Below are 72,089 nucleotides of genomic sequence, written 5' to 3'. Positions count from 1 at the left end.
CTGAATCAAAGACACTGGCATTTAATTTGGAAAAAAAGAAAAAAGAAAACCTTATCACACTGAAATATTTTAATAACAGAGCTTCACTCTTTTGAAAAACCAAGGTATCTATCGTCTCCTTAATAAATCTTTCCCTTCAACTAACTGAGGTATGCTGGCTGTTATGTTATTCACCAGAGAAGGTGTTTGTTGAAGACTTCCTTAAATACCGTGCTTGTACTCTATTTTGAAAAATTGTGAAGTACTTTTAAATGTGAACAAGGCCCCACGCTGTCAGTGCTGGACTTCTCTGTCATCCACATCTGGAAATGTCAGGAGAGCTTCCTTATGAGCCATACCTCCCTTTTCACACACCCGGGAATCCTCCCCAGAATTCATCAGGCATCCGTTGTATCAATAGTCCAGATTGAGGATCTGTGTTTAATTTGTCACATTAACAAAATGTCAGATTTTAAAATGTATCCATTATCTCAGACTGAAAGCTCTTTGTGCTACTGAATGGAAAAGGATATATTTATTTTTTAAACAATCCCAGAATATTGTGTGTAGCCTTTTTTGTGCCAGAATGAATGTTTACTTATCCTACAAAGCACAAATGCGGGACTGTAACCGTGTGATGAAGTTATACATGTTGTACCTAATGTTGCAAATTAATCAATAAACTTTTACTGCTGAATGGTTGGTCTTTTCTTGTCCAAATATTGGCAAGTGCCTCCTAGAAAAAATAGCCATAGTGTGATGACTGGATGACGGCAGATTATCCTTTAGACGAGTTTTACTGTTCCACGTTCAACTTTTGAATAAGAAAATGTTCTTTGACTAAATTTGTTAGCAGCAGTGATATTCATGTAAATCAGCATTTCTCATCATGGCACTACTGACATTTGGGGCTGAGTACTTCTTTGTTGCAGGGGTTGTACTGTGCAGTAAGTATGCCTGGCTTATCCACTAGATGCCAGAAGCCACTCCCCGTCGTGACAACCAAAGATGTCTCCCAACATTGCCCAATGTCCCCTGGGTGGTGAAAATCACCACTAGTTGGGAGCCACTGGTATAAATAATGTACTGAAGGGGCAGAGTCTGAGGCTCTAGGAGGTGTTAGGGTAAAGGAAGGCGGGGAGACTGTGGCCTCTAGTCTAGGGAATCCCAGTAGGAGCTCGAAAACCAGGCACCCCTCCCAGGTTCCTCAGGTCCAGGGGCTGTGGCCTTTATAGCAAGCCTGGAGGACAGCAGAAAGAAGCAAAGGACAAACAAGTCTTGGGGATAAACTGACTCCAGTATACTAGAGGTAAACTTATCAGGCTTCATGGAAAATGGATCAGTGCTCTCAGGAAATACATGATTTTTTGTACTCAGGAAATACATGATTAGAATTGGTGCAAATAAGGCACTGAGACTTCAGAGCAGAGCACTTTATATCATTCAACTAATAAGAAGGGATATACGTGCTCACAAAGAATTATCCAGTCAGCCAGAGGGTGATGTCGGATAAAAACCAACTATTGGGGCGCCTGGGTGGCTCAGTCAGTTAAGCGTCCAACTTCGGCTCAGGTCATGATCTCATGGTTGGTGAGTTCAGGCCCCGTCGGGCTCTGTGCTGACAGCTCAGAGCTTGGAGCCTGCTTCGGATTCTGTGTCTCCCTCTCTCTCTGCCCCTCCCCTGCTTACACTCTGTCTCTCTCTGTCTCTCAAAAATAAATAAATGTAGAAAAATTTTAAAAAATCAACCAACTCTGGCCAGTGGCAAGGAGAGATTTTATTTGAAAGGATTAAAATAAGAAGGAGAGAGGAGCTGTTGCAGGTGGGGACAGGCACTATGGTAACAGTGAGAGGGTTCCAGCTGTGACAACTCCGAGTGTCTCAACGTGAAGCAAAAGGGAGTTTTCTTTTATAGTGAGAATGATGGAGAAAGGGCCCGGTGTGGAGAGTGGGATGGATGAGCCCACCCGGCAGAGGTGGTGTGGTGGGAGAGGAGAGGAGAGCCCGTTGTGTCCTGAACTCAGCCTGTCTTCAGGACGCACTTTTGGGGGAGGGCTGTGTGCTGCATCAGGCTGAGGACCCAGCAGCGTTCAAGGGCCTGGGGAAAGGGGAGAAGCTTAACTGAATTTGGTGACCACACACCTTGAACCAGTTGATCAGTGGGTACAAGCAGTTCTCCTAATCATTTATGAGGCGAAGAATGGGAATTTGATGGGCCCTTGTCTGAAGTAACTCAGGAGGTATCCAGGAGTCCAAGGCCCAGGACTCGGAACCAGCCAAAGGCATGACCTGAAAACAGGCCTCTTTTAGGAATCTGCAAGGGCTTGAGCAACCAAGGTCTCCTGACACCCTTTCCTGTACAAGCAAATACCACCACCTGATTCTAGCGCAATAGGTAGAATACCTGCATTTCTGTGTGGCCATGATTGTAAGCTCCTGGGGGGCAGGGGCACCTCTGACTCATCCATGGGCTCCTCCCTAATCCCTCCCACAAATCCTGGTCCATGGAAAAAGCTAATAGGCCATGGATAACTTTGGTTTCCAACTAATGATGTTCAACCACTAATTCTAGAAACACAGTTCTACCATAAGGTTCTCCTTAGCTTACCAGAGAATGCCACCTGCTATATTAAACTTCTCAAGATTTTTTATGGAATTACTTTCGGACTTAAGCAAGTAGAACTTTCTATTTAAAAACAACTGCCTTTTATTTTAGCGCACGAGAACATTTGCTGAACTGAGAATGTTCTCATGGTATTGGGATGAATTTAAGTGATGTTCAGGACATAATCAGCACAACTTAGAAGCCAGTAGAGCATAGACAGGTTTGAATGCAGTGGACAGGGGAAAAAATATGAACCTCCCTCGCATCAGCAAAAATGGTACTCTAAAAAAGCCAACAAAATGTTATCTCCTGTATTGCTGCATGAATCCATTGGCCATCTAAATTTTCCATTTCCTGAAATATCCCCCTTAAAAATGCCCCCTCATTAAAGTCTCATATCCAGTATCACATGCTTCTTTTCAGTTTTCGAGTCTCTTTCCTCTTTACTCCCCTTCTGTCCTTCAGAAATGTCCGTTCATTAAATTCTTATCAATAGTTATTTATTTGCCTTGGGAAGATTCTCACTGCAGTTCACAGATTGATGAACTCTGTCCCATTTAACTGCTTTACTCTTTGCTGCCCCTTGTTTCCAACCCAGAATGTGGCAGGGAATCCAGATTCTACCAGGACGCTCTAAGCACCGCAGAGCACAGGTGTAAAGATTGTTTCCTGGCAGATTGTGTGGTCCCTGGGCTGAACACCTGGCCCAAGTCTTTTTTTTTAATTCATTTTTTTATTTTATTGACATGTAGTTGACCTACAAGAGTATATTAGTTTCAGGTGCACAACACAGTGATTCAGCAATTCTATATATTATTCAATGACACCATCTGCCACCATACAATATTATTATTATTATTATTATTTTAATGTTTATTTTTAAGGAGAGAAAGAGTGTGAGCAGGGGCGGGAGGAGCAAAGAGAGAGAGGGAGAGAGGCAGAACTCGAGTGGGCTCCAGGCTCCGTGCTGTCAGCACAGAACCCCATGCAGGGCTTGAACTCATAAACTGTGAGATCACGACCTGAGCCAAAGTCGGACGCTTAACCAACTGAACCACCCAAGCACCCTACAATATTATTGACTATTCCTTATGCTATAGCTCTCATGCCCATAACTACCCTCTGCCCCGCCAACCTCCTCTCTGGCAACCACTAGTTCATTCTCTGTATTTATCAACCTGTTTCTGCTTGTTTGTTGTTTCGTTACATGCCACATAAAAGTAAAAGCAGATGGTATTTGTCTTTTTCAGTGTGACTTATTTCAATCAGCATAATACTCTCTTGGCCCATCCATGCTATCACAAATGGCAAGATCACATTCTTTTTAATGGCTGAATAATATTCCATCACATGTATACCACAATTTCTTTATCCATTCATCTATCAGTGGACACTTAGGTTGCTTCCATCTCTCAGCTATGATAAATAATGCTACTACAATAAACATAGACTTACTTATATCTTTCAGAATTAGTTATTTCATTTTGTGTATGTGCGAATTCCCAATAGTGGAATTATTGTATCATTTGGCATTTCTAGTGTTAGTTTTTTGAGGACCCTCTATACTAATTCCCACAGTGGCTGCAGCAAGTTGCATTCCCATCCCCTTTTCTCCACATCCTCGCCAGTACCAGTTATCACCTTTTTTTTTTTTAAATACTAGTCCGCCTCAAATCTTTATAAACACAAAACACATCCTTCTTTGGCCACATCAAAAATGACAGTTTGAGACACAGATCAGGTAGGAGCAAGATTTTTGTTTCTTACAGAGGAAAGTGGGATGAATCGTCATCTGTTGAAACAAAATGAAGGTGGATAAAACCAGGACAGCCTCTAGTTTGGAGCGCACTGGAATCTTCTTCATGGCTATGTGTGCCATGTGTGAAGGTTACTCTCACCTGCTATTTCAAGCACCAAGACAAGTATTTTAAGTCTAGCAACATAGTTAGTGATAAAGGCAATGAGGCCACATGTCGACCTTTTACAAAAGCCTTAGAAATGTCTAATAAAGCCTTAATAAATTAGATCAGTTATTTCCTTCTACCTTCATTTGACATCAGAATCTTCTTTTAAAACTTAAGTGCAAGTATATATAAGAAAGCAGTCATTTACAGCCCCAGCTGCCTGTGCCCTCCAGCATATAAGTTTTTTCTGAAACATTTTGTTTTCCTTTGCTTTTTAATGTAGCAGATAAAGTATGCAGATAACATGATATAAGAAATCACTTCCCACTGTAACATTCTATAAATTGCTGTTTGGCAGAGAGAAAGGAAAATGTCGTATTCCCCTGAGGAAAAAACCAGTTATTCTATAGAATTTGGTGTCTTGGGGAAATTAAGATTAGACCTCAAGCAGTAGATTGTATCTTTGTTTCCTGATTGCTTAGAGCAAGATGCAGAGAAATCAGGTTTTGAACAATTTTGGATAAAGAATTGAGGGAGGGATGCCCGGGTGTTTCAGTCAATTAAGCGTCTGACTCTGGAGTTCAGCTCAGGTCATGATCTCACGGTTCTTGAGGCTGAGCCTTGTATTGGGCTCTATGCTGACAGCCTGCTTAGGATTCTCTCTCTCCCTCTCTCTTCCCCTGCCCTGCTCATGCACGCTCGTGTTCTTGCTTTCTCTCTCTCTCAAAATAAATAAACAAATGGTTTTTTAAATGTTAAAAAAAAGAGGAAAGGAAAAGTTCGAGAGTATTCAGAAGGACAAAGAAAAATGTAGTTATGATTCTGAACATTTTTGTGCTATAGGCTCTTTTGAAAATCTAAGGGAAACCTATGTAAAATTCAGGGATTACCTATACAGTTTTGGGAGGATGGTGCATGCCATTTTCATAATCCTGCCCTAGACTCTACATCTTTAGAAAATAGAACCCACGTCTTGTTCATTCAGTATCACTCTCCAGATCCTCCCTCTAGTGCCTAATCTAACTTAGTACCAAACAGATTCTCACTACATATTTGTTTAAATAACCGCTTCCTTCTAGGAGCTCATGTATTTGTGAGGAAAGCATGTCGAAGGGGTCAGATTCTGATTAAAAAGAATACTATTTTAAAGGCATTTTTTGTTTAGAATATGTCCTAATCAAGGAAGGAAGAAAGGGAAGGAGGGAGAAGAAAGGGAAAGAAAGAAAGAAAGAAAGAAAGAAAGAAAGAAAGAAAGAAAGAAAGAAAGAAAGAAAGAGAGAGAAATGAAAGAAGGAAAGAAGGAAGGAACAAAGGAGAAAAAGAAAGAGGAGAAGAGGAAAGGAAAGGAAAGGAAAGGAAAGGAAAGGAAAGGAAAGGAAAGGAAAGGAAAGGAAAGGAAAGGAATGGAAAGAAAGAGAGAAGGGAGGGAGGGAAGAAGAAAGGAACAGAGAAGGAAAGAAAGAAATAGGGAAAGGAGGTAAGGGGGAAAGAAACCAATGTAACTCTTCAAGAAAACTGAGAAAACTCTAATTCCAGTAGAGTTTATATAACATATATAACATAGGTCATGGTTAATATATGACAAGATACATGTCCACATGAGCTTCTTTAAGCTTCAGTCAAAACCTTGGCCCCATTCATGACTTCTAAGGAGGTTTCCATGCAGCAACAAGAGTTTCTTCTCATTGTTTCTCACCTGCCAGGGGCTGAAGTTCTGATGTCCACCCTCCAGTCAAACCACACACATTTGTTTTTCCTTCATCAACATTTGCTGGGAAAAAAAAGAGAGCAGTTCTAGCTACCTGCCACTCAAGAAAGATTAAATGCATTACTTTTGATTAAAAATACATCCAGAAAAGGAACAATATTCAGCCACAAAAAGAAGGAAATCCTGCCATTTGCAACAATATGGTGAAAACTTGAGGGCATTGTGAGACAAAAAAAGGCAAACACCATATGGTCTCACTTGCATGTGGAATCGTCAAAACAAAACAAAACAAAAAAAAAGCAAAACAAAAAAGCTAATAATAAAAAACAAGAGAGAGATCAGATTTGTGGTCACCAGAGGTGAGGGTTGGAAGGAGGGGGCATTGGAGGAAAGGGGTTAAAATGTACCAACTTCCAGTTACGAGATAAACATGAACTAGGGATATAACGCACAACACGATGAATACAGCTAACGCTCTTGTAGGACCCCCAGGACGGTTGCAGAGAAAGTAGATCCCAGGAGCTTATAGCATGAAGAAAAACACCTTTCTTTTTCTTTTTCTTTTCCTTTTCCTTCTATCTGATGGATGTTAACTAAGCTTATGTGGCAATCATTTCACAATCTATGTAAGCTGAATCATTAAGCTCTACAGTTGAAACTTACACAGAGCAGTATGTCAACTATCGCTTAATAAAACCAGTGGTGGCGGCGTTGAAACCAATAACAATGGTTAAGACAGTAAATTTCTCTTTACCATAAAAATGCCATTCAAAAGTGCACCAATTACAACAGCCCTGCCATGTACCCCTCTGAAGAAATGGGAAGCTGTAAGCTTAACAACCATTACTTAAGCATTTCTTGACAGTCCAGTAACCAATTTTCAGAAACAAGAGCCAAGAAAAGGAATTCAGTACAATGCCTGGCATTCTGATAAGCGTTCACATTTAGTTCATTCTCTGAACATTTCTTTGGCGCCAGACACAAACACTGTTTCCATTGACCCATGAAAATGCAACAGGGAAGAGACAATGGGGTCAGCAATTTAGGATTTCCATTCTAGTGAGGGACACAGGTGACCAGCCAAAACAAAAGTACAATATGGGGAAGACATATGGCAATAGCGAACAGTGCTGGAAGTCTACACTTCAGCAACTGAGAGAGCTTGAACTGGCTTGTTACCATGGCAGCATAGCCACATGCTCTAGTGGGTGATGGTTGAAACAAGAGTTAACCATTCCAAAGAGCAGACTGTGCAGGGAGCCAAGGATCCCTGCTCTTTGGTGGTTTCTTCTCTCGCCTCCATGTCTGATGGGCTGTATATTTTTCTGCCTTCATCTGAGATCCCCAAACATTCTCTCCGGCCATTTTCTGAACTTCCTTCAACTCTTGATATCCCTGCATGTGGCGTTCTGTTGCCCTGCATGAGCACGTGGCTTGGTGATACAGAAGTACACTCTTGCCTGGGGCAGGGAGCCCTGTCTTTCAGAATGTCAAGGACAATACTGTCATCAGCAGAACTCTTCTGATTGACGAATAAATAACATACACAAATAAATGAATTTATTCCTGGAAGAAAATGAATTTTCCCAACTCGGCATGGACGCTTTGGCAAGCCCTTAAGCTGGAAGATAGTGACATCTGCTAATGAGCGTCTGACAAATCCAAGCATGGCCAGCTTCTAATGATTCTGAAAATAGAGGATAGCCTGGTCCAGAAGCTCCCTGGTGTTAATTAGTCAACATTTGACTAATGATTTCTCCCTCATGTTCCTTCTTCAGGTCCATATAATTCATTTACATAGGAAAAAGTTATGGACCCGATTTTGTAGGTAAGGTTATTGAGATTCAAAATGGTGAAGGGACCTAATCAAGGTATCAAGACTAAGAAGAAAAGTAACAACAACACCCTCTGACCATTATTGACCACTTGCTCTATATGTGGCAGAGAGTATTTTAAGTGTTTTATATGTACTAACTTGTTCAATCTCCACAACAGCCCACTGAGGTAGGTTTTATTATTATGACTTCGTTATTCAAGAATCTGGAACATGGCAAGAGTAAATAGCTTGCTTAAAGTCACAGAACGAAACTGGGCAGAGTAGGATTCATTTTAAATTGGCATAGGGGCAGCTGGGTGGCTCAGTCAGTTAAGCGTCCGACTTCAGCTCAGGTCATGATCTCACAGTTTGTGGGTTTGAGACCCGCATTGGGCTGTGTGCTGACAGCTTAGAGCTGGGAGCCTGCTTCAGATTCTGTGTCTCCCTCTCTCTTTGCCCCTCCCTCACTCATGCTCTGTCTCTCTCTGTCTCTCAAAAATAAATAAATGTTAAAAAAATAAATAAATAAATTGTCATAAATTGGAGGCACAAGAGGTGAGAGAGGTCAAAGGGTAGACCACACAGAGGGAAAAAGAAGCAGAATCACAAACCACTAATCATCCTTTATCAGTTCAGTCACGTATTTTCTCAACTACACCATCACTCTCCCAAAAATAGAGGAAGAACAATGAACAGAACTCTGTGTTTCTTTGACAGCAATGAGGGCGGGGAAAGTGGAGTTGATGACTATTTATAAGGCTAAGATAACTGTTTGAGAATACCCCCATGCAGGGATACTTCTAGATCATTCACAATAGCTGACTCCAGGTAATGCTTTATGAGAATGCAAAATGGAAAGTTATCCTCAATCTGGACAAATATTAGGTTATAAAGTGTTTTGCAAAACTTTAAAATCACAATAAAATTGTCTCCATCAAGAAAAAAAATGTGTTGGCTTTTCTCATGATGCTTTTAGAAGCATTTTTCAAATGTTATATTATATTTAACCTTTTAAAATGCTGCATTATATTAAACATTCTTAACCAATAATGAATGCTGTACCATTTATCTGTTCGAAATGAAAGTTAAACAGCCAGCCAAAGGGCAGAATCATTCAATGGAAGCCAAAGGAAATGCACGCCAGCCAAAGATTCAGAATGGAAAGAATAAACATCTCAGACACACTGGGAGGTAAATTTTAAATTCTGTTTTTAGAGCTTGACTCTAGGAGGCAGCAAGAAAAAAAGAAAACATTAAAAGGAGGACATTTTCAAAGTAACAAATTGCCAACATTCAGTCATGATGGGTCTGAGAGGTAGCATGGTGGGAAGAGGTTAGGGATGATGAAGTCACCACAGCACACAAGCCTGTTTGGCACCTATTACATCCTGAAAGTGACACCTGTCCTTTCCCTATCTGGGCATGAGTGACTCTCACTGACTGTGGGGAATGGAGATTCTTGGCATGGAGCAGCCCAAAGGAAATTGGTCAACACTGCCAGGGCCACAAGGGTCATTGCCAAGACGGAAGCAGATGATTATCACATATGGTGGCCCCCATGTAGTAGAGTCTGGGTGGCCTCATCAGCAGCCTCCTGTCTCCCATTCCTCCTCATCTGATTTCACGTAGAAATCCACCTAACCCACGTGATGCAGGAGAAACTGACTTTATCTCAACGCATGCAGTCTAGACAGAGCCCGTCCCAAGAGACAGAGCCCAGCCTTCTCATACTGAAATACTTATCAGCTCTGGGGTGGGCATGCATCTGAATCTGCCCAAACTGAAGGGAAGGAATTATACAGAGGGCTCTCTCTCTCTCTCTCTCTCTCTCTCCAACCCCCAACAAAAATTAAACAGGCAGGCATTCCCCTGGCTGCTTTTAGCAGGCAACTTGCAAATGTAAATGGTTTAATAAACAACCTGAATTGCATGAGGCAAACAAAAACATGGTACATTTTTAAATTTAACTATTAGGCCAACTGCATTTGCTCAAATTTCTTTTTGCCACCCAATTATGGATCTAGGGCATACCCTGTAGTTTGTGGGTGCTTTTATGACTAAAATCTCCCGCCAGTCTAATTCGATTTACAGCCTGGCACTTACATGCGATCTAAAAGCTCTCGTTCCCTTTCCGTTGAGCACCAGCCAGGCTGTGGCCTGAGGAATTTGAAATGGGAAGGGGGACAGAGTCTGCTATTTTTGTCTTCCCCCCCCCCACCTTTTCTGGTTCTATCTCTCTCAGTGTTGGGCAGTGGGAGGAGGGACAGGAAACAGAGCAAATGTTTCTTTCTCTATTTGAAAGTGCAACTGCAATTCTCTGTTGACTGTGATTGCTTCTCCAGTTAATATCACCTAATTGGTCATGCCCCCTTTTCTTGAAGCAGGAGCGCAAACATCTATTCTTCCCAAAGGATAAGGGTGTGAGTATTTTGGAGGGCCCCATGGGATCCTTCATTTCTCTGAAGGAGGAGACACAACTCCAGCTTTGCCTTTTCTTCCTGCAGCCCAATGACCCACCCCCATTCCCTAACTTCTCTCTTTCTCTCTCTCCCCCTCCCCCATCCAAGTCTCTTACTCCTGGTTCCCAATACCTAACAGACACCTCTCTTGAAGAGTGTACCTGCAAAACAACTACGGCACAGCTACCTACCATAATGTCCAGAGTAAGCTAAGGCAAACTCATCATGGCGAACCATGACAATCTTGCCTGCCCCAAATCTGTCCCTCTTCTCTCTTCATCTCAGCTCTGCCTTCTCTCTGGAATTTTATTCTCCACTTGGATGTGCTTAAAGTAAAAGACTAATCAAGGCTGCTGTCTAAACAGGCAGCCAATCAAAAAAGTAAACAAACCAGAATCCCTTACATAAGGGATGTTTTGGTGTTCCCTCTGATTTCAAGAAGAAGAAGGAAAAAATGCCCTCTGCCCAAGAAGAAAGAGAGAGGCAGAGGGTCCCGTTAATCATGCAGCTGGGAGCAAATGAAGATGACTGAAAAGTCTTAAGAAGCTGTGTTCTTCCCATTTCTAGATGTCAATTTTGGCCAGAGAAACAGTGGCAACCAAGAGAGAGGATTTCTTGTGAGTATATAACAAGAAGATGGCCATATGCACACCAGGAGGCATGCCAGATCTGTTGATGCCTTGATATCAGGCTTCCCAGCCTCCAGAACTATTGAGAAACAAATGTTTGTTGTTTCAGCCCCTTGTCATCGTATTCTGTTATATCAGCCTGAACTGAGGCAACTCCAGAGAACCTCAGTGCCCCCCTCTGCCTTTCTGTGATCACACACACATTCGGAGACAGTGAGATAGTACTGGACAGGAATAGAGTTACAGTGAGAAAGCTTGAGGGCTCTGCTAAGGAATAGTGGCTTTGAGGTTCCACATGACCTGTGCTGTAAAGCACAGATCAAGTTTGGAAAAGCAGAAATGGAAGACATGTTGGAAAAAGATTTCTAAGCAAAAAGAAGAGGGTAGGCAATGGGATGGGTCTCAAAGCCAAGGCAGTGCAGGAAACAGCATGGAAAATGGGAGGATTTATGATTTGAAAGCAGTTGGAGCCAAAACATAGAAGTCCATGAACTAAGATGTAGGATTCATTCAAGAAACATGGTGTTTTTTGCACATTCATTTTGAAAGTAGGTTACTTGTATTTTGTATTATTCTACTATTTTGAATTTAGACAAGCTATTACAATCATTACAGATACACAGAGTAGCTTAAAACATAATGTGGATTCTGTGATTCAAGTCATGCTTTGATAAGTTGGAGACTTCTAGTAATGTCTGCTTTGTTCACAATAAGAAAGAGCAACAGCCAAAAGAGTGAAGATTTGAGATAAAGGAATCTAGCCCTGTGTATCATCTACCACACCTGTGTATCTCTGAGGAAATCATTAAGATTTCTGAAACTCAGTTTATTCATCTGTAAAATGAGAATCATATACTTTCCATACAGTGTTGTGGTATTTGGTTTAACAACATTTGCAAACATGTTTTGTAAACAGCAAGGTGCTGTTCAAGGGATAGTGTCATTATTATTTCTGAATCCTAGGCTCTATTTTGGTAAGGTCACCCCAGTTGATGCTTGCTTGAAAAATGACATATATAAGTCTGCAGAGGTAGAGTTAAAACAGGCTGAAGTATTTATAAATCTAGTTTTCATCTGGTCAAAGCATATTTGGCATATACTCACCTGAGGGGAAGCTCTCAAGTGTCAAGTTCATGGACCCATGAATAGAGCCTATAATTGAGGGTGGTCAACATAGCTTGAAGTAGCGTTGCTAGGAGCTTGGAGAACATAAGATTTTTTTAAAGGAAACTTTTATGTCATACTTCTGCATTTACACTTCCTGATTCTCTATATTTTCCCAGTCCTCTATCTCAACTCCATAAGAATATAGAACTCTATATTTTGGAATGAGTGTTGAGAATGAAACATGTATTTAATCACCTTCCATTCCTGCTGTGTACTATCTGAATTCCTAAACCATAGAATTCTTTTTAACATAATAAAATTGCAATGTGCCACTGAGTGGTTTGTTATACTGCATGGTACCAAGGAGATTTGCCTTTATTCCTTCAAGGATAAGCTTAAGGTGTTTCTTTGATGTGTTTTAGCTACTATATATCTAAATATACCAATTTTAAAGTTATATTTTGGACCTAATAAACTTCTTGAATCTGTGGTTTGTGTCATAAACAGTTCCCGAAAATTCTCAGCAATTGCTATTTCTGTACCATTCCATCTTATCCTACTTTCCTTATCTCCCTATCTCATTAAACATGTTACACCTTTTGTTTCTCATACATTCTTAGTGTCTCTTCATGCTACATCATTTATTCTGACATACCTTTCAGTTTAAAAATTCTCTCTTCAGCCAAGTCTTCTGTTAAACTCATTCATTGTGTTTAAATTTCAGTCACTGCTTTTTAGTTGTAGAAGTTCTGGGGTTTTTAAAATCTGTTTTGCCACTTTTCATAGCTTCTTACTCCTTACAGATATTTCCAAGTTTTATTTAAAAAAAAACAAATATTTCTTTGTACATAATAAGTATAATTGTTTTATGGTTTACGTCTGATAATTCTTAGATCTGAAGTCATGTTGGATCTATTGCTATTGTCGATAGATCGCACTTATGTCATCTTGGTTCATTGTGCACCTGGTGTTTTTGATAGCATGCTGAATATTTTATTTGAAAACTATTTGTATATATAATTTTAGGCCTATGATAATGAAACCTTCTACGGAGAATTTTTGCTCGCTTTCACAAACAGATGTCTGAGACATCTTTCCGTCTTGACCCATCTAAAGCCTAAATTCAGGAAATGGTAGACTAATGGAGATCAGAGCTTCTCAAATTCTACAATGCATACAATTCAGCTGATATCGTGTTTAATAGTGGGATTATCAATAGGAATACAGATTCGCATTCCGTGTGTCTGAGGTAAAGTCCAGAATTCTGCGTTTAACAAGCTCCCCGGTGATAGATATGCTAAATTTTGAATAACATGTATAAAGCTAGATGGAAATATTGAGTGGGAGTTGGAAGATGAAAACTCATGATAGAATACATTCCAAGCATAACTTCTAAATAAAATGCTACTCCAAACATGTTTGAACCTTTCCTTGATGATATATTAGACATACAGCAACTGGAGAGATTGAAGCACGTCTGAGCAGACCTGATGCTGTGGTTTTCCCAGTAGGACTCTGATTTCAGCAGAGATGATTTGCAAGGAGAGAGGGGTTTATGGGTAGACTGGAATGATAATAGAGAATAGTATATCTGCCCCCAACAACATTTCCCATGATCGGGTATCTAAGGCCCGTGGAAGACAGGTCTGCAGACAAAAGCTGAAGGAATCAATTTCTTAGGAAACTATATAAGACACAGGAGTATAAGCAGGAAACCATCTGGGAAACCAGTCTGTGACCTCTCCTTAGTAACTAGTACCAAGTAGGCATATTTGTAGGGTGGGTAGTTCCCTTCAAATTCAAGGACATATTCAAAGCAATCCAGAAAAAAATACCTTAAGTAAATTCAGCTCGCAAGAAATACTTCCAGGATATGTATCTATGTGTGCATGTATCTATACACATATATACACATACACACACATATACACACTTTTTAGGATCTAAAGATCTATATACATTGAATATCCAAATACGGGGAAATTCTTAATTAATGGAGGTGTATTGGAAAATTCGCAAGAATTTTTAAGAAGCAGACCTTTTAGGGTTCAAATTCATGCTCTGTCATCACTGGTGGGGGTACATTGGGTTAGTTACTTGGCTTCGTACATTCCAGGAAGTTTGTGAAGCTTGAAAATGACCACCATTACAAATTACTTGGAGCATATTAGGTCTTTTATGATAAATGTAAACATCTTTACTTTTCCCTTCCCTCAGCAGCAACAACTTAAAAAAATATATCTAAATCCCAAGTACAGCTTTATCCACTTAGGACTGTGATGAAAGAAGATCTAGAACATTTGGATAAGAGATGTCCTGGAAATCAGCATCACTATTGAATAAAGCAATGGAAATGTAAGCCTTCTCCTCACTCCTTTTTCAGAAAACTAATGCACCAGGCTGGGAACCATGATTTATCTGGTCTCACCATTCCAAAGTTAAAGGAAACAGACTTGGAATAATTAGCTAATAAATTTCATTCTTATTTAATAACCAAGGGAAAAGATCATTCTTCCATATCCTCAAAGCAGGTCATTCTTGGATTCTTGTAATACACATGTGGTAAGCATAATTGATCAAAAAGCTTTATTATTTGGAGAAGACATAAATACCAAAATATGAATATAATTATCCCCTGCATTCTCACTCTGACCAGTTCAGACATATTTATTAATAATCACTTGTGGAAACAGAACTCACAGAACAGACCTTCCTAGAACAATAGTGCATTTACTTATCTCGACTGTACCACATGCTGATGCTAGTCCAGCTTTCCCGGAAATAATTATTCAGAATCAGTATGCCAAGTTTAAAATCAGAATCTAATTTAAATACTCATAAGTACACTTGCAAATTAACCTCTCCCAAAATGTTCTCAATTATCAAAACTCTGAGCTCAAAGAATATTTTCTTATATTGGAAATTGTTAAAGTGGGCTTAGGAAAAAATGTATTTTATAACAGATACTCAGTTGTGCTTAGGAAAAAAACATATTTTATAACAGATATTCATTTGAGCATGCAAACACTGACGGCTCCTGCATTTCCACATAGGAGGTACAGCTTAGTAGGAAAAAAATCTTATCTTACAGTGAAAACATACTGGTTTTATAGATCATTTGTGTTTAGTTAAAAGGGCTTTTGGCAATGGTGGGGGCGCTTCAGTCACTCAAGCCCCTTGCCATTCCTGGTCTGAAAATATATTTTCTTTCATGGAAAACAACTGGCCTTTTTGAAGAAACCTGGCCTATAGATGTTTCAACTCTCATCAATTATTCTTGTAAAAAAGAAAAATATGTTAGAGTCAAAGCCTGACATCTGAGGATCCTTTTCTGGTAATAAATAGGATTATGACTGGTTTATATGTGCCTCACAGTTCAGATCTCAATATGAACACCAAGAGAGAAAATCTGAAGACCATTAGGCTCAAGCGAAAGCAGTATGGAAATGTTAACTTTCCCAGCCCCACATAAAATATCCTCTAAGGGCCCTGTAAGAATAGCTTAATCCTTTGACTATGGACATAGCTGCCTGACAGATTTAATTTGAATGCCACTTGAATTGTTAAACAAATACCTAAACATCACTGTAGTCAGGCATTCCTGGGAACACCAAACCCAAGCACATGGTCCCCAGAAAATCATTCTTGTATACCTAAAACTACAATACCCAAAGACTAGAAGTTCTCTTTACCTACTTTCCTTCTCTTTTATTGTAGCCAATGAGATCTTTCTCTTTTATTACGTTCAATTTTATAATTACATGAAGTATTTGTGTGTATGCATGTGTCTATATATACATTTGATATTTCCTATGAAGAAATGTTAGTTCTTGATACACAATGGCCCATGCGGAAGCGTAAACAGCAATTCATGAATCCATTGCTTCAAGATGGAGACTTTAATCTGAGACCCAGCACAAAAGAACAATCACTACTAAGGCTCTGTGATGTCTCATGGGTCAGACCAGGCTGTCTCTAAAAATCCTGTTATTTATTTGTCTTCCTTATGTTAAAACTAAAGACTTTAACCCAGATAAAATTATCTCTTTCCTGTTGGCTAATCTTTTAATAATATACACAAGCAACTGAGGATTTATCAAAAGAGATTGCTGAAGTAATTTCAAGCAGCTTCCTTTAAGAGATGCATTTCCACACGGTAACACATGTCACTGTGTTTTGATAAAGTTAAGTATTTAAATTATATTTAAAAATAAAAACTTCACATTTGTCAGACTAGCTATCTGAAAAAAGAACCACCTCAGGCTGAACATTTCTTTGAATATACACTAAGCTTCTCTTTAACATAATTTCCAAATTGATTACATCAAAATGACGTGAGCTAGGCCAAAACACAAAGTCAGGAGGGCAAAGTTCAAAGATCACTTAGAATGCTTCATTGGTCTTGCTTTAATTTGCTTTTGGGTGGTGTCATTTAGAAATGGCAAAACTAAATTTATGCAAAAAAAGCATGTTTATGCAGCAAATTGGAAAAGTTAGTAAGTACTTCTATCTTCCTTTTCTTTGAATGGACGTTAAAAAATTATCTCAAGGTAAAACAAGTTAAGTGTCAAATAAGCAGTAAATGCAGTTGGCAATCTCTCAACAAATATTTAGAACGTCTCCCACACAAAAACACTGAGTAATTGTTGCAAGCCCTTGGACTGCCCATGGCTCAAGACAAACTAAAGTCAGTCTACCCATAAAATGTAAGACTTCCAAGACAGACCAAGGAAAAGTAAATACTATTAACCAGCTTGACCTTGGCCTCTGCCTTAACTTGGCTATAGAATAACTGTCATAAATCCATCTGATTGCTTTCTTCAGAGATGACATCTTCAATACCTGCACTCCCCACTATGGAGCCACGAGTCATTCATGGCTATTGAGTATTTGAAACGTGGGTGATGTAACTGAGGAAGTGAAGTGTTGAGTTTACTTATTAATTTGAAGTCAATAATAAAGATTGATAGCAGGATTAATGAATTTAGTTAAAACTTGGACAAATGTAATTTTGAAACAGATACTTTTGCTTCAAAACCAAATCAGTTCTTCTAATAAAGATGAACTGGGCCTGTCAACATGGGTGGACTATGAAAGGAAAACGATTATTTGGTTTTCAATTTAGTTATTGGGCAACTTTCACATACAGTGGAACAATTCAGGCATGTGAGCCTAACTTTTCAACTGAAAATGTATGAAATCTAAATACAAAGCAAATATTTCCAAAGAAAATTTAACATCTGGATAGAGATGCATCTTCCCCAGTGCTGCTCTGCTATAGAAATGTTCCCATTTTTATTTGTCCTGGAGAGATGTTCATGGAAAGTTCAGCCTCTGGAAGTCTGCTAGTGAACCTCTCTAACAAGTTAGCTACATCTCACACAGGAAGGGCTGGGAAATGCAGAAGATTCTTGAGAGGCCCTGACTACAGGACCTTTCCAGTCAGGCCTCAAATCTTCAGGTCTGGGATGTGTGGTGACCGTGCTAGCCAGGGAGATTTATCTGGAAGTAATCCTGGAACTGCATTACTGATTCTCCACAGAACCTAGTCAGGTTCATTGTAAATAGACTTTTTAGGGGCATTTTCTGAAAGGTTTCTTGCCTTTTTATTTGGTCTAAAAAAGAAAGTCTGAAAAGATGAAGGTCGAGTGTCACAGGGAGCTTCTCTTCACTGATGACGTCACTGCAGTTGGGAGCACCAAGATCTCATGGTTATAGGTGTCTGTTCTTCCACTCCCAGGAGCCATGAACTTGGGGAGCTGTAGACCTACAGAGCTAGTGGGCTGAGAAGCACCTGCCTGGAGAGGAAAAAAGTAGATCGACTACATACACATACACAAAATCACACACAATATCTAAAAGAAAAGAAAATGAGAATGTGAATGCCTTGAATATCCAGTAAGCTCTTATGATGTACCAGTTATTGAGCTAAATCTAGAGATACTAAAGCAAATCAACTAGATCTTACTAATGAGCTATCCAGAGAGAACGCCTGCCCTGAACAGTTGCCTAGACCCATTGCAGAGTTTGCATAAGTGAAAAGTAAATTTCTGTTTATTAACCTCTTGAGAATTGAGGGACCTTTCTTTTTTTGTAATTGCAGCTTAACTTTATCTATCCTAATTGATGATTAACTAATACAGAGTAATTGCCCATGATAGGTGTACAATCCAGGGAAATAACTTCAATTATCTCAGTGGCTTCAATAAGCCCACATACTTTTAACTAAAATAATTCCTTATTTCTAATTTATATAGGTATTTGCTTCCAAGGATAATGAAAAGCTTATTTCAATATCAAAACATGTATAAAGGTGGACAACTACAAAATTCAAATTCATTAGAACAGTTGTCCTCAACTCTGACTACATGTTAGAATTACCTAGAAGTACCTTTCCAAAATGCCTATGCCAGAGCCCTAACTCCCAGAAATTTCAATTTAATTGGTCGATATTAGGGTTTAGGTATTAGTATCTTTCATCAAGAGACTCAATGAATTTGATAGCTGCATTAAACTCCTGGGATAAATTAAGTCTCTTACATCTTAAAATTGTACATTAAATTTAATTCTGAATATCCAGCAAACAGGACAATAGAAAAGCTTTTCTCCTTCCTGAAACTTATCATGATATTTTCACGTGATTTCTTTTTTTTTAAATTTATTTATTTATCTTGACAGAGAGAGAGAGCACGTGAGCAGAAGAGGGTCAGAGAGGGAGAGAGAGACAGAGAATCCCAAGCAGGCTCCGTACTGCCAGGGCAGAGCCCAATGAGGGGCTCAAACTCAAGAAACTGTGAGATTATGACCTGAGCTGAAATCAAGAGTTGGACATGTAACCGACTGAGCCACAAGTCGTCCCTAAGTGATTTCTTTAATGTTTTGCCCTGTGATGGTCAGTTTTATCTGTCAACTTAGGCCATAGTCCGCAGTTATTCAAACACTTGCTATGAAGGTTGCTATCATGGTATTTGGTAGAGATGATTAAAGTGCATAACCAGCTAACTTTAAGTAAAGAATTCTTTCTTAAATAATATGAATGGACCTGATTCAATAAGTTTAAAGATCATAAGAGCAGAACTGAGGTCTCTCAGGAAAAATTCTACCCATGAGCACAGTTTCAGCTTGAATCTGAGAGTTTCACTGAGCTCATCCTGATGGCCTGCCCTGAGGCTTCCAGACATTTCTTTTGATCCCTCAAATCATACGAGCCTTACAATAAATCCTTTAATATACATCTCTTACCAATTCTGCTTCTCTGACTGTTAATTAAGACACCCCCAACTTCCATTCAACTGTATACTCTGAAGGCAGAGGTATCTGTGATATTCATTATAAATCCCAATACCTAGCAATATGCATGGTCCATAACAGGCACCAATGAATACTTGTTAAATGACTAAGTGAGTGAGTGAACTATTTGATTGGAGAAGTAAAGCATGCAATATAAAGGGTGGGCCATACAGGGACAATAAATGCTATGAAATTCATCATAAGAAGAAAACATCCAGCCATGGGGATCAGGGAAGATTTGCAACATGAGCTAAAGTTGCAGGATGGAAAACTAGTGATCAAAAGTGTAGAGACTGGGAATGGCATACTCAGACACATTATATAAGCTAGACAAGACAAAGAATTTATGTGAACAAATACAAGAAAATAAGTTGGGAAGATCAATCATGACCAGATTTTGCATGATTAAATGCAGTCAGTGGTGTCTCCCACTCTCTTATTCCAAAACGATTCTTTGAATGCATTTTACTTGCAGGCTAAAATCAGGAAGAACAAAAAAGTTAAGCTCTTCCGGTAAAGAAAGATGTGGAGGACACAGTTCTCATTCACTGGCATGGATGCCTTTAAGAAACTTCTAAAGAACAGCTAATGCTCCATAAAACATCTGTTGAAAATCAATGCTCAGGTAACAGGCCATGTTAGTATTAGTTCACTCATTTAACCAATCAGTCAATCATTGGCTGTTTTGAACACTCTACCGTGCCACATTCTGGAGAAGCTCAGGGTGAAAGGAGAACGCTGTGTATCCTGTGGTGGGACCAGCCTGGAAGGCAATGATGACTCCCTCTGAGGTCCTGAGAGGTGGCCTTCTAAGGGCTCTGAGGTTTATTCCAAAGACAATTAGTCCCTGAGAGAGGAGGCAGAGTTTTGTAAAAACTGTGAATATGTGCTTATAAGGGTTTTCTCTGCCCTCGTCTCTCCTTCATGAACTTGTGCCAGAGCCCTGGGGAGAGGAAGCAGAAATGAACCACTCCATCATGAAAATCTCAGAAGCAGGGGGAACAAGGCTGCTTCATAGCCCACATGGCAAACTGCCAAACAGTGTCCGTGCCAGAAGTATCGTCTTCACCCAAAGTGGAACATCTTCTAAAAATGGAACATGAGAGAATGCCACCTATCAGGAGAGGGAAACATGAGGGTCGTTGTGGACAGAGGAAGAGTATTTGTCACCTCACCTGGACCCTGTCTTAGAAGAGACAGGAAGACTGACAAATCCAAAGTGGCCCAAAGAGAATTCAAGTCTACTTGCCTAGTTCGCTCTGCAATGCAGAACTTCCATTCCCTCCCCCGATCCCCGACCTTCTCACTTCCAATGTCCTAGACTCTTTCTTGCCAAAGATGTTCTCATTACTCAGAAGGACTTCTGAGTTTTCTAAAAGACCTTCGTGCTGGTGATTAGTCTCCTCATATTCTGTCTCTGTGCACTGCACTACCCATACCTCATGGCCAACCAACAGAGCTGTTCTCCCTGGCACTCTTGACTTTGATTTCTGCTGTCCTTTTGTCCTGGTCTCTCAGTAACCCCAGGGCAGAGTCAATTGTGGGATATGCCTTCTCCGTACCTGTGCTGTGCAGCCAAACACCTTGGAAGAGAATCCCACAATCCTGGACGGATGCCTACACGCATCCGTGATCCTGACTGGCTGGACCTTTGCTGCTGCCCATCAGCCGTTTTGATTTCCTTCAGTGATTATGAGGGAAAAAAGAAAAGTCAACATCCCTCTCAGTCTCTCAGCACCAAATTCTCAGCAGACAGCCCCTACAGAAACCAAGGTCATCAGGCATTTATCGGCCAAGTCTTGGTGTTGCTACTGCCTTGATTGACATCAAGACAAAAACAAAAGGACTCCATTATCATATCCAAACACAGCCAGAATATTAGCATTGTTCAAGCACAAAAATGACCAAACATCCCCCTCTCCTGGCTCATAGGAGTGATGCCTTTTCCCTCACCAAATACATAAAATTTGCCAATTTGCAAAAAATCTATGAATATACCCAATCACAGAATTTTACCCACTTCCTGACAGCAACCTGGAGTAAAGAGCAAAGTCTCTAAACACTCCCCCAAAGAACTTTACACAATCCCAAACTCTGTAAAAAATCCCTTCCAAAATTCCCTTTTTGAGAGGCTCTGTGATTCCTTAGGGGACACTCTTTCCTCCAAGGAGCAATCTGTTCTTTGTCAGGAGGACACTGACGTTACTAATAGGAGTTACTGTTATCACTATTGTTAGGTACTGTGCTAAGTACTTTACATGTGTTAACCATTTAATCTTTTGATGACAATGACAATTTTGCCCACTGAAGATGCAGAAACACTAAGACTGAAAGGAATTGATGGTGTGTCTGGATGGCTCACTCGGTTAAGCACCTGACTCTTGATTTCAGCTCAGGTCACTATCTCATGGTTTTGAGTTCTAGCGCCACATCAGGCTCCACACTGACAGTGAAGATCCTGCTTGGGATTCTCTGTTTCCGTCTCTCTGTGCCCCTCCCCTACTCACGCTCTCTCTGTCTCTCTCAAAATAAATAAATAGACTTTAAAAAAAAAAAAGAGAGACTGAATGGAATTGAAAAGCCATCCATGTCACAGAGCCAGCATAATGCATAGAGGGATTCAGGAATCTGGCTTGAGCTCATGCTTTGAATGATTTTGGAAATAACAACCCACAAGGGTATCTGGTGGCTCAGTCAGCATCCAACTTGGGTTTCAACCCAAGTTGAAACCTGTGTTTCAAGCCCTGTGAGTTTGTGAGTTTCGAGCCCTGTGTCGGGCTCTGTACTGCTCAGAGCCTGGATCCCACTTCGGATTCTGGGTCTCCCTCTCTCTCTCTGCCCCTCCTCCACTCACACTCTGTCTCTGTCTCAAAAATAAATAAACACTAAAAACAGAAAACAACAAAAAAGAAATAACAGCCCACAACATTAGCAAAATTGGCCTCTTCCCCACATCCACCCCTCGAGAGCTAGAATATGAACCCTTTTTCATTCAACGTCCACCCCTCCTTCTGTCTGTTCTTTGACCACCTCTTCTGTCTCCTTTAACACTAGGTTCCAGCAAGTTTCAATTTCCTTCCAATTCTGCAACCTTCATTTTGCCACTCGAACAATTTTCTCAGTCTGAAATCAGGCATAAGCTTCAATCATTCTAAAAACAAACCACGATTGCCTCTGATGACCCCATGGCCTCTCCATCTTTTTCATCTCCAGCCCAAGTTCTTGAAACCTAGTCTGTATCTCAAAAGTAACATAATTTAAAATTATAAAATAGACATGCACAAAGGGAATTTGGGATGAAAGTCTTCTCCACCCTGGAGAGGTAAGGATGGGTGGGAGGCATCAAAGAAGAGGTCAAGGGAAAAATGAAATCTGGGGTAAAGTGTAAAGCATGGGGTGGGGGATTGTCCAGCTAGAGATACAAGAAAGTGAGTTTAGAATAGATAAGTGCTCCTCCACACACACAAATTCGTATGTTGAAAATTAACCCACAATGTGATAGCATTAGGAGGTGGGGCCTTTGGGAGCTAACTAGGTCATGAAGGTAGAACTCACATGAATGGGTCCCTTATAGAAGAAACTCGAGAGAACCCCCCCTTACCTCATCACCACGTGAGGACACAGCAAGAAAATGGCCATCTAAGAACCAAGAAGCAGGCTCTCACCAGACACTGTATCTCCTGGTGCCTTGCTCTTGGATCTTCCAGCCTCTAAAGCTGTGAGAAATAGATTTCTGGTGTTTATAAGCCCACTCCCCACCTGCCAAGTCTATGACATTATTCTGTAATATCCAAGTGGACTAAAACAGGTAACAGTAAAATCAGAGAGGGAGGAAAGTCTGGCATGTATTTGCAACCTGATGAGTGGTCTAGCTATCTACTGTGTTAGTCAGCTCAGGCCACCATAACAAAACACCACACACTGGATGGCTTAAGCAACAGAAATGTATTCCTCACAGTTCTGGAGCCTGGAAGGTCAAGATCAAGCTTTTGACAGGATTGGTTCTCCTTGAGCTTCTCTCCTTGACTTAGTGGCCATCTCGCTTTCTCTTCACATGATCTTTTTTCTGTGCATGTGCATTCCGGTGCCTCCTTGCGTGTAGAAATTTCCCCTTTAGACACCAGTCAGATTGGATTCGGGACCATCTTAAAGACCTTAACAGAAGCACCTCTTTAAAGACCTTATCTCTAGGGGCGCCTGGGTGGCCTAGTCGGTTAAGCGTCCGACTTTCGCTTAGGTCATGATCTCGCGGTTCGTGGGTTTGAGCCCCGCGTCGGGCTCTGTGCTGACTGCCAGCTCAGAGCCTGGAGCCTGTTTCAGTCTGTGACTCCCTCTCTCTCTGACCCTCCCCTGCTCACGCTGTCTCTCTCTCTGTCTCCTAGAAATAAATAAAACATAAAAAAAAAAAAAATTTAAAGACCTTATCTCTAAATATAATTAAATTCTGATTAAATTCTGAAGTGGATGAGGGTTCCAGCATGTGAATTTTGGAAGGATACAATTTATCCCATAACATCCGGGATATCAAGGAGCAAGAAAGATTAGGGCAGAAATAGAGCTTAGGGCCAGTTCACTGATACCTTGGAACATAAGAATGGGAAATTTGAGCCTCTCCTTTTTTAAAAAAATTTTTAATGTTTATTTATCTTAGACAGAGACAGAGTGCAAGCAGGCGAGGAGCAGAGAGAAAGAGAGACACACACACAGAATCCAAAGCAGGCTCCAGGCTCTGAGCTGTCAGCACAGAGTCCCACATGGGGCTCAAACCCATGAACCACGAGATCATGACTTGAGCTTAAGTAGGACACTAAACCAAGTGAGCCACCCAGGCACTTTGAGCCTCTTCTTTAAACAGTGAACTGTATGAATACCTGACATGACATCATTTCATTAAACTGTTCAAAGCTGAAGGTGAAACTTGCTAACATGATTCATTTACCAATTATCTATATAGGTTATGATGTATACTTTGGAGGAACTGACTTCCCTCCGAAGAAAATTATTCCCAAATATATATATTCATATTCTTCTATTTTTATCCTCCTTCTCAAACCAAGCCTAAAAGACCCTTTGGATATTTAAAGATTGTCTGAAACAACATGTTTACTTTTAGCCAATGCTTAAAAAGTTTTTTTGATTAGTACTTGTGAGCATTAGCTCAAATGCTTAAGAAAGCAGCCAATGCTATTCTAAAAATAGGCCACCTGCTTTTCCCAAAGGAGTCAGTAAACTCTGAGTGGCTGAGAGAAGCACATTTAGGAAAGGAGGGCTCTGGCCTTCAGAAAGGCAGAGAAGCATCCACAAGGGTGATTCATGAAAGATTGTCTTTCCCATCACCCAAGTCAGCACTGACTGCGACCTTGAGATGGCACATTCTCAATGGAGCAGTGCAAGGTCAAGGACACTTTTTGACTGCCCGCTATACCACGGCCTTTGAGTTGGTTTTTCTTTGTGTGTATTAGGTCATTTCAGTCTATTATTATATTTCCACTTTATAGATGAGGAAACAAACCCAAGAAGGTCAAATGACGTATTCATAATAATAAAATGATGAGGTGAGCACTGTCTCATTCCAAAGTGCACACTCTTAGCCACCCACCATGTAAGTGCATGTTCTCTTCCAATGATCAAAGTCAAGATATCATCAGCCAATTTTCGAAGCCTACCATTGGCAAGGACACCAGGCTGCAATAATGGGTGTGGGCCATGATCAAGGATAATTTTGAGAACAAACACAACAAGGTGCCTGGGTGGCTCAGTCGGTTAAGCTTCCAACTTTGGCTCAGGTCATGATCTCACAATTTGTGAATGTGGGACCCACGTTGGGCTCTATGCTGATAGCTCAGAGCCTGGAGCCTACTTCAGATTCTGTGTCTCCCTCACTCTCTGCCCCTTCCCTGCTCGCACTCTGTCTCTCTCTGTCTCAAAAATAGACAAACATTAAAAAAAACACACACACAACATAAAATCTCTCTCCTTGCATGTATACGGCAATATATTGGGGTGAACCACATGAAATTACTTTTTGTAGATCAAAAGTTGTCAAAATTGGCAATTCCACATGACTCAACCTAATTGATTATTCACGGTAATAACCCAAGAGTTAATAACTGTAACAGTTTTACTTTCCTTGCTGTTGGAGATTTTCTGCCCTAGAAAATAATTGTGCGAGTCCTTTTCCCTCAGGCACACCTCAGAAACAAGTCTTCTCCCGCCTGGGGAAAAATACCCAGTGTCACCTTCCGCGGCAGGAATGTACACTCCTTCCAGAAAACAAGGGAAAACCACTTCCAAATGGAGCCGAAATTCAGCCATTCCTCCTTGAATTGCGATTTCCGTAATTAAAGATGAGAATGGGTTCAAGAAATACTTGCAAATAGCAAAGTGTTTAGGATGAAGAAAAATACCAAAACTAGGAACCACATCACAAAAGATTCAAAGGGCATTGTTTCATGTTTGGGTTAAGTCCAGATCTCCCTTAACACACTGAGGTGACAATAGGAAGTAATGTCTGTGCTCCCTCTCCCTGAAAGGTCACTGGATCCTTCAGTTGACCAGCATGAGTAATTAAAATCCAAACCTGGGTGCATTTGTCAACTCTTCCAACGCATGCAAATCACTGACATTTTAATAGGCCCATGGAAATGTCCAGGGGACTATTTCTACCTTTAAGATATTTCTGAGAAGTAGCTGATACATTCCCTCTAATTTCCCTAATAAGAACATCTTCTCAATCACTAAGTGGAGGGTTTCAAGAAGAATTTTGAAATTCTTCAAATGGCATTTGCCTCTCTTCCTCTTCAACAGTGATTTCCATGGCTGTGCAGCCTGGACAGGGCTTTACCTGAAACAGTTTTGCGAAAGGGGAAAATTGCAGAAGCACTGGACTGATTCAGAGCTACAGACACAGCTTGTGCATTAAGCGGAACCAGAATTTTATTCACATGCCTGCGTCTATGAGAACTCATGAGAGATGAGTTCCCTTCCCTATTAATTTCCTAGCAGAAGGGGGATTGGAAGGTTTTGTCTATTCCAGAGAGGCCCCAAACCATAATAAATTACTAAGAAAATTGGTCTTGAATGTGCAAACTCTTTCTCACCTCTTAAGTCCTTTAAATCTAAATCATTGAAGCGGTGTCTGCAAATAATATCAGCTGCCCATTAATTGAAATGTTTACAATGTATCAGTCTCATTATGTTTCTATTAGCTTACCTTACTTAATCCTCACAAATTTCCCCATACCATGGTTCCTCCTATCTGAGAGATGAGAAAACAGCCAAGGGGTGTGTGAATTCTCAAAGTCCCACATCCAAGAAGTGGTTGAACAGCATTCTGATTCCTGAATCTGTGTTTTTAATTGCCAAAATGCTGTCCTTCATAAAGAACTGGTTGTCACAGCAGCCACCCCCTCACCAAATAAGGGAGATAGTGTGACAGTTTGATGGCAGCAACACATTCGTGGCCTCCCACTATTTATTCCAAGAAATAGCCACCAGGAGAAAAACAAAACAAAACAAAGCACCTTTGCCCCTAACACTGAGCAATCCTTCTTTTGAAATGTCCCCAAGCTATTTGCTTGTCCCCTTGCAGCCAGTCAAGGACTGCCATAGGTACCTGAACACCAATTCCCGCCAAAAATTCAAAAATGTTCCCAAAGCACCCATCCTAATAGAACACTGAGTCAGAGACTCAGTACTCAATTGTTTTACTCTGTGAATCTAACTCTCCTTTGCACCTTTAAACTCACGCTGGAAGTAAAGCGACAGCACTTGGCTCTGCCTCCCACAAGTTATGAGTAAACAGCCTCTGTTAATGTAGTCTCAGACTTACTCTTGTCTTTGAAAGCCCAACACAAACCAATGTGACCCTTCTCATTTATGGTTAACACACTGAAATTCAAAGTATTCACAATTCTTAGACTCTCAACCCAGTGAAATTATAATAAACTTTATTAAAACATAAAAGAAATAGATGTTACACTCTGATCAGGTATTCCCATTAAAAGACATAAATGGTTGTTGGATTTCCTGATAGATTGTGTTGTTTTAAAATGATTAATAGAGGGATCTACAGGGGAAAAAAGAACTATCACCTTACTGGTCTGAGTCCTCATAGATAGAAAAAATATCTCTTCACTGCTTCAAGGTCTGTCGTTTGCCCCAGATATGCCAAGATGGCCCTAAGTTTAAACCATACCCAAATCTGAGCATTGCTATATATCTCCACATAACTCTGATCTTTAAAATACATAGAATAAAAAGTTTACTCTTTATACTCTTCATTTGTAGCTATTCGAAGCAACAATTTTTCTGCCAAAAGATAAACACTGCCACCTGCTGAGATAAGAGAATAAAGGCATGCAAGCTTATGCACTTTCACAACATTTTCTGCTTTTCATTAGTGAGAACATTAATTACTTCATTAAGATCTCACGGTCCCAAGAAAATAGTAGCAAAGGCAACTGTGTTCAGAGATATGCATTCAACATTTCCCAAAATGTAGAATGAATAGCAGCTCTGGTCTTCACTGTATTTACAGCTTCCAGACAACATTTCTGGGATTTCCGTCTCTTGCATTCCCATAAACTCATTTGTTAGGTATAGTAATGAAACCGAAATTCCAAAATCAAGAGGAAATTTAGAGTAGAGAGAAACTGATAGTTTTTCTTTAATGTGCAGAATTCAAGGACCCCTGTGACACACACACACACACACACACACACACACACACAAACACACAACTTTATCATGTCTTCTCCATGTTTTAAGCCAATATCCATTCTGAGAATTTCTTATAAAAACCAGGGTGTTTTAGAGGGAAGGAGAAGAAAGTGGAGGAAAGTAGTTAAAAGGGAAAGAAGACTTAAAGCTATACCAACTCCCTGGTGGAATCTTCCAGATGTTACAATGAGTAGATGCCTGTAAAATTCCACTGTGTTCACCCTAAAATAACCGGGTAATCCTAAAAGTAACATTCCCCAAACACAGATTACTCTCATATAACCAAACCAAAGTCTGAAAGTATCAACCATGAATTGTTATAAGAAGACATTTTGAAGGCTTCTGGATCTTGTCATTTCAAAAGCATAAATACCAACTGAACCTTCCCTTTCTGGGCCAGATTTTATGGGATTATAAGAAAGTGTTTTTCCCTCCATGATTCAATTACTTCATCCTTTAGGTTTTATTTCAAAGTATACTCCTCCAAAATATACTTTTAGTTCTAAAAAAAAAAAAAGGAAAGAAATTCCCAAAATTTCATAGCCTTCTTTCTTACCAAAAAACTAACCAAGTTGTTTGTACCTAGCACATAGTGTCTCAGAAACAATAAGTAATTGTTGAAAGATATGATCCAACTATGAATATGTCTAAAGAATTAATACAAGTATCTATAGGGCATATGTCTTTTTCTTCATGACGTCAATGTATGAATTTCCTTTAAATAATATGCCTCGGACAGGCAAAAACAAAACAAAACAAAACAAAAACAACAACAAAAACAAGTATATCGTGCTATGAAAACCAAGAAACTTAACCACTGCAAAAGGTTGTGGACATAGATTGAACATCTGATATACTTTTATTGAGGTGAAATTCATATCATTTTGTGGTTCATTTAATGAACCAATTCATTTGCATTTAATGAAGTGTTGTACAATCACCACCTCTAATTCCAAAACATTTTAGTCACCCCAAAATAAAACTCTGCTCCCGTTAACCATTTGCTACCCATTTCTCTTTATACCCCATCTTTGGCAAAACCACCAATCTACAATCTGTCTTTATGGATTTACCTATTCTGGATATGTCATATAAATGGGATTACCCAATATATAATCTTTTGTGTCTGGATTCTCTTACAGCATAATGTTTTCAAGATAGGTTTACCTACAATGTAACATCAGTACATCATTTTTATGGCTGAATAATATTAGATTGTATAGATATATCACAACATGTTTATCCACGCACCCATTGGTAGACCATTAAGCTGTTGTGAATAGTGCTGCCATGTATATGAGGGTACATATGCTTACGTAGCATTTTTCATTTGGGGGGCCAGGGACCATATATACGTAGGAGTGCAATTGCTGGGTCATATGGTAATCTTATATTTAATCTTTGGAGGAATTTCAAGATCGATTTTTTAAATCAAGAAAAATAACATAAAAGATGAAGCTTGCCAACAGCGGAGGTGAATCAAGTCACAACCAACCATAATTTAATCCAGTTGGGCTCAGGGATCTCATCAGACTGAGTACTGCTGTGGACAGGACACTTTTCTGTGGTAGAATCTTTACTCCCTTTGACCATATAGGTGGACCTGGCACATATTTAAGAATAACAAACTTATTCTAATAAAAGGGAAAGGAAAGAAATATATGTGAATCATAATCTGTCATTGGCTTATTGTATGAGTAAGTCAAAAATTACTACTTTGGATACCACAGACTGCATTTAAATTTTTTTTAATGTTTTATTTATTTCTAGGAGAGAGAGAGAGAAACAGCGCGAGCAGGGGAGGGTCAGAGAGAGAGGGAGTCACAGACTGAAACAGGCTCCAGGCTCCGAGCTGGCAGTCAGCACAGAGCCCCCGAAGCGGGGCTCGAACCCACGAACCGTGAGATCATGACCTAAGCAAAAGTCAGACGCTTAACCAACTAAGCCACCCAGGCGCCCCCCACAGACTGCATTTAAAAATGAGGTCCTTGGTGGGGCACCTGGGTGGCTCAGTCGGTTAAGCGTTGGACTTCAGCTCAGGTCATGATCTCACAGTCTGAGTTCAAGCCCTGCACCGGCTCTGTGCTGACAGCTCAGAACCTGGATGCTGCTTCAGATTACCTCCCTCCCTCTCTTTTGTCCCTCCCACCCTCATGCTGTCTCTCTGTCTCTGAAAAATGAATAAACCTTAAAAAAATGTATTTAAAAGTGAGGTCTTTTGTAATAAATGACCATTAAAGAAATATCCAGTGTCAGAACTGCAATTACATGAATCAGAGAGAAAAGTCCATATAGTATTATCCATTAATCATATTTATTTAGTAAAACATTGATCTCATCAAACAAAACTAACTCCATTTACTTATAATGAGTACTTTTTAAAGTGGCCTTTGTGGTTTCTTTTGCTCTGAGTTTTCTAAGCTTCTTTCGGTATTTTTCAAATATTTTGTTTTTTATATATGCCATTATGTTATGATTAGATAATTTTACTAAGCAATTAAGCAAATACACATTTTAATATAAGAGGAGCCCTAACTTACACACTTGTGACTTCGTCTTTGTTTTCATTGTCTTGGCATGATTTTGACACCCTGCATTTGTGAAATGGATTCCACAGGAAAAACCAGTAGAGCCCTGGTCTTCCTCTGGCTACAGCTGCTGGGTGCAGAAACTTCCAAGAATGAATACCTTGCTCTTACAAATTCACACAGGCCATCCTATTACTAAGTGGACCTGCTAGGTCATTACTACATCTACCTTCCTACTCTCCAAGTGTGAATAATAAGAATCTGAGCCCTTGCTCCTTTATACTTCCAAAAGCTTTTCTCTTTAATTTTCATCTAGTATCTGTAATGTTTGGGATAAACATTTCTACTCTGTTACGATATGATTGCTAGGAGAAATGTGAATGTAGGATTCCCAGGCCACAGGAAATTGGGACCTTGTTACTAAATAATTGAATGCATAATAAAGGTCCAAACTCAAACTTTTATTAATTGGAAGAAAGAATCATGCTTCATAATGTTTATTTTTAAAAAGCTATTCAGGGGGTGGATGGCTCCATAGGTTAAGGGTCTGACTCTTGACTTTGGCTCAGGTTGTGATCTCAGTTTGGGAATTCGAGACCCACATGGGGCTCTGTGCTGACAGTGCAGAGGTTGCTTGGGATTCTCTATCTTCTCTCTCACTGCCCTTCCCTGCTCTCTCTCTCTCTCAAAATAAATAAGTAAACATTTAAAAAAAATAAAAAGTTATTCAGATGATTCAAAGGAAACCCAAACAATTAAAAAAAAAATACATACTAGTATGTAAAACATGCACTAACCATATTGGAAAAACTCAGGCAGCACACCGTTATTTGAGGCCTTTCTTGACTACATGTAGGACACATCCTTTCTAGGCTACAAATTCATGTGTGGCTACTCCCTGGCCAAATGATCTTGGGCAAGCACCCTCCGTCTCCTTAATTATTTATTATCAACTCTAAATTTGGGCTCCAATAATTCCTACTTCATTCCTCTTTATTAAATGAGCGGAGTTATGTACAAGTCTTGTAAACTCTAAAACATAAAAATATTTGGAGGAGTCTTTTTCCATTCATTTTAGAAAGCAATCATCTGATAGAACAAAAGGAAGCCAGGAAAATAAACTGGAAGATTGTTTTAGTTTCTGGTACCGAGGTAACGAGATTATAGATTACAGATAAAAATGGCAATCAGACTGGGTAGCCAGAATTGGTGTTTTTAATTGAGGCAAGTGTTTTTGATATGGTGGGCAGCTAGAGAAAATAAGGAGAAGAAAGGCAAGATGATTCCATCAGTAGCAGCAATAGAACTGCTAAGATGTTAGGGCAAATGGAAATCAGAGAAAGGGATGTAAGAAGTTCTCTCTGGATTTGGTGAGATTAAAAAGATGGCAGAATTTAAGAGCAAACTTATCATGATAAGCAGTGATATATGGAATTGTCGAATCACTATATTGTACACCTGCAACTAATATAATACTGTATGTTAACTGTACTGGAATTAAAATAAAAAACTTTTAAAAGTAAAAAAAAAAAAAAACAGATGGCAAAATACTTAAACCATAAAAACATGTCAGCCATCGAGCAACAAGGAAGGATACACAGGAGAAGTCAACAACAGAAACAAAAGGGAAAGCCCTCAAACCCTGGGTTCCTGGGTCATCTTGCCACTAAATAACCAACTTTAGGGGCCACCTGGGTGGCTCAGTCAGTTAAGCGTCATACTTTAGCTCAGGTCATGATCTCATGGCTTATGAGTTCAAGCCCTGCGTGGGGCTCTGTGCTGACAGCTCAGAGCCTGGAGCCTGCTTTGGATTCTGTCCCCCCTCTCTCTCCCTCCCCTGCTTGTGCTCTGTCNCTGCGTCTTTTTTCTCCCAATCTCTCAGGTTTTGTAAGGTTTCCAATGGCTTCAGATCTTTTCTGTGTGATGTATGGGCGCGAGTGCAAGTACGGAGCTCCTTACTTCTCCGCCATCTTGCCCTCTCTCATAATAATAATTTTTAAATAACCAACTTTAAGAATGACTTTGTTTTAACTGTATATTTTGCTACTTGCAGCCAAAACCACCCAAGGTAACTGTGACATTGAATAAAATATGAAATAATCTTGGGAAGATAACTAAAAGAATTACAGAAATGTTGAGTCAGTTTACAATTCTTTGTGTCTGAGAAGGAGCATGTCTTTAATTATCACAATTGCTTTTTCTTTTCGCTACAAACTCCCCCCTATGGAGACCCACCAAGGTAAATTGTTAGAAGAATAACTGCAGCAGAGGGCAGACAGGAGATAATCCACTTGCAACTTGAAAGATTTCTGATGTGTTTTTAAATTGCAATGTAAAAGTTGTATGTATAAAAAGCACCGTTTCGTTCAAAAAGCATTTATTTGGTCTCTGAATCAGGCATTATGCTAAATCATGAACTACTGCAGTTTTAGATAGGAGTTGTTAGAAAAGATATTTCATTTTTATGAGAATGATTCACTTTCATAAAACCCTATACTAAATCTCAATATATGAAGATGGATTCGACATTAATCATTTATACTGATGATCGTCTCACATCTCAGCACCTCTGTCCAAGAGAGAAATCTCAAAAGGACAATGATCCCAGGGCTCTTAAATTTTAATTGATAAAATTTGAGTTATATTTTTCCCCAGGATAGCTATAATACATTAAAGTGAGTTATATTTCAACTATCACTTCTGAGTAAATAATGCTATGTTCTTTCCTGAGAAATGTGCTTACATATCAAATATAGTTTTTTTAAGATGACTGCTAAGTTATCAATTATAAGAACAATAGAAAATATTTATCATGCTTGCCAGATATTCCCAATCCTCAAAACAAGAATGATTACTACCACCATTTTTTAACTGAGGAAACTGAGGCAGCATGGTGGGGTAATGGTCCAACAATTAAGTCCAGGCAGGGGTGCCTGGGTGGCTCAGTTGGTTGAGTGTCCAACTTTTGATTTTGACTCAGGTCATGATCTCATGGTTGTGAGATTGAGCCCCGCGTCGGGCTCCAAGTTGCGTGTGGAGCCTGCTTGGGATTCTGTCTCTCCCGTCTCTCGCTTCCTCTCCCCCCTCAAAATAAATAAATAAGCATTAAAAAAAGAAGAAGAAGAAGAAGAAGAAGAAGAGGGGCACCTGGGTGGCTCAGTCGGTTGAGTGTCCGACTTCGGCTCAGGTCATGATCTCACGGTTCATGGGTTCGAGCCCCACATTGGGTTCTGTGATGACAGCTAGCTCAGAGCCTGGAGACTGCTTCACATTCTGTGTCCCCTTCTCTCTCTGACCCTCCCCTGCTCACACTGTCTCTCTCTCTCTCTCAGAAATAAATTTTAAAAAGAAAAGAAGAAGAGGAGGAATATATGTCCAGGCAATTTGGCTCCAGAGTCTACACACACTTCACTGACTCTCTACAATACTCCAGATAAAAATAAAGTGAGCATATTATCACTTCTCTTATGATCTTAAGTATTGAAACATTTATTTTTTAAGTAGCTTTAAAAATACTACTGGAAAAGTAAAACTTGCAGTTATAGAATAAGTCACAAAGATGAAAAGTACAGCATAAGGAATATAGTAAATACCATTGTAATAACATGTGGTGACAGTTGGTGAGGACACTTCTTGGGGTGGGCACTGAGTAATGTATAGAATTGTGGAATCGCTATGCTGTTCATCTCAAAGTTAACATAATATTGAATGTCAAATATACTTCAATAATAAAAAATGCTACTGGAAACCTTGATAAATATTCTATGAAGAAAGATTTTCTCAACACATACAAATTAGAGGAAGCTTTTCTGACCAAGGACTTCCTACAGCTAAATAGGTCAGTGATACATAGAATGATCTCCATGATCATACACTGGCTCTTTCTATTGAATGATGTAACAAAATAGTATGGAGACCTTCCCTAAAGCCATCAGAGTCAACAAAAGAGCCAAGATCAGCTTCTCTTTCTTGGTTTCATAAGTAGTAGCTAAGTGTTGGCTCAGGTTTTCCTAAACCAAGCTCCCTCTGGCTTCACCATCTCTGAAGGTCCTCCTTCCAGAAGCTGCACTGGAGTTTTGTTTATGTTGTGGTGCTTTTGTTTTATTTTTCGTCTTGGGTTCTAGACATCCATAGATGATCTGAGGGGTAATTCTTAGCCCAAACCTTCCCACAGATACATCTGATGCTCTTCTCCCATAATTGGTCATTTAAGCACAGAGTCTAATGGATGTGATGTCTTTGGTAGATTATTTAACTTGAGTGTGACTGACCTTCCTCATTTTCAGATCAGGACTGCTCAGAAACAGCTGGCTGGAGGGTTGCACAGATGATCTGCGTGAAGTGGGTGGCCGGTGTCTGGGAGGCGACATGCGCTCAGCCACACTGATCACTCTTGTTATTATTAAGAAAATGACTCCATTAGACTCTCATGTGTTCTCTTGCTCTGGATTCAGGCATCAGTAGTTTTATCTTGTGCTTTATCTTTTAGCGATAATTTTTAATATGCACTAAGTACTTTTACATAGAAAACCTTTTAAAAAACAGTTTTCAGCATTTCAGCAGGAATCATGTTGGTGTTTGATGATTTTCCCTGGTATCCCAAATGTTTTCCATCCAGATTTTTATATTCATTCGTCTGAAATGTCTTTCCTGTTTAATTTTTTTTTTTTTGGAGAAAATCCTGCCCATATTTTTTACATCCACTATGAACTCTATTCATATTTGCTATTAAGTGATATCCATTTTGCTTTCCTTGTATGCTACCCTAATTTGATTCAGTGTAAGTAGGCAACTTCTTTTCTGGGGGGACAAGGTAGAGATATGCTTTTGAATATGAGGGAGGATTAAGTTTCCATTCCAATTTTGCCTCTCATTCTTAACTGCACAAAGTAAAATCATGAAATCAGTAATAAAATGTCTAGTCAAATTCCAAACATACATGTCCTCCTAAAAATGTGGGAATGCAAACTGGTGCAGCCACGATGCAGGATGGACTTTCCTCAGATAATTAAAAATAGAATTAGCATATGATTCAGTAATTCCACTTCTGGATAGTTCCCAAAGAAAATGAAAACACTAACTAGAAAAGATATATGCACCCCATGTTCACTGCAACATTATGTACAATAACCAAGATACGGAAACAACCTCAATGTCCACTGATGTATGAATGGACTAAAAAATGTGATATATAAATACAATGGTATAATACTCAGATATGGAAAAGAAGGAAATCTTGCCATTTGCAACAAAATAGATGGACCTTGAGGGCATTTGCTAAGTGAAGTAAGTCAGACAGGGAAAAACAAATACGGTACGATGTCACTCAGTGTGGGATCTTAAAACAAAACCAAAACGGATAGCAAACAAGCAAAAAAACCACTGAACTCATAGACACAGGGAAGAGATTGGTGGTTTATGGTTTCCAAGGCAGGGCACTGGGGAATGGGCAAAATTGGTAATGGCTGTCAAAATGTACAAACTTCCAGTTAAAAATCAGTAAGCCCTGAACATGTAATGTACAACATGGTGACAACAGTCAATAATACTGTATTGTATATTTGAAAGTTCCTAAGACTGGGGCACCTGGGTGGCTCAGTCAGTTAAACGTCTGACTTTGGCTCAGGTCATGATCTCACGGTTCATGGGTTCAAGCCCCACGTCGGGCTCTGTGCTGACAGTGCAGAGCCTGGAGCCTGTTTTGGATTCTATGTGTGTGTGTGTCTCTCTCTGCATCTCCCCTACTCACGCTCTGTCTCTGTCTCTCTCAAAAATAAATAAACATTAAAAAATTGAAAGAAAGTTGCTAAGACAGTAGATCTTAAAAGTTCTCATCATAAGAGATGCATACATCATACATATAGATGTATAATTCACTAAAAACTGCTTGAAAAACTTTATTCAACAGCTATAATAATAGCCTTCGAAGTAGAATCTGGGAGACACACCGAGAAATCACTGTGATTTCCTTTATCACTATCATGATGCTACTAAAAATAAAAACAGAACTGAAATGATTAGTGACATTGACCAAACATTGTGCTCCTATTATTTCCATTAAATAATATCAAGAAATGATATGAATTTATTAGTTTTAATGGTCATATCTGTGAAGCTAAGGATCGTATATAGTTGACTTGTGGAAAAAGAGAAAATGTGAAATATCAAAATGGCTTGCTTGACATCGTGAAGCTCTATCTTCATCTCCATCGCCAGCAAGTTTGCTCATCAACTGACTGTGTTCCGTCAGCGCCATATCCTGCACGTATTATCCTTGCTACCTAATAAAACAAATTTCACAAAGTCATTTTCCCTTATTTTAGTCACTAACTCTCTCAGTCATTTCTTAAAGAGCTCAGAAATATAAGTGCCAACACCAAACAAGGCATAGATGATGTTCCTTCCCTAAAGTCTTTAGGATTTTCTGTGCTTGAGGGAAGAGGTTCCACACAGCGGTCTAACACAAGCTACGTGGGTGCGAAAAGGCAAGTCCTCTGACAAAGCAGCCTCCTTCTTCCTTTCTTGGCAACAGCTTCCAGTATTAGCATCCTGTGCCCCTATCATTGCCTCCCACCTCTCTCTTCATCATGGGGAAGTATTTGAGGTTGTGCTCATAATAAAATATATGGGTTATTATGGCAATTTCCTAAGAGTCGCTATATTTTAATGATGCTAGCAAAGGATAAACTTCAGAAAGTAATCCATAATTTTAGAAATTATCCACTATCAAATAGAAAGAGGAGGGCTTTGGGGCCAAAAAGGGAGATTGGTCTCAGCAACCCTGAAGTTTTTTGATTTGGAAGCTACTTAATCAGCCAATAGATCAAGTAACTGTGTGCATTCAACATTTAACTTATTAGACTAGTTAAGCAATTTTTAAATTGCTCAGCACAATAAGAATCATGGAGAGCTAGGCAGATTTGGTCTTTTGTGACCCCTTAGGGCATCCCTGTCCCACGCTGCTATGGCACCCTACTCCCTTCCAGGACCTTCTCCAGGGCCACTGCACTGACACGACACCATATTCCTATCCTGTCCACAATCAAAGTTAACCTACTCAATCCAGTTCTTATAAAACCTTTCTCATGTAATTAATTCACAATATACTGTTAATGGTTGAAAAATCTCAATATGTGTTCTCTTCCCCCAAATATTAATGGGTTAACAGGGGGCATCCAAGGAGAAAACAACTAAAACAACGTAGCTCAGAGAATAAATCTCTCATGGGTTATAAGTCCAACTGTGTGGAACTCAGCTCCTCACCTATTTTAATTACTAATACTTACTGACAGCAAACAAATATTAACCATTCAATGGACAATGCCTGAGGAGATGTGGTAATCAGTAAGGCAGGCCACTGAAGTCTTACTTTGTCAAGAGCAACTAAAATTCAGAATTCACAAAGCCTTATAGTCAGAGCTCACCACCGTGGTACCCCAGTGCACCAAAAATTAAATCGTGGATGTAGGAAGGATGGACATGAGCCAGGGACCCTGGAAGAGGGATAGGGGATAGCGGTAAAATCCTTTTGGTTTTCAGCTTAGAAGCTCTAATAGCCAATTTCAAAGAAAAACCGAGCCTCTGTGTTTCTCTTTCCCATACCTGTAATGATTATGTTGCCTTCATAGTTGAAAGCACATGAAAAGATCTCATCAGTATGCCCTTCAAGAACCTGGAGGCACTGACCAGTCTGAGCATCCCAGATTCTCGCTGTTTTATCAGCGCTGCCAGTTAGAAGACGATTCCCTTGGGGGTTGAAAGAAATCTACAAGACAGGAAGGGAAAATGATCACAGGTTTGTATAATTTGATTCCCAATATATTTTTCATCAGCACAAAAGGGACATTACTAAGCACCTGTCATCTTTCTAGCCTGACATTTATTCTTACATAAAATAGTTCCTTCCTGATGGGAAAAATCATTGCAGGGATTAATACATGAAAAGTAAAATCTAGACAGAAGAAATTAACTGGCTAACCCCCCCCCCATCTCGCCCCGCAACAGCTCTAAGGATAAAGACCAAAGGTCCAATCTAATTTGAGTATTCCCTACCTAGACTCTTTCCAAAGTCTCTCCATGCAAACAAAGACAGCCCTGGTGTGGATGAGAACACAGTCAGGCTCCTTCAAACCCAACCCTCCATGTCATCCCTATAACCCAACTTTCTGTGACCAAAAGCATGTAGATCCTCCTTCAATCTGGCCACAGCACGAGTGAATGTCATGCCTACAGGTGGGGACTTTCATTCTCCTGCCACTCAAAGCAAAGCACACTGCATAAGGCTGTGCTGAGTGCTTCCGATGTACCAAGCTTTGTCAGATGGTATCTGAGCAGCTGTGAAAGGAAATGGTTAGTTCACTGTTCCTTCGGGCACCATGCTTCTAAGACTCTCTAAAGCATCATAACACAATGATGTGGGTCATATCCTCTATGACTCAGTTTGATGAGGGCAAGACTCAAGGCCATGGGCTTTTGTTTGTTTGTTTGTTTGTTTATTTGTTTTGTCCTTATGTCTCCAGTACAATGGATAGCACAGTGGAAGCTCTCAAAAAACATTTGTGGAGGGGCACCTTGGGGGCTCAGTTGGTTAAGCATCAGACCCTTGATTAGGGCTCAGGTCATGATCTCACTGTTCATTAAGTTTGAGCTCACATTGGGCTATGTGCTGCCAGTGGGGAGCCTGCTTGGGATTCTCTCCCTCTCTCTCTCTCTCTCTCTCTCTCTCTCTCTCTCAAAATATATAAGCCTAAAATGCGATAATACAGAGTTTGAAAACTCTTTATATTCATACATACACAAAAATATGTGCACTTGTTGAGTGGGACACATCATACATGTCATTAGACCAGCCACTCAGAAACAGTCTGGGCTCTCTTCCCAGGCTGTCTCTCTTCCTGCCAATCCCAGCCTACAGAGATGTGCTCTGCACAATCTCAGAGACCAACCCTGAAGGATAGGAGCTCATGAGCTCCTGACCACCAGCAGCAGGTACAGGGATGGAGGAGGGTGGCAGGGGTTGGTGGAAAGCACAGCAGGGGACAGTTACAGGGTCTAGGGGCACCCTTCCAAGACCGGAAGCCATCAAACTGATACTTTAAAAGGAAGGAGCAAATATGATCTCAGGTACAAGACCAAAGAACGGGGCTGAACTGGGCGGGAGTGGAGAGTCCTCACACCAGGTCTTTCCAAAATTTTCAGAGGACACGGCTAAACTTCAGGTCACTGATTGGAAGTCTTTGCTCTGTTAATCAGCTGTGGGAGAAGCTTATACAAAATACTAAGCTACAGCTTTGAAGTTTCAAAATTGGTCATTTTAAACTCTGTTAAGTATTGGGGCGCCTGGGTGGCTCAGTGGCTAAGCATCTGGACTTTGGTTCAGGTCATGATCTCGCTGTCTATGGGTTCAAGCTCTGTGTGTCGGGCTCTGTGCTGACAGCTCAGAGCCTGGAGCCTGCTTTGGATTCTGTGTCTCACTCTCTCTCCTCCCCTCCCCCACTCACCCTCTGTCTCTTTCACTCAAAAATAAATAAGTCTTTAAAAAAACTAAACTGTGAGGTATTAAATATTTCCAGAAAACACTTTCTTAACTGCATCTAATTCACAGAACACTTGATGCTTGCTGTACAGCAGGTTAATTTGCATAATATACACTTGTGTGTCTGCCGAGACCAGGAAAAGTACTTCATAAGTTTCTTAAATAGCTTTAGCAAGTATCTTCAGATAACTCAGTCTTTTGCTGATGGCTGAGAAAAATCTGTCTTAGACTCTTTTAAAGGTTTTAGGAATCATTTATTGTTTTGAGTTTGAGGTCACACTTAAAAACACAGTTTTTAGGTAACTGATTTCCAGAAAGAGTGAGATAACTGGGCAAACCTTAGCACCAACAGACCACTAAGCATGCAATTGTTTTTAACTAAATAAACTACTCCAGATGAGAAAGCAACTCACCTTTGAAATTTCGCCTTCATGGCCTTCCAGTTTGGTAATGCATTTTCTTGTGGCTGCACTGAAAACTCTTGCTGTTCCTTTTTGGAAGAGTGAGGATACGGATAAATTCATCTGCAATACAGAACTTTGAACCCCGTGCTTTGGATTATGTAAATATCTATCCCTCTGACATACAGGCTCCGTGTGTTTGTCTTCCTGCCCGTGGCAAGAGCCACCACCTCAAACTGTCCATGCAAGCTGCTGCCATTGCGGGAGAAGAGGGGGAAGGCTGTGTCAAAAGCCCTGAGCTTTTGATGGGTTCCAAGGTAGAAAAGGGGGGAAAGAATCAAGAAAGAAGAAGATTTTAAGGGGAAAAGGGAGAATCAAAACAAGTTTTGAGAAGTTGGTGATGAAATAAGCAGCCAGACCAGCATCACACACCAAAAAGAGTATAAGGGTACAGAGGGTTCAAGAGGCCTCTTGAAAAGGAACAATAGCCACTACTTGCTAGACAAAGAATAGGCACTAGGGATGCCTTGCTACAGAAAGAGCTAGTAGAATGGTTTGTTCCCTGTTGTTCCTCAGTGCCCAGAAGTGCCAGCCTCCCAGTAGACACTCTAACTGGATGGATAGATGGATGGATGGATGGATGGATGGATGGATGGATGGATGGATGGATGCATAGATGGGTGGATGGATGGATGGGTGAGTGGATGCGTGGGTAGATGGATGGATGAATGGGTGGGTGGAAGGAAGGAAGGAAAGAAGGAAGGAAGGGGTGTATATATTTCCTTAGAATTAAGGAATGGAGGAGTTAAACAAGTATAGAAGGAGAAAAACAGCAGTAGTAAAATTGTCAGAAAAAAAGTTAAAATTTATCTAGCCAGGTGTTATTGTAATTATAAATTTACATAAAATTAGTACAGTTAAAACATTACATAGGGGAAAAATTAGCAAAGATAAGGAATTTTGGTTACTTAATTTTCATCCAGAGAAGAAGAAAATACCTTAGTAAATTTTGTACTTGCCCTCTGACAATGTCAGCTTCAGGAAGAAGTAGATGAAAATTGCTATTTTACAATTAATAGGACTAAAAATATAAAACTTGCTACTGAGACATTTCAAAAGCCTTAAAGTGACCGTGTTTTAAGAATGTGTTAATACAAAAAAAGCGAATATCCTGCATAGAGTCATTCTCTAAATTTCTCAAAAACATAGTTAAACTCAGGGAAGACAGAAATAATATAGCCTGAAACTATGTTTTTAAAAAAGATAGAAGGATGAATAGGACACCGAAAAACAATTCAGTCTTGAGAGCAATTCCAATGAGGAAGAAAAGGTGATATATACAAACAGATGTAGCTGCACAGGTAACTAACCCTGTTGAATGGATCCAATTTTAAGAAGGGAATGAGGAGAAAGAACCAAAGGTATGTAAACAAGATTTCCTAAACATCAAGACTTCTTAGAAGGTACAAAATGGGAAGAGGTTCACAAAATACACCAAAAGAGAAGAAAAAGATTTATTTTTTGAAGTAATGTTTTGTTGAACAAGAAAAGAATAGACTCACTGCTAGGGGACTCAACAGGTGGTAGAGGAAACAAAGGGAGAAGAATTGAACTTGCAGTTCATTCTTACCCATTCCTCAGCATCCTAATCTGCAGACCTCGCTTATTTCTGCCACCCTAGTGCTGACAAACTCCTAACATGCTTCGTAATCTAACATTCTCTATAATTTAACATTCTGTATAATCTCACATTCTCTATATTCTAACATTCTATGTAAAACACACGTATGGCATTCTTCCTTGTCTCTTTCTCTGCAATATAGCTCCGTGAGGGAAGGGATTCCTCTCTCTTCTGTTCATTGCTCTATCCCCATCTTCCTAAAACAATTCCCGGCACAAAGTAGGTACTCGCTCTACTTGTGTTGAATGGATTTTTTTTTATATAAGTGAGAATGATATTTAAAACGAAAAGGATCGATTAATTACAGTTAAGGGATGATTTTAAAAAGCCAGACTCTGTGAGAAGATGAAAAAGAAAATGGTTACTTTGAAAATTAGAATTCTCAAAATTCAGGGTATTTATAATTCCAGGGTATGGAAAGAACTTTATGTATGATCAAAGGATCACTTTTGAAAAGTCCTGGTGAGTAAGAGAATAAGCATTCAAATGTAATTTTGAAAAGGGAGACAAAGGTGGAATAAAGACTATGTAATTAAAATGAATCACTGGCAAAATTCTACAAGTGATTATGACACAAAGGACATGTGACTACTTAACAGTATGTTAGTCACAAGGAGCAAATGCAGGAAAGCTAAGAACAAATCATTCCCCAAAAAAGCATTCCGTCTTTGCTAGAATTCCTTAAATGGCTGTTGAGAAGTTTACAAGGACAGGATAGAGTCACATGGAGTCACTAAGAAAATTGGACATAATAAACCATCATGTGTGATTATCAAAGGGATGACTTGACACAGTGGAGGCTTCTGTGTGTTGACATGGTGATGACACAATCATAGTACCGCATGATACGCATTCGTAGGAGCATGACACAGATATATGTTGTATGTGGCCATCACAGATATGACGCTGACATAGTATAGCACAATGTATGGTTGTCAAGGAGATGAAAACACATAGTGTAGCATCACACCTGCCACCAAACAGATAATGGGGACACTAGGTAGAGTCATCTGTGGAATACAGGAAGATGGCACATACACAGTGTAGCAACATAGGGGGTCAACAGAGGGTACAGATATATTGCAGCATCATATATGGTGGTCACCAGTATCATCACACTAAGAGATGATGCAAAATAGTGTAGTGCTCCCCATGGTTATCAAGGAGATGGTATAAACAGAATATAGGATATACAGCATATATCCCTGACAGGTTGTCAAAGACCTGAATAATGGCATAGCATTATGTATTTATTGACACATTCAGTAGTAATTGCATACCATGACACATACTTAAGACAGGATACACAGTGTGGCATCATATGTTTTTGTCAAGGATATGATGCAGGTGTCATGAAGCATCATTCATTGTCTTCAGGGAGTTTACCCATAGTATAGCATCGTCCATGGCTTTCAGGAGGTGGCGATGTCACAATGTGACATCATATGCAGTAGGTTACAAGATGATACAGACATAGAGCAGCATGATTATCAAAGACATGATACAGACACATCATACTGGGGGATTTGCAAGGAGAGAAGTCTTCAAGCAGAAGACACAAACATGCCGTGTGTCGTACATGGTGTTATTGGGCCAAACTGTGTTCCCCACAAAACTTGAATGTTGAATTCCTAACCCACTGTGTCCAGAAGTTGGCTTACTTGGAGATCGGATCTTTTAATTAAAAAAAATTTTTTTTAAATGTTTATTTTTGAGACAGACAGAGTGTGAGCAGGGGAGGGATAGAGAGAGAAGGACACAAAGAATCCGAAGCAGGTTCCAGGCTCTGAACTGTCAGCACAGAGCCCAATGCGGGGCTCAAACCCACAAACAGTGAGACCATGACCGGAGCCAAAGTCGGATGCTTAACCAGTTGAGCCACCCAGGCACCCCAGAATTGGGTCTTTAAAGGAGAAATGAGGTTAACATGAGGTCCTTAGAGTGGGCCCTAACCCAATACAGCTGGTGCCCTTGTAAGATAAAGAGACTAGGACACAGACATGTGCAGAGGGAAGGCCATATGAAGACACAGGGAAAACACTGCCTTCTGCAGGCCTCAGGAGAAACCAATGCTGCCAGCACCTTGATCTCGAACCTGTAGCTTCCAGAATTGTGAGAAAAGAAATTTCTGTCTTTTAAGCCACTCAGGCTGTTGTACTCTGTTACGGCAGCCCTGGAAACTAATATATAGATGCCAAAGAGATAATGCAGGTACAGGATACCATCATGTGTGCTTGCACAGACACAGTGCAGCATCATGCATGGTTGACAAGATGACACAGGTGTCTCACAGCATTGTACGTGATTGTCAGATTACTTATAATAGAGCATCATGCATAATTAGTCAAAAAGTCTGCAAACAGAGTGTATAGCTTCATTCATTGTCAAAGACATGATGAGACACAGTAGTGTTTCATACATGGTCGCCACCTTGGTTGTCAGGGAAATGATGCAAATATAGTGTGGCGTCATACATTATTAGAGAGTGTAGTGTCATATGTGGTCATCAGAGTGATGATACAGACACAATTTGTGCCATACGTGGATATAACAGACTTGCCACAGACATATTGTAATGTCACAGGTGCTTCTCAGGGACATGAGACACATATATTCCAACATCATAAATAATAGTCAGGAAAATAACACAGAAATACTGTATCACCATACTGGTTTCCAAATGACACGGACATAGTATGGCGTCATACATGATTATCATGAACATGATACAGAAATAGCTTAGTCACATGCTATAGCATGTTACAAGGTTGTTAAAGGGATGATATAGGAATAATAGAGCATCACACATACTTATACAGGGGGTTTCACATAATGTAGCCTGGTTTTCCAGGATATGATGCATATATTATGTAGCATTGTACATGGTCATCAAGGAATCTCTCATAGTATAGAGATTATACATGATTATCAAGAAAATGATGTAGGCATAATATAGCTTTATATGTTGCTGTGGAGAACATGATACAGACATAGTATAACATCATACATGTTTTTAAGGAGATAACACAGAAAGAGCACAGCATCTTACCTGATGTTCAGGGGGATCATGTAGTTATAAGGATATGATACACAGGGTAACAGCATATATGGTTGTTGGGGGATGATGCAATCAGAGTATGGCATCATTAATGGAGGTCAGTGAACACTTTGGCATCACATAACATTATTAATTGTTGACACAGACAGTGTAACATCATACAAGCCTACACTGAGATGACACATAGCACTCAAGGAGATGACACAAAAGGTATAACGTGATAAAAAGATTTTGAAAACACAATCCAGACATAATGTAGAATCATGTCATTTTGTAAGTGAGGTGAAGGAGACAGAGCAGACCTTGAAGATGTGTTTGCCAAGGTGATGAGGTTGAAATATTACAGCATCACACAGAAATTTCTAGGAAATGGTGAAGTAGAGTATCAGACATGGTCATAAGTGATTAGATAAAGATACAGTGTAGTATCATACACGATTTTAAAGAGAATGACAAGGACTGTAAATCAAAACATAGCAACCATGTATATGATACGGACATAATATAGCATTATACATGGTCATTAGAGGGATAATGTAGACTTATATAGCTCCATTCATGGTCATCAGGCAGATGATATAGACATAGTATACCATTATATTTGGTCTGCAGGGAGATGATAGTTCAGCATCATACTTGGCTACTAAGGTAATGTGTCTCATGGGATAGCATTGCATATAGTGGCCAAGGAGATTAAGTAGACTTTGTATAGCACCACACAAGCTTGTCAAGGAGATGATGCAGTTAGAGTGCATTATCCAGTGTGGTTTTTAAATGATAACAAAGTCACAGTGTAACTTAAAACATAATCCTCAGGTATATGGTGCAGACACAATGTCACATCATATGTGGTTATTAAAGGAATGATGTAGACTCGGTGCGGTTGCATACATGGTCATCAGCTGGACAACACAGGCGTGGTGTAGCATTACCTGCAGTCTTCAGGAAGATGACACACGGTGTAGCATCATACTTCACTGTCAAAGTGATGGCTCATAGAAGAGCGTCACACTTGGTTGTGTGATGTCATGAGATGACATCGACTTAGCACAGCGTCACACATGCTTGCCGAGATGATGATGCGGAGGTATCATCACATGAGGCTGTCAAGGATGTCATGTAGACATCATGACAGGGTTGCCAGCAAGTGATGCAGAAGGTGTGTAGTCTCTTACATCTTGTCAGGAATACATAGTTATGAGGATGACCCGTTGTTTAGTATAAAAAATTACCACCCAAGGCATAGTATATACATAATGCAGTAATCCAGATGGTTGTCAGTGAGATGGTACAGACATCACATGGCATTATATGTGGCCTTCAATGAGATATCAAAGACATATTTAACATCATGTATGTTTGTCAGCGAGGTGAGTTCATGGTAATCATACATGGTTATCAAGGAGATGATGCTGCTATAGTAAACCTCATGTGCAGCCATCAAGGAGATGATGTAGGTAGAGCGTAATATCATACATGATCTTTAAGAAAATGTGAGTCTAGTGTGTTATCATGCATGGTCATCAGGAGGAGATGATGATACACAATGTAGCATCCTACTTGGTAACCCAGAGCTGGAGTAGATATACCATAGAACTTGTGTCCTGGAGGGATAAGATAGACATAATAGTAAACATGGTCAAGAGGAAAGTGACATAGCTATATTGTAGCCTCACATGTGGTCCACAATGAATTGAGGCACACCTAGGGTACCACCAGCCTATGGTTATCAGTAAGATGATGCAGATATAGTGTAGAATCATACATGGTAAGCGAGCAGATGATGTATATATAGCATAGTATCATGTGTTCATCACAACGACATGCTATACACAGTGGGGCAGCACATGTGGATAAAGGAGACAATACAGACTTATTATAGTTCCCTGGATGGTGGTCAAGTTGATGAGGTCAACACAGTATAGCATAATGCATGACTATGGAGATGATCCAGAATATTCCGTTATATATAGTTATCAAGGAGATGTGAAGACCTAGTATAACGTCAGATGCGGTTTTCAAGGAGGTGACGCAGACACTATGACGTGGTTACCAAAACTGTGATACAGACATAGTGTAGTGACCAACATCACAGAGATAAGGCAGACGTGATTTCTATCATAGCTGGTCATCAGGTAGATGACCTATAGTACAAAATTATACCTGTTTGTCAAACAAAGCATAAATCCCCCCATAAACTAAAAGTATGAACCGCTGACCCACCATCAGCTGAAGCAGTTGCAATAAGTTTTCCAGTGTAATCAAAACAGCTGTCTAGTATTTCATCATCATGGCCTGTTAATGTTGCCACACATTTTCCATTTGCAGCGTCCCACAGCTACAATTAAAAAAAAAAAAAAGACGACTATGATGACTTCCTGTCTTGAAGTGCAAAACTAGCAAGTACTAGACCTTATGAGATGCTTACGGCTGGCTAAATAACTGGACCAAGATCATGTGTAACATTTTCACGTTTTCTGCTAATTTTACCTGGATTCGTGACCAAGAGACCGCAGCCAACTATCTAACAAGACACACTTTGGACAAAGAGGCAATCAGAGACAGACATTTAGAATGGGAAATGCAAATCTGCCACTATACTAGGTTATATCTCAAAGTGCCTGCTTCACTGATTGGAGTGGAAGTGCCCTCTTCTCATAAGAAGGTCATCAAATGATTAGTAGCTTCTTCTAAAACTGTAATGTTAGAAAATGAAAAGTACACTAAGATTATAATACGTTGGATGTGTAATCAAATAATAATTCCAGAGCATAAGCTCTTAGCAAACGGAAGTTAAAAACAGTCAGACACTGTGTTGAGCCTCGATGAGATTGCCTATAACCAAGTTTAACTGATGAACAAAGAGATGAAAGAAAAATAACATGCCTTTTATTTTTTTAAATAAGATCTTATAATGATTAACACTGTCTGATATGATTCAATTAACATTGTTTTACTACATCCATAATTTCTCTAAACTCGGGAGATCAGAAACTTAACATTTAAAAATACCAATCACCGGGGCGCCTGGGTGGCTTAGTCGGTTAAGCGTCCGACTTTCGCTTAGGTCATGATCTCGCGGTTCGTGGGTTCGAGCCCCGCGTCGGGCTCTGTGCTGACTGCCAGCTCAGAGCCTGGAGCCTGTTTCAGTCTGTGACTCCCTCTCTCTCTGACCCTCCCCTGCTCACGCTGTCTCTCTCTCTCTCCTAGAAATAAATAAAACATTTAAAATAAAAAAATAAAAAATAAAAATAAAAATACCAATCACCATTTATAAATGAATATCTTCATTTTACAGTAACTTTGACATTTGTTAAGGTCGCAGTCAGTGTCTGATACAGTAAAAAACATGCACAGAAGGACTGTAAAGCAAAGGTGTTTCTTGAGCTCACCATGCAGGTTTTGTCCATAGAGCCGGTTAATATGAGGGAGCAATCCCAGCTGAATAAAGCGCTGCTGATCTCAGCATAGTGTCCAATTAGGGTATACACCTTCCTGCAGAATGGAAAGGATGCACACTGCTGAAAGATGCTTCATGCCAGGATATGTGCACGAATAATGATGTCTAGCCCCTGGGTGTCAGAATCAAAACTTTGGTTTTTACAAAATAACATCTGTGATGACAAAACAGCGATGGCTTTACTTTACTCTTTACAAAAAGAGTCAACTAGGCTGCTAATCCCATTTCAGCAAAAAATATACTGAAATTTTAAGCACTCAAAGGTCACAACATTACTTAAGACAAGACTTCAGAAAGCCATGGGTGAAAAATAACAAAGGTCGTCTGAGATTCTGGAAGTACTCTTATACCGGATGAGCGGACCTGGGTGGTTCAGAAACTCCCATCAAATGTCTGGAGGGCCCTTCCTTCTCTCTCTTTTCTTGTTGCATCCATCTTGATTGCTACCCCTGATAATTTCCCCCCCTTATCAAGATGCAGACAAGTCCAAGAAAGAGCCTTACAACACAAATAGTCTAATTTAGTTAACGTCTTAGCAACTAGAACCAAAAATAATTAGGAAGGAAATTAAAGTTCTTGGACTAAATTAAATTTGGGAAATTAGCCATGATTTTATTTACTCCTGATATCCATGCCTATCGTAATGACAAGCCATTGAAATTGGATTACATAGTATACAGAATAAGTAATAGCCATACACTCAGGCTACTGTTAACATTCTCCTTTTATGTTGCTGTGTGGCATTATTTCCCCAGAATTCTAAGAAAGCACACAGTTTGTATGGATCAGAAATACCAGTAAATAATGAATTAATTTATTTTCGGTGTGTCCTATTCCTATAGAATCCAAAGCAGACTTAATAAATGTAAGAGTAAACTAATGAACAGCAAAGATTGTCTTCTTAGTCCTCTGATTCAGATTTTAAAATTCTCAAAAGACAGGATACCTTCCAGTTTCAGCTTCCCACACTGCAACTGTGTGATCAAAAGACCCTGTGATGATTCTGTTTCCCGAGGTGTTAAAGGACAAAGAGATGATTTCAGCCAAATGTCCCTAGAGAGAGAATGGACATCGTCATGCATACCTATGGAAAAACACTCCCTACAAATGCACAGTCTGCTAGTTGATAAGAAAATGCTAGAAAAGGCAAAACTCTATAGGTAGAAAAGAGATTAGCAGTTGGCTGAGGGGTAGGAACAGGGAGAGATTGCAAATGGGCACAGGTTTCTTTCTGGGGAACTGTTTGAAAACTTGAGCTTGGGGAAAGTCGCGCTTAACTAAATTTTACTAAAAGTTGACTTATACACTTAAATCAAGTCAATTTAACATAGTACAGCTATTTCTTTTTTTTTTTTTAATTTTTGTTTTTGTTTTGACAGGGCAGGAGCATGATTTGGGAAATCAGAGGTCTTTTTTCACATTGTCTTAGAAACACTTTTAAAAGGGCTGAGATGCAGGGCGCTTGCGTGGCTCAGTTAGTTATGGGTCTGACTCTAGATCTCGGCTTGGGTCATAATCTCATGGTTTGTGAAATTGAGCCCCACTTTGGGCTCTGTGCTGACAGCATGGAGTCTGCTTGGGATTGTCTCTCTACCTCTCTTTCAAGCTTTCTTGCGTGTTCTCTCTCTCTCCAAAAATAAACCTAAAATAATTATAAAAAATAAAAGGGCTGTATGCTTTATGGGTTAGCAATAGGTAATAGGCAAGTTTGTGAAATAAAGTCAATAATTGAAAAAAAAACAACAACAGGATATTCTTGGAGAGCCTGGGTGGCTCAGTCGGTTAAACGTCCAACTTTGGCTCAGGTCATGATCTTGCAGTTCAAGAGTTTGAGCCCCGCATCGGGCTCTGTGCTGACAGCTTGGAACCTGGAACCTGCTTTGAATTCTGTGTCTCCCTCTCTCTGCCTCTCCCCTGTATGCGCTCTCTCTCACTCTCTCAAAAATAGACCTTAAAAATTTTTAAAGGATATTCTTATTATGATTGCACATGAAATAGGTTAATAAATATCCGGCCTTTGGCCTGATTTCACTTGGTCACTGTCTACGGTTGATGCATCAAACATTCCGAGTCAGTGGGGAGAAGCCCCTCTCTGCAGCAGATTCTGCTTTGCCGTATATCCCTTGTTTCTCTAATTATTATAGCAAATTAACATATATTACTTTTTAAATAGCAGAAAGGTTCATTTACAAATCAAATTTCTGGCTGATCCCAAATGCCAAAACTTAAACGTAGTTGAACGCTAAAATCCCGAGCACACAGAACAAATGTGTTCTCTGGAGGCAGACGGGTGCAGGTGTGTAGGTGCGGCTGCTTCCTTTCGAGGACTGTCAGGACTGTACCTGAAAGAGGAGGTAATGCCGAGGCAGTGACCCACAGACATGATGAGAACGGAGACCCGAAGACCAAAAGAAGAATGCTTACACTAATCAGTGCTGGCACTTTAAGAAAATCCCTTGGCGCTAGAGAGAAGAGTGCTGCTTCTCTCTCCAGGCCATTTTGTAACTTTCTTGGAAAAAGCTCTCCTAGCAAAGGGTCCTGTTTTTAACGTCCTTTTATAATTTGAAGGGATAAGAATTGGGTTTCCCATCCAGCTGTTCCCACTGATCGGCACAGAGAATCGCCCTACTTTGTACGGTAGTGTGCGCTAGGCTGGGGAGAAGCACAGGGAGCAAGCAGGTCACAGGAAAGTGCTGGACGCCTAGTGGCGGGGGTCAGTGGCCACAGAGGCCCCTGTGGGGTTGGGTGCCCTTGTGCTATGGGCGGTGCCCTTCAGCCTTCTCCTCCTTCCACTTGCCCCTTGTCATTTCAGATTTTGTAAACAGGAGGCTTCTAAGACTGGGGGGTTGTGGAGGACAGAGTGAGCAATCAACTTCTGGCAAGTTCTCCAGTTCCGCCTCTTCCAGCAAGTACCAGCCTCCACCTACTTTGCTGTAAGCCAGATACATGGTGCTGGGTTTGAAGCTACGGTTGGTTTGGTTTACAGACTGAAGCCGGTCAAAATAAAGAGCCTGTGTGGCTTCCCCAGCTCTCTCTCCCATCAGTCTTTTGGAACAGCCAGCAAACCACTGGGACACTCTTTGCCTTACAGTCTGAAAACCAGTAATAATAAACATCAACAGAATAATGCAATAAAAACATCAACAGAAGCCAATTCAAATGGGAGGCTGATGCTAAAGGATGGCTAACGGGAATACACAGCTCCCGCAGCTGCCGGCATGAGGAACGTACTGTCAAAGTGAACACTTCCTCTCCGTTCTGAATGTCCCACAGTTTGGCCGTTGTGTCCATGCTTCCAGTGGCCACCAGTGTGCTTTGAGGGTTGAATGACAAACACACCTGAATTATAGGAAATGGAAGAGATTTTAGAAAGGTAAGAGTTTTAAACTGTTAATTGTGTACAGAAAAGCTTCAAGATGCAACCACCTTGGAGTCAGCCTAATTCTTTGTAAATCACGCGGTGCCATATCGGATCTGCGTTGCCTGCCTTCTGCAGGTTCAATCCTGAAGCGCTCTCCTCTTGCGAAGAAGCTGCTCGCCCTCCCACGTCACCCAGCTCGGGCTTGCAGGGGCACTGGGGACCCTCACCACTTCCAGACCACAGACGACGAGCAAGAACAAAAGCCAAACCATCTCCTTTGAGATTCCTGCTCTCTGGCTTCCGTCTTCCTTGTTGTTAACTTCATAGTCCTTTCAATCTTCACCCTCGCTCACCAAGGACTTTGGCTACTGGATTATAGTCTCAATTCTAAATCTTAGGCGGCCTTCCTGTGAGCCACCAATCCAGCACCCCAGACCCGCGACCCTGCACTCCCTGTCATAATCGCTCCATGGCCACACCCTGGACTTTGACATCACTTCCTCTGGAAAATTCACTACCAGTACATCAATTTCGAGTTGTGATTTCCCAGTAGATTTCCCAGAGATTTNACCCTCGCTCACCAAGGACTTTGGCTACTGGATTATAGTCTCAATTCTAAATCTTAGGCGGCCTTCCTGTGAGCCACCAATCCAGCACCCCAGACCCGCGACCCTGCACTCCCTGTCATAATCGCTCCATGGCCACACCCTGGACTTTGACATCACTTCCTCTGGAAAATTCACTACCAGTACATCAATTTCGAGTTGTGATTTCCCAGTACGTCCACTCTCTTCCTTATCAGGCCATCCCCAGGATGCCTTCCTTCTCATTCAGACCCTTGCCTTTGCCTCTTCCCTTATCCCCCCCCCCCCCAGCTGACACCCTGGGAGCATCACTCCTGCCGGGATCCTTGATACCTTCACCCCGTGTCTTTCCACAGCACCGACCGCAAGACTCCTAACAACCGTAGCGGGCTGCCGTCTCCTTCACTCACCCGCCCTCCGTCCTCCCTCAGCTTCGGAAAACTGCACAGCGGATCACTGGCATTGCTCTCCTGTGCCTTCTGTCCTCAGCTGTGTGCTCGGAGCCATCCCTGACGTGACCCTGCTTCTGCCTCAGCACCCTCTCCCTTTCCCCACTCTTGTCCCGGGTCTGTTCTCACCCCTCCTCCACAGATAACCTGGCCTCCTACCATTTCCCTGAAAAAGCCCATCTACGGGTGGGGGGGGGGAAGGGGACTCCCTCACCTGGGGCCTCTCTTCCTTTCCATGAGCCTCAGGTGCAGAGGGGTCCCTTCGCCCTGCTGAGACACACCCTTGCCTGCACTCCTAGGAAAGGCAGGCCCATTGAGTTTTCCCTCCCTCTGGACTAGGTCTCTCCTAGTGGCCTCGAAACGCCCCAGCTTTTCCCACATAAAAAACAAACCCTCCCTTGACTCTGTGTGCCCCCTTTTTAACTGCCTGTCTTCCTCTCACCACTAAATTCCTGATTGCCCGCCCCCCACTCTTCACCTCTGCTGGAGCCACTCTGGTTAAAGGGCCAATCCAATGGCCCTGTGGGTCGTCCCACTTAACCTCCATGCCGTCTGCAGGGCTGACTCCTTTGTTCTCCACATTTTCTTCCTTCTTGAGGGCTAGGACTCTGCTCTGCTTTCCTTCTCTTGCTTCCTGTCTGTTTTCTGTATCTCTTGGAGGATTCTTCTCATCTCCAGCTGCTCAAGATGCCACCCCACTTCTCCCCATACTCACCTTTCAGAAATTTCAATTGCTCAGCGGTCCCCACTGCCCCCCTGATACCAGTGACTCCCACACATAGCCATGTCTCCTGCCCAGACTTCGCCACTCCGTTCAGTCATCACACAGGCAGATTTGATCAATCAAAGACACAGGAGTCATAGGAACACAGAGCTGCTTTTCCGTTTATATGTAGAACCGGTGAATGGCCATTGTCTGAAATCAGGGAATCTCTCTAGGGCCCCTTGTTTCCTTCCTGTCTCGCATCTGCTTGGTGAACCAGTCCTACTCCTCTGCCTCAACCTGTCTCCCATCTTCCTCACCTGCCTCATGACAGGCCTCCATCATTGCTGCCTGGAAACAAGATGCTGACTGGCTCCTACTTATGATCGCACTGCACACTGCCAAAGGAATGATCTTACCGAAGAGTAAAAGTGACCACGCTGTTCCCAGAGGAAGAGTCCCAACACTACAGCATCGTCCACAGGGTGAAGCCTTAATTTCTTAGCACAGCATAGGGGTCAATAATAGGGGCCATGTCAATCACACTCACCACGTGATGTGGCTTTGAGTGCGTTGCACGTGTGCCAAGACACACCCTTAACCCCTGTGCCCTTAACCCAGGCAGTTGGTCAGCGCAAGGGACCCTCAGCCAGCACCCCTGCCCCCGAGCAGAAGGAGCTCCCCTCTGAGTGCCTCATGGCCACATTGGCATATTCTGTGCATATCATCCTGGGGTGAGGTTGGGAAGCGCTGCTCTGGCCACACAGTGTCACCTGAGTTCGAAAGCACCCACCACTGTTGCACACCTCCTCTGGGCGTGTCACTCCCTCTTCCTGCAGTGCATGTGCAATGTCCTTCCTCAACACCCCCCTGCTGGGCACTTCCCTCTGTGACCACACCAAACTGTCCACCAACTTCTAGCACAGCCACAAAGCGCCTTTGAACTTAGTTATTGATGCCTCTACTCCCTCTGCTAATGTACAAAGTCCCTGCAGGACAATATCTATGTGTGATTCTATTTGGCATGCCAAACACAGAGACCCGGGCTCGACACGCAGTCAATAGTTAGTAAACATCTCCGGGATTGATGATGTTGACTATGAAAAATATCAGTGTTTTCTTAGTAACCATGTATTTAAAAAAAAAAAAAAAGAAAACTTTTTCAAAATTCCAAGGGAGTGTGAGAATGAGGATTATGTCTTTCTTGTGACTTTGGGCACATTACTTACTCTCTTGATGCCTCAGCATCTTCAGCATCTTCAACTGTAAAACGGGGAAATATCCAGCCCTTAGGGCTGTTACAAGGTACAACTAAGTTCACATATGTGAAGGGCTTAGGACAGTGCTTTGTTGCACAGAGAGTGCAATTAATGAGTCAGGTTATAGTTTTTCACTGCGTTATCCCCCGTGTCTAGCAAAGTATTAAACAGAGCATGAGCCCTTATTGGATGAATACACCATGAGTTTGAAAGATAAATATAAATAAATGTTAGTCTTAAAATAAGCAGCTTGTTTATTTTTAAAAGCTCTCTTTTGTTCCATAGGGTGCCAATTATCTCACTAATTGTTACAAGCTGAAACACAGAATTGGCCAAGGGCAAGGCTTCCCAATAGTGAAAGCTATTTAGAGTATCAAACTTTTTATGCAAATTTGAGTTCTAATGATATCTAGGAAACAATCAGCCTAAATATTGTCTGTGATATATAAAAAAAGATACTTTAAAAGCTATTTCAAGAATTTTATCCACCTCCATCAAGTCAGTCCTTCAAAAGCAAGTCAATGAAAAAGAAAACGTCAGGTTGGATACTAGACTTAAATGTTTATCATATTACACATCTAATTGGTCAATGCAGGATACAGGTTACTGAACAACATCTGCAAGGTATGAAAACTCGAATAGCTTGTAAATTACATGAATGCCACCATATAAAATAAATATAAACTAAAAACACTGGATAGAATTATAAAATTAATCATAAAGGTAGAACCACCACTTTTATAATGGACTCCTAAAAAGAAATAGCAAGGGTGTGTCAATGTAGGTCCATCAGTCGTAACAAAGGTACCAGTTTGGTGGGGGATGTTCATAAAGGGACATGCTTGGTTTCGGGAGGCCAGGAGGGAATATATGCGAAATCTCTATACCTTCCACTCAGTTTTGCTGTGAATCTGAAACTGCTCTAAAAATTAGTCTATTAAAACAGAGAGAAAGAAAAGTAAAGAAGAAGGAGGAGGAGGAGGAGGAAACAGCAACATAAAAAATATAATAAAATAAATGTACTCACTATTTCTGCTGTATGCCCCCTAAAAGTGTGGTAACATTTCCCCGTTTCTACGCTCCATAGTTTACAGGTCTTATCAAAAGAGCCAGTAGCAATTTTGTCACTAAGATTTAAAAAAAAAAATGTGGATTTTGAAAACAAATCCAAACACACAATATGATACTCTGAATTATTAACACAAGACATATTAATACATAGGCCTATATCTACTCAGAAATTTACTTCATTTTTAAAACAATAAACAATCTTCTATTTGTTTCGGTGGATAACAATTTTAAGGTCTAATTTTTCAACAGTATCAGTTTATGCATTTAATTTTAAATATTTTACACGAAAGGTATAAATTTATGTTTGGGATTACAATACCTTTTTAAACAAGCACAATGAATATGGTGAAAATTTTAGTGTAGAAAACTACTACCAAATGGAAATGAAAAATGTGTGAGTTGCAAGAACACAGGAAAATTCTATTAGTAGATCTACTGACAAGGCTAACATTGAATTTAAAAGAAGAAAAATGAAAAACTATAAATCCAATTAACCATATGGCTGGATACATTTTTGAGAATTTAGTGTCCCCTTAAGAAAGTAATACTGCTAATATTGCAACTGTAAGACCTCTGAACAAGGAAGAAGGTTTACAGAGGAAATCTGTTAAGACCTCACTCCGTTTCAAACAAGAGACTTTCCATGTAGACCGTAGAGCAGGGTGACTATCGACACCTGACAGATACGAGTAGGTTGGCCTGTTTAACCTTTGATCACGGAACTAAATCTTCTCCTTTACCATTGACCTCTATCTTTTATAGCAAGTCATCAAAATGTTCCACCCAATGGGGTCAACAATGACAGTGCAAGCTCATTGTTCAAAGGTGTGAAGCATCTTAAAACCCAAAATACGTATCTTAAAGCAAATATATGTGCTGGGCACAGCTGTAGGATTTATATTTTATCCAAACTAACACTAATGCCCTGTAGCTCTCCTCTACTCTCAGACCCCCCACATAGTATTTCTGTGGTCTCTGATTCTAAGGGAGCGAGGTCCTTTCTGTCCATGCGCCATGCTCCAGGGACAATCTGCTCTGGAGAAACACCCCCATCCGGTCTGAGCATTTCTCATCGGCTGCTGGTGTCGGTCACCTTCTGCTCAGATGCAAAGAGGGCACTATGTCTTTACCAGCCCCTTCCCTCCATTTTCCATCCCTCCTTCCCCTAAGACATATTGTCTCAAGTTGCTATTGTCTCTCAATTCCTGGTTGATCACGTATTTCTCTCTATACCCAGACACCACTACATTATAAAAGACAATACTGATTTCAAGGGTGTCTGGGTGGCTCAGCCAGTGAGGCGTCCAACTTTGGCTCAGGGGTTCGTGGGTTCAAGCCCTGCATCAGGCTCTGTGCAGACAACTCAGAGCCTGGAGTCTGCTTCAGACTCTGTGTCTCCCTCTCTGCCCCTCTACCACTCAGGCTCTCTCTCTCTCTCTCTCCTCTCTCTCTCTCTCTCTCTCAAAAATAAACGTTGAAAAAGATAATGCTGATATCATAGTTTTTTGAAATTACTTTATAGAATCAAAGCTTACTCCTGACCCAATATATAAAACATGTAAATACTAAACTGGTTGAAGTTCGTCTCCCCACCACCCATCACACACACACGCTCCCTTTCATTCTTTGGTGGCTATCTTGAATCTTGAACTCACTCTGCTGAAACCCCAAATGCCCCAAAGTGCAGGGGGGAATGCTGCTTTAATCCATATAGAAATCATTAGACTATGACAAGCAATTGTTTCCTCAGGGGGTCTTGGTTAGAATCCAACAGAAAGGCCTAAAGATGAGGAGCTGCTCACCTCTTTAGCCCCCAAAACTTTGTTCTCAGATAGACATGCAAAAATATCATGTCTTTTAAGTAGGATATTATAGGATATGATATTATATCATGCAGAATCTAGTGAAAGTTCTTTAAATAACATTGCAATTAAGGTAGGAATTATAGTCAAGGTAAAACATCATCACTTATAATATCAATTCTCTCCCACAGGTTGGTGCAATAAGGTATTATAAAAGCTATCATTCTCTACAATGTAAAACTGCACACATCAAAGTTATGTATTCGATAATGGATCTGGAATACTTAATCGTTTTAATGTACCAGTTAGGTTTGATTGTGCCATCCCAATTGATAGGATTTAAACTGTTACATCTTCAAAAGATATAATGACATTAGCAACCTACATACCAAGGTTTTAATATTTATGGTATAAAATGTCTACTTTAGGTGTCTCAGCTTTGTGTACAAACTCCCTTTATTTCCCCTGCCACTACCCTACACTGTTTTCGTCACCCCGTGAATGTATCATTTTATCTGCCTCCTAGCTAATTTCCTTGCCTCCTGTTTCATCCCCGCCCAAACCCTCTGACCCCTTCTCTCTGCCAGAGCTGCCCTCCCAAAACAGCACTTTCACTGAGTCCCTCTCCTTTGTACACAAAGCCTTCGTCACAACTCAGTCCTCCAGAACAGAGTTCAAACCACACAGAACACTCTGACCTCACCCACTTCGGATTCTCACCGGAAACGGCCACTCGAGAGCGGGGAGCACTGGGGGAGCCGGGCAAAGTCCCACCTAACCCATGCAGCTGCAGGGCGCCCACCCCCAGGGGGCCGTCCCCGCCCTCCTATATCCTCAGCCTCCCATGCTTCTGCTGCAGCCTCACCCTCAAGCCTTCACCAGGAGAAATCACACTGGCCTTTCTCTTCTAACTTTTAAACCATTTACTGTTTTGTTCTAGTCATCATAATACTATAGCAAAAGGGCCAGATTTATGGGGACTGCTTAGCGAATGGAAAAAGTCAAAGTGAACAGTCATGAAAAAAGACACACATTAAAAATGTTTACTCAAATATGCCAGGCGAAGGTCTTTTCTATGGCTAACTGGAGCTCATCATCTGCCTTACAGAAATCATACCCAACCTCTACAACTTCCAATCTGAGAACTTAAACGCACTTGCAGGGCAATCTGCGTACAAAGGTTGTTCTAAATGTTTCAACGCATTTCCTCGTTTTTACACTGACCTCGCCTGCCGCTTCATTGACTAGCAATTTTTCAAAGATTTACCTTACCTATGTGTTCACGAAAAAATAACAGCTTTATTTTCACACTCACATTTCATTAGTTTTAGCAATGTAAAATTAAATTCCATAATTAAAGTTGAAATCCCAACCAACATAAGCAGATTTATGGACAGACACAAGTAACTCATGGTACACTTAGAACCTAACCGGTGGGAAGAAAAGCTGAGCTCACCAGCGGGCGGCCTGGTGTCTGCACACATCCAGGGAGCCATGGGCACGAGTGGTATGTCACTCAGGACGAGAGCTAGATAGAACCTTGGTCAATCTGTTGACTCAGCTAGAGGTTGGCTTTAAAATGCTATTATATTTTGTACTGTTATCTAGCATGTTACTATGTACATCTGTTTCCCGCTAAGACTGTAAATTAACTTCCGAACAAGGTAAACCATGTTCTGTGGGTATGTCATGTTCTCCAGAAGCTGGCGCTCTACACATCCTAGGAAGTGGCTGTCAGAGAACCCCCAGGGGAAGGGACTCAGCCCTGCTTGAATTCGGGACTCCAGCTCCTCTCTTTACTACCATGGGATCCTGAGAGGCATCCTTGAACTTTATATACTTTCTGTGTGAACAATAAGACCTATCCCCAGACTCCTTTAAGCATTGAACGGGGTGTTTAAAAAGCTTTCAAAGCACACGTCGGCCACTTGCAAGTTTTAGTTCTCTTTTTCCTTTCATCCCCCAATAAACAGAGGGAGAGATGAATAAATGAAGGGAGAGAAGAATGAAAGAATTAATGGATTAATAAGGACGAAGTGAATGAGTGAATGTCTGCTTACCCATATGGATTGTTGAATGCTATGGCATAAACCACATTCCGGTGGCCCTCCAGGGTGTGAAGCTCCTCTCCAGACGCAGTGTCCCAGAGTTTACAGGTCCGATCATAGCTCCCTGTGATAAAGCTAACACGGGAAAGACAAATAGATCACAAAATGACAACAGCAGTGTGTTAATAATAGCATCGTATTTCTTACCTGCAAGATTATAACCCCATTTATCTTGCTTTTTACAAAATGAAATTGTGTATGGAGAACCATTAAATTGAGAACAATATCTACATCCTTTGATTAGAAACTTTTCAATTTTATCCCTAAACCAAAAAGGAGCCACTAAAAAAAATTAAGAGCATTCCGGCCAATAATCATTCTTATAAGCAATTATTAATTAAATAATAATATTAATCAGTAACAGTTTCTGAAATTCTAACGTCTGTAAACAGTATCATTCTTCCCACTGGTCAGCCCATAAAATCTTAGAACCATCTTTGATTCCTCTATTTCCCTCACATACCACACACAACCTGTTAGTAAATTCTGTTAGCCCAATCTCAAAATACATCCCCAGTATGGCCACGTCTCACCAGAGTCCATTGCCTCCATCTCTTGCCTAAACAATGAAACCATCTTCTAATGGATCTTGGCTCACACATGATCCTTATTCCTTATAAATCTATTTTCCACACTGAAATAGGAGTTGTTGGTGCTTTTTCTTTTTAACTTCCCTCAGATGGCTTCCTAACAATCTAGAGGAAAATTCAAACTTCTGCTCATGGCCCACAAGACCAGTAGCACTAGCTGCCTCTGGGACCTCAACTTGACCCCAAAGCACACCCTGAGCAGCCACAGTCACCTCTTTGCTAGTCTTTCCTCTGCCCATCCGGTTCACTGCCATCATCCCCACGACCTGGAACATGGCTGGCAAACTACTAAGTGTCAATGAATATTTATTGAAAATTAACAATCTTCTTATTTGACTATTTTTCTATGAAAATAACTTGTACATTGGCCTCTCATATGCATTTTTTATTTTAGAGAGAAAGAGCACATGCAAGTGGGAGAGAAGGACAGAGGGAGAGAGAGAGAAAATGAAGCAGGCTCCATCTTCAGTGTGGAGCCCAGTGAAAGGCTCAGTCTCACTACCCTGAGATCAGGACCTGAGCCTAAATCAAGAGCTGTACACATTTAACTGACTGAGCCACCCATGCACCCTTGACCTCTCATATTTTAAAGTTATAAAATACTATCTTAGTTATTCCTTAAATATTCCATTAGGAAAGATGCTTCCCCAACACACACACACAAAGTGCACAAAATTAAAATGCCCGTCTACAATCAAAAAGAATGAAATGTTGCCATTTGCAACAATGTGGATGGACCTAGAATGTGTTATGCTAAGTGAAAAAAAGTCAGTGAGAGAAACACAAATAGATGATTTCACCCATACATGGAATTTAAGAAACACAACAGATGAATGTAAGGGAAGAGAAGGAAAATTAAGTGAGGCAAGCCATAAGAGACTCTTAAATACAAAGAACAAACAGAGTTGATGGAGGGAAGTGGGTGAAGGAAGGGCTAAATGGGTGATGGGCATTAGGGAGGGCACCTGTTGTGATGAGCACTAGGTGTTATACAGAAGTGATGAATCACTGAGTTCTACCCCCGAAACCAATACTACACTGTATGTTACCTAACTTGAATTTAAATGAATAAATTAAAACAAAACAATTTTAAATAAAGAAATAAATTAATAAATAAAATAAAAAACCAGTCTGAATGTCAAGTGGTAATGATAAAGAGTAAACAGATAAATAATAAATTCTATCATGGAAACTCAACTAAACAAAAGGGTTGTTTGACAAACATGTCAAATCATGCTGTACACCTTAGGGGCGCCTGGGTCGCTCAGTCAGTTGGGCGTTTGACTTCGGCTCAGGTCATGATCTCGTGGTTTGTGGGTTCGAGCCCCGCATCGGGCTCTGTGCTGACAGCTAGCTCAAAGCCTGGACCCTACTTCAGATTCTGTGTTTCCCTCTCTCTGTAACCCTCCCCTGCTCACGCTGTCTCTCTCTCTTTCAGAAATAAATAAAACATTAAAAAATGTTTTATTAAAAAAAAATCATGTTGTACACCTTAAATATATATAATTTTATTTTTAAAAATTATATTCCTTGGTTGTTAAAAATTAGAAATAAAGAATAGAAATGGAAATATAGAAGGGCGCCTGGGTTGTTCAGTCAGTTGAGCATCTGCCTCTTGATTTCAGCTCAGGTCATGATCCCAGGATCGTGGGATCAAGCCCTGCATCCAGCTTTGTCCTGGCAGTTTGGAGCCTGCTTGGGATTCTCTCACCTTCTTTCTGCCCCTCTCCCCTGCTCACTTGCTCTCTCTCTAAAATAAAGACAGGGAAGGATGGAGGAAGGGAGGAAGAAGGGAAGGGAGGAAGAGAGGGAAGAAGGGAGGGGGAANTTGACTTCGGCTCAGGTCATGATCTCGTGGTTTGTGGGTTCGAGCCCCGCATCGGGCTCTGTGCTGACAGCTAGCTCAAAGCCTGGACCCTACTTCAGATTCTGTGTTTCCCTCTCTCTGTAACCCTCCCCTGCTCACGCTGTGTCTCTCTCTCTTTCAGAAATAAATAAAACATTAAAAAATGTTTTATTAAAAAAAAATCATGTTGTACACCTTAAATATATATAATTTTATTTTTAAAAATTATATTCNGGAGGAGGGAGGGAGGAAGGGAGGGGGAGGAAGGGAGGAAGGAAGGGAGGGAGGGAAGAAGGGAGGGGGAGGAAGGGAGGAAGGGAGGTACAGAAATAAACAGGTGAAGCAGAGAATACTCATACTCGGGGCAGAGAAACTGCTCTGTGTGATGACTTAATGGTAGGTATCTGTCATTATACATGTGTCAACCCATAGAATGAAAGAAAGCAAGAGTCACCCCTATTATAAGCTATGAAGTTTGAGAGGTCCATCAACTGTAAGAAATGCACAACTCTTTGGGGGAAGATGACAATAACGAGGCTGAGGGTGTGTGGGGGCCGGACATCTATGGCAAATGTCTGGACCTTCTGCTCAATTTTGTTGTAAACCTAAAACCACCATAAATAATAAAGTTTAATAAATTTTTAAATATTTTTTCATTTCAAAAAATTAGAGGGGTGCCTGGGTGGCTTAGTCGGTTAAGCGTCCGACTTTCGCTTAGGTCATGATCTCGCGGTTCATGGGTTCGAGCCCCGCGTCGGGCTCTGTGCTGACTGCCAGCTCAGAGCCTGGAGCCTGTTTCAGTCTGTGACTCCCTCTCTCTCTGACCCTCCCCTGCTCACGCTGTCTCTCTCTCTCTCCTAGAAATAAATAAAAAAAACATTAAAAAAAATTAGAAATAGAATGACCCTATGACCCAGCGATTGCACTGCTTAGCTATCCATCCAAAGGATACAAAAATGTTGATTCGAAGGGGCGCATGCACCCCAATGTTTATAGCAGCGCTATCGACAATAGCCAAATTCTGGAAAGTGCCCAAATGTCCATCGTCTCATGAATGGATAAAGAAGATGTGGTATACACACACACACACACACACACACACACACACACACACACACACACACTGGAATATTATTCAAAGATTAAATAAAAAGAATGTAATCTTGCCATTTGCAACAACATGGATGGAACTAGAGTGTATTATGCTAAGTGAAAAAAGTCAGTCAGAGAAAGATAAATATCATACGATTTCACTCATATGTGGAATTTAAGAAACAAAACAGATGAACATAGGGAAAGGGAAGGGAAAACAAGATAAAAACAGAGAGAGAGGGAGGCAAACCATAAGAGACACTGAAATACAGACAAGAAACTGAAGGTTGCCGGAGGGGTGTTGGGTTGGGGGATGGGCTATGTGGGTGAGGGGTATTAAGGAGGCCACTTGTTGGGATGAGCACTGGGTGTTATATGTAAGTAATAAATCACTAAATATTACTCCTAAAATCATTATTACACTATATGTTAACTAACTTGGATTCAGATAAAATTCAAAACTAAAAGTTAAAAATAAATAAAAACATCCTTTAGACTTTGGATACAAGAAAATAAATAATTAATAAATAAGTTTTTCATTTAAAATTTTAAGTTTTAAATAAATAAATAAGAGCAACTTACCAAGACCCCGATTTATTAAGCGCAACATTGGTCAGTGGCAGTATATGTGCTCTGAGAACCTTCAATGAAAGAAAACACCATTTGTTTTAAACTCATAAAAAAGAAGTTTAAATCGTTAATTTTAACTTCAAACCAAAGAAGATATTCAAGTTTGTCTTAATTATACATAATAAGTGGACAATATTTGCTATCTGAACAGATGAGAAAAAAGTACTTTGTATCATCTACCATTAAGAGGGAGAGTACATTTGGTAGTTAACACAATTACAAAAACAATATTGGGTCTATGTTTTCCATGAAATGTTGTTTAAGATAAATTACTGCTATTAAATAAGATACCAAATAGCACTAATTTATAATATTATCTTTTAAATACTGCACATGGTTTTGTCCATATGCATGCATAGCATATACAGAAAATACACTAAATATGTTTCGAATGCAGATGTTACAATTCATTATTACTTCTGGAATCCTGAAGCTCCTCTAAGAGTCAGGGTGGCTCTCATTTCATTAATCTTTCAATTCCTACATTGTCAAGCCCAGAGCGGATAGCTCAATATTTATCAAATGAACACACATTAATTGTACAGTCTGTTTGTAGATGCAGTGATTGGCTAGGCTGGGACAGTCCCAGTTACATCTACTGCGGGGGCATAATTATCAGTAGTTTCTGTTTTTGCTATCAAAAATGTTCCCATTGGAAGATAAATTACAAGGTCATGCTGGTTACAGAGCTGATATTTGGAGTTAAATAATGCCACCTGCTGGCAAAAGAAATATTACAAGAATAATTTCCTCCTCTTTCAATAATACATGGAAGGAATAACTACAAAAGATGGAATATTTTGTATGAGACAGAATACGCCGAATATACAGATAGTAATGACATTTCTTTTTTAATTTTTTAATGTTTATTTACTTTTGAGAGAGAGACAGAGAGACAGAGCATGAGCTGGGGAAGGGCAAAGAGAGGAGGACACACAGAATCCGAAGCAGGCTCCAAGCTCCAAGCTGAGAGCAGACAGTCCGATGCAGGGCTTGAACTCATGAACCGTAAGGTCATGACCTGAGCCAAAGTCGCATGCTCCACCGACTGATCCACCCAGGAGCGCTGATCATAATAACATTTCTTGCGAATTCATTTAAATCATAAAAAGAAAACCAGTGTAATTTGAAGCAACATTAAACTATTAAATATTGTTCAATAATTAAGAAAAGCTAAAAGCTACTTCTGAATGATTGACCACATTTGTTATACTTTTAATTTAATCATCAAAAACTACAGAGAAAAATAGGCATATTTACATTGCATTAAGATTATTATATAAGCCATCTCAATAAATAATTTACTGAAATATAGTTTAGTTCACATGGAAGCAGAAAATAGTAAATATTGATATTGCATGACACACAACCTCTTACTATTACTCCAAGTGAAAAAAGCTTCAATTATTCAATAATTTGAAATTGCCTTAATGGTCACTCTTTAAACTGAACACTAAAGAATAGCTAAACTTACTACAAATCTTTATTTAACTTCTCGAGAAATAAGTGTTTGAATTTCATTCATTCCGTAAACACATATTTGTTGAGATTTAGTCTTAGCAAGTATATATGAGGCGCCGAGGGAAAGAGGAAAGTATAATCTGTATGTTATCTCAGATTGATAGGATATCAATTAATTCTTTGACGTTCTTCTATTTGGTATTTTTAAAATATGCATTACCTTAAAAAGGTAGAATTTGTGGTTGCTGTGCTGTCTGAGCTTCTCTTGTAATCTCTGTAGTAAAAGCTTTACTTGGTCCGATCGGGAAGCTGTGATTAGAGGCTCTGCTTTCTGTATCTCTTCTACTAAGGCATTGACGTCACTACTGAAATTCACACACACAGAAGTTACTATTTTCTACATCGAAATGTGCACACACATGCAACGCGTGAAGAATTACACTGCATTTATGAAGCACATTTATAAAATGTAAAGACGCCATCAGCTTTACTAAGAGATTTCAGGGGAGGGAGGGGAGGGAAATACAGATCAATAAAGAAATCAAGTCTGCATGAAAGTGACTTGGGGTTCTTCAGAATGATTCTTCATTAATCATGACTTCTCCTGTGGAAAGGGAGCAAGGATATTGATTTGCTTACCTAAGGCCAAGCACATGCTTGTTCTGAACTTGAGCTCTTTCTCTTTACTTATTTCCCGTTTCCTTTGTCTCTTTAATGAACATTAAGAGAATGTTCCCAGTACAACTATACTTTGTGCCTTACATATGTTCTCTTGTTCAATCTTGTAACAATCTCTAATATAATGCTTTTATCATAATTACTTTGGTGATAAAGAAACTGAGATTTGGAAAGGTTGAGTCTTAAATATTTTTTTAGGGAAAGAGAAAGTACCTAAACTGAACACTCAAAGAATGATGATGATTATCATTAATAATTCTTATGGGCTATACCATCATTCTCTTAAAAAAGAACTGCTCGGAAATATATAGATTCAAGGTTTCCCTCAGTATTCAAATAACCTATAGTGATTCTGATAAACTTTGCCAGTCCAGAATAATAATTGTTCAAGACAAAGAATAACGTCTATAAACCACAAAGCATCCAAAATAGGGTCATTCTGCAAAACATGTCACATACGTGTGTCAAAGATGCATTGCCCCATCCCCTCCCTTCAAGAAAGGACTCAGGGGCCCCCCTGGGGGGCAGGTGTTTAGGTAGCTGACAGTCTCCAGCAGCAGCCCCTTCAGGATCCGCCTCAGCATCAGAGCCCGAGTGATCCTGAGCCCAGGGCTGAGCAGGTGGGTGGTGCAGGAGCCTGGCCATTTCCACCTCTCAAGGGACTCTCACCAGTGAGCTTTACTCTGGAGTCCCTCGTGGGCTTGGCAGAAAAGGTTATTACCTCTGCATCATCGTGGTTGGTGGCTCCTCGCACTGAACCCCGTTTCATCCCATCTGTCACAGACGTCACTTCCCAATAACATGTCACCCACCTACCTCTGTCTCAGCATCTGCTGCCCAGAAATGCAAACTCTGATAAGCATGCCCTTCCTTTTCATAAATAAACATCTCCTGAGCCCCAGTCTTGTGTAAGGCACTGAGCTAGGAGACTATTCATCCCACCTACATTTACTGAGTCCCTACTAAGATTAGGCCCTGGGAGTGTAAAAGGTACAGTCTCAGCTCTCAAGAAATACAGTCTACTAGAATAGGAGTGAATATTTGGAACAGAAATGAATCAGACCGTTTACAGTGATGACTTTGATAAATTTCCAGTCTGTTTCAAAGGAGTTACACTTTTGTAAGAATTAAAGATCATAATGCCTCTTGGAAAGGTTTCCAACAAATGTCATAAATCAAAACAGATTTCCCAGCAAGGTCTAAATTAACCAGGTATTTAATCTGTACATCCCAACCCTGTGGTATTCTAATTGCTCTTTTACAGTACAGTAACTCGAATATGTCCCATGTCATGCAAATGTTTTATATGCAGAATTCGTTCAGGTTCTTGTGCAGAACTAGAAATAAGATCCATCCTTTCTCTCTTTTACTTTGAGACATTTATTTACTACATAGGGCAACTACAGCATCCTAAGGATCTACATTTTTAAAAAGTTTATTTTATTCATTTTGAGAGTGGGGGAGGGGCACCTGGTGGCTCAGTCAGTTAAGTGTCTGACTTAGGCTCAGGTCATGATCTCGCGGTTAGTGGCTTCGAGCCCCACGTCGGGCTCTGTGCTGACAGCCAGCTCAGAACCTGGAGCCTGTTTCAGATTCTGTGTCTCCCTCTCTCTTTGACCCTTCCCTGTTCATGCTATCTCTTTCTTTCTCTCAGAAATAAATAAAACATTAAAAAAATAAAAATATCTTTAGCTTATCTTAACATGGGCTCCTGCGGGATAATCACTGATCTGATTCTGTCTCATGAAGTAGAGTTTTGCATAAGATTTTTTGTTTTGTTTTGTTTTTAGTTTTGCATAGGATTTCTTAACAGGAATGAATTCTGGGCAATATGCTCTCACAAGAGGATTTCCTCTGGGCGTAGAACAAGCTTCAGAGACAAAGATGGGGTCCTCCTAACTCTGCCCCGTGATAACTAATGAGGAGAGCAGAATACAGTCAGGCCCATGAAATTCTTGTCTATCAGCAAATAACAGGCCCAGTACTATTCTTAAAATTCCAATCACTGCCATTCCTCAAAAATGTTAAACGGTCATCAAAAGGAAGGGAAGTCTAAGAAACTGTCACCACTGCAAGAAGCCTGAGGAGACTTGACAACGAAATGTAATGTTGTCTTGGAAGAGAAAAAGCTAATTAAGCAAAAAACCCAAAACAAACAGACAAACAAAAACAAAAGAAAACAAAGCAAAACAAAAAACAAACTAACAAACAAACCACAAGGAAAATTGTGAAGATATGGTCTTTAGTTAGTAATAATCTATCAATTATTCTGATAATTCAGGTTCATTAATTCTGACCAACATACCACACTGACCTACAAAGTTAAGAATGGGGATGGGGGATGGGCTATGGGAGCTCCTGTCTTCACAACTTTCTAAAACTGCTCTCAAATAAAAGATTAAAAACAACAGCAGGTCTATTGAGGAAGGAAAAAAGACAGACTGATGATCCTTTCCCATCTCATCCTCACCCAGCCAGGCACCCCAGCAGGTCTCACTGAAGCAAGCAGGAAATAATACACTGCAGAACGTTTTTTGAGCACTGTATGGTGAGTTCATGCGGCGCTTCCACACATCGCCCTGGGTCAGCGTTAGCCAATAACAGATCTGGCTGCAACACGTAGCTGATTTACCTGGGACTGAGGTTGAGCAAATCTATGCATTTGGTCTTCAGCTCTCCACTCGTCTCATATTCCAACATAATTCCTGCAAAAATAAACAAACATGGCATAAAACACTGAGGATGACAAACCGATGTCAAAAGTTAGTCTACTTTGCTGTAACTATTTTTTTCATCTCTATTTTTTTTAGTTTTTAAAATTTCTTGGCATCTGGGGTGCCTAGGTGGCTCAGTCGGTTTAGTGTCTGACTTCTTGATTTTGGCTCAGGCCTTGGTCTCACGGTTTGTGAGTTCGAGCCCTGCATAGGGCTCTGTGCTGACAGTGCGGAGCCTGGAGCCTGTTTTGGATTCTGTCTCCCTCTCTCTCTGTCCCTCCCCTGCTCACACTCTGTCTCTCTCTCTCTCAAAAATAAACATTAAAAAAATGAAAATTTCTTGGCATAAAACATAATGCAGTGACGTCTGGTTCTAAAACGAAATTGTGTGAACTCACTTTTCCCAAGTCCTTCCTTTAAATACAGCTACGTACCTTTGAAATTCAACAGACAACGCTAGAATAATCAAAAGCTGGGTAGAAGGTAGACCTGCTAGAGGAAGAACCGCATGATGAGTTCCCTGGGTTTTCTTTTCACCTCCCACATACCCCTAAACTGGAGACCAGAGTGACTTGTAGCCCAGAACCACCAAAAAAGCACAGCCAACAAAAACCGAGCCACAGCAAAGGTTGCTCTGTGGCCAAAGGACCAGGAAAAGGGAAGTCAAACAAAAAAAAAAGCTAATGGGAGCCCTAAACCCTGCTCCACAGCTGGGCCCTGTAGGCAGTCTGATTCCCTCGGTGGAAGCCCTGGGCTGCTCCAGTTCTCCTTCAGAGCTGGGCCCCGGCAGCGGTCTGATATGATCATCAGCAAAACTGCAGGCATCCTGGACATCCGCTTCTGAGCTGGGCCCCAGGGGGCCATCTAATCTGTCTAAAGCAGAGGCAGAGAAGTCCTCCGGGATCTGTCAGACCCCACTCCACAACCAAGCCATTGGTGGGCGGTCTCATCCACCTGCAAAAGGGGCAGCAATGATGTCCGGGGGCATCCCAGAACCCAGAACCCACTCCACAACCAGGCACCCAAGGAAGCGTCTGCCTGCATTTCAACCGGTGGTGTACCCAGGTGGAGTCCTATTTCCCACCTCCAGAAGGTCACTCAGTGAGCCCAGGCATACTGGGAAGTACTTTCCACCTGCAGATAGCACCAGCTGGACCTGAGCAGGGCCTTAGGAGCACCAGAAAAACAAAATAGACCACAATAGCATCGCAAGGGTTGGAAAAACTAAGCTGCTGTTGGAAGTAAAGCCCACAAAGTTGACCAGAACTTCTACACTGAATCTGAACACAGTGACGGTCTGCCAAAGTAGGTTCAGCTAGGATCAAAGGTCTGCGAACATAAGAACCAAAAGGTCCAGGATACAATAAACAGGAAAAGACAATCGACAACCCCCAATACCCAGGATACAGTTTAAAAAACACCTATTGCACCAAGAACCACAGAAAGATAATCAACGAACACAAATATAGAGGTGAATCAGAGCTGGGAATGATCTGACAAGGATTTTAAAGGAGATGTTAAAAATGCTTTAGCAACCATTTACGAATTCACTTGAAACAAATGAAAGACATTTTTTAAAAATCTCAAAAAAATAGAAGTTTTAAAAACACACTAAATGGAAATTATATATAACTGGAAAATCCAATGTACAAAATGAAGAGCTTGTTGAATAGGCTCAATAGGAGCGTGGAGAGGACAAAGGATAGAATCAGTGAACTTGAAGACAGATCAATAGACTATATTCCATTTGAACAGCAGAGAGATAAGTTACTGCGGGGGCGGGGGTAGTGGTAAAAAAAAAAAAAACCTGAACAGAATCTTTTAACCACTTTCTTGTATTACCTCTATAAATGTAGGCTAGAGGATCTCAAAAGTTTTGGCCTCAGGACCACTTTACATTCTTCAAATTATTGAGGAGGCCAAAGGGCTGTAGTTTCTGTAATATTTTCCATATTAAAATTGAGAAAAATTTAAATTGTGTATTAAATTGTTTTAAGATAACAATAAAAAAGTGATAGCATGTTAAGGTAAATAATACATTTTATAGAAATAACTAAGAAGAGTAGCCCTGCTTTACACTTTTGCAAATCTCTTTAATGTTTGGCTTAATTAAACATGGCTGGAGTCTCATCTCTGCTTCTGCATTCAAGTTGTTGCTATGTGGTATTTCAGACGAAGTATAAAAAAAAAATCCCATCATACCCAGATATGTAGTTGGAAAATGGAAAAATATTTTAATTGCATTTTCAGGTAATTATGGATAATCTTCTTTAATACTACATGAAAACTTAACAAGTGTTAATTCATAAAAAGTACTTGCAATACAGAACCTGAAACCACATAAATTAACTCTTGGTACATTACATTAAAATCCATTGGTCTATCTCACACTTTCATAGGATATATTATTTATGTATGGTTTATACATCACGTACCAGACATCTGAAAAATTTTAGTTTTCTGAGTTATGAACATCTTCTAAATGTTGATGTATATAATTATACAATATCCCCTCAAAAATCACATGTGTTAATATCACTACCGATATCTATTATCAGAAAACTCTTTCAGTGCTGGTAAGCTACCCAGCTCATGGAGGTAGGTACAAGTGTTCTGAAATTCTGATTTCTGCTTGAAAGCTCAAATTATATCACTGGCAAGAGATGTTGACAGTCTTGTTTGAAAGTTTCAGGCTCACTTTACTCCTTTTCAAACAAAATGTCTTCCAAATGTCCGGGTCTGAAAGCCACGTTTGCTTCTCAGTCCTTCGAGTAAAAACGGTGTTCCGTGAAGAAAATGGCTAGTTCATCTCTCAGCTCAAAGAACTGCACAGTGTTTTCCTCAAAAACAATACTGTTTT

General features: G+C 40.4%; 2 protein-coding genes across 4 annotated transcripts in view; one reads left to right on the top strand and one right to left on the bottom strand.

Moving 5' to 3' along the window:
• Window positions 1–667, top strand: part of SPHKAP (SPHK1 interactor, AKAP domain containing) — a 159,182-nt gene extending 158,515 nt beyond the window's left edge. The window contains exon 15 of the mRNA XM_077761380.1: window positions 1–667. This exon is cut by the window's left edge and continues 1,215 nt beyond it. The gene's annotated coding sequence lies outside the window, so the exon portion shown is untranslated.
• A 36,159-nt stretch (window positions 668–36,826) lies between these two features.
• Window positions 36,827–69,217, bottom strand: DAW1 (dynein assembly factor with WD repeats 1). Of its 3 annotated transcripts, XM_077761334.1 has the most exons (12): window positions 69,148–69,217; window positions 66,058–66,202; window positions 64,329–64,387; window positions 60,171–60,293; window positions 56,265–56,364; window positions 52,113–52,220; window positions 49,828–49,934; window positions 48,814–48,916; window positions 47,645–47,759; window positions 40,695–40,771; window positions 38,349–38,511; window positions 36,827–37,027 (listed from the first exon to the last, which is right to left on the bottom strand). In XM_077761334.1, exons 1-12 carry the CDS (start codon window positions 69,213–69,215, stop codon window positions 36,993–36,995), a joined length of 1,203 nt encoding a protein of 400 aa, XP_077617460.1. In that variant the 5' UTR covers window positions 69,216–69,217; the 3' UTR covers window positions 36,827–36,992. The 3 variants fall into 3 exon arrangements, 2 of the variants coding, with proteins under 2 accessions (XP_077617460.1, XP_077617461.1); XM_077761335.1 differs by lacking the exon at window positions 52,113–52,220; XR_013334457.1 differs by lacking the exons at window positions 36,827–37,027; window positions 38,349–38,511 and adding an exon at window positions 46,354–47,025 and having other exon boundaries at window positions 40,711–40,771.
• Between the last annotated feature and the right edge of the window lie 2,872 nt (window positions 69,218–72,089).

Source organism: Crocuta crocuta, unplaced genomic scaffold (genome assembly GCF_008692635.1).
Source record: "Crocuta crocuta isolate KB4526 unplaced genomic scaffold, BGI_CrCroc_1.0 scaffold516, whole genome shotgun sequence".
NCBI classification, from domain to species: domain Eukaryota; kingdom Metazoa; phylum Chordata; class Mammalia; order Carnivora; family Hyaenidae; genus Crocuta; species Crocuta crocuta.
The sequence above is the reverse complement of the archived record's forward strand: the minus strand, read 5'-3'. Positions and strand labels throughout refer to the sequence as shown.

What these genes read in the sequence shown, in the direction of transcription:
- DAW1 (XM_077761334.1), bottom strand. Translation starts at nt 69,215, where the DNA reads ATGTTGGAATATGAGACGAGTGGAGAGCTGAAGACCAAATGCATAGAT. An exon ending in ACAAATTCTACCTTTTTAAG is followed by an intron (nt 64,388 to 66,057) that starts GTAATGCATATT and finishes CTTTCATTGAAG; the next exon opens with GTTCTCAGAGCACATATACT. An exon ending in AGGCAACATAATCATTACAG is followed by an intron (nt 37,028 to 38,348) that starts GTATGGGAAAGA and finishes TTGTTTTATTAG; the next exon opens with GTAGCAAGGATAATACGTGC.